The sequence below is a fragment of the Impatiens glandulifera genome, chromosome 1 (genome assembly GCF_907164915.1).
Source record: "Impatiens glandulifera chromosome 1, dImpGla2.1, whole genome shotgun sequence".
NCBI classification, from domain to species: Eukaryota; Viridiplantae; Streptophyta; class Magnoliopsida; order Ericales; family Balsaminaceae; genus Impatiens; species Impatiens glandulifera.
The window spans coordinates 4,240-76,328 of record NC_061862.1 but is presented as its reverse complement, the minus strand read 5'-3'; the positions used below and the strand labels follow the sequence as shown (position 1 = coordinate 76,328).

The 72,089-nt window shown below is 35.7% G+C and overlaps 3 protein-coding genes and 1 pseudogene across 3 annotated transcripts; 3 read left to right on the top strand and 1 right to left on the bottom strand.

Moving 5' to 3' along the window:
• The first annotated feature begins 44,730 nt into the window (after positions 1 to 44,730).
• LOC124922491 (cysteine-rich receptor-like protein kinase 46) lies at positions 44,731 to 48,258 on the top strand. The gene is made up of 8 exons (XM_047463223.1): positions 44,731 to 45,492; positions 45,623 to 45,932; positions 46,094 to 46,222; positions 46,507 to 46,634; positions 46,836 to 47,043; positions 47,151 to 47,427; positions 47,552 to 47,711; positions 47,779 to 48,258. Exons 1-8 carry the CDS (start codon positions 45,019 to 45,021, stop codon positions 48,208 to 48,210), a joined length of 2,118 nt encoding a protein of 705 aa, XP_047319179.1. The 5' UTR covers positions 44,731 to 45,018; the 3' UTR covers positions 48,211 to 48,258.
• An 816-nt stretch (positions 48,259 to 49,074) lies between these two features.
• Positions 49,075 to 50,883, top strand: LOC124920676 (annotated as a pseudogene).
• A 5,294-nt stretch (positions 50,884 to 56,177) lies between these two features.
• On the bottom strand, positions 56,178 to 56,966 carry LOC124920668 (secreted RxLR effector protein 161-like). The gene has a single exon (XM_047461209.1). It carries the CDS (start codon positions 56,964 to 56,966, stop codon positions 56,178 to 56,180), a length of 789 nt encoding a protein of 262 aa, XP_047317165.1.
• A 6,700-nt stretch (positions 56,967 to 63,666) lies between these two features.
• On the top strand, positions 63,667 to 67,622 carry LOC124922119. The gene is made up of 9 exons (XM_047462844.1): positions 63,667 to 63,825; positions 64,533 to 64,968; positions 65,436 to 65,469; positions 65,570 to 65,797; positions 66,490 to 66,579; positions 66,745 to 66,810; positions 66,911 to 67,002; positions 67,094 to 67,141; positions 67,279 to 67,622. Exons 2-9 carry the CDS (start codon positions 64,634 to 64,636, stop codon positions 67,376 to 67,378), a joined length of 993 nt encoding a protein of 330 aa, XP_047318800.1. The 5' UTR covers positions 63,667 to 63,825; positions 64,533 to 64,633; the 3' UTR covers positions 67,379 to 67,622.
• Positions 67,623 to 72,089: the final 4,467 nt, after the last annotated feature.

Sequence of the window (72,089 nt, the reverse complement as noted above, 5' to 3'; positions counted from 1 at the left end):
TGTTGTAGGGCAGCATTCATGGAGGCATATTGTTGAGTCAGCCCTTCGAGTAGGGTATTAAGATCATCCATCTTTGTTGCTATCTAGTTTCTTTCATTTGAGAATCGTCTTGCTCTGATACCAAGAATGTTACGACTTGTTTCGTAAGATGTGTTTTGGGTTCAAGAATCAAGTTCTTGATCTATAAGACCGGTGGAAATTCTACAATCAAAGGGCATCGGAAGGTTTTCGATAGAGAATTTGGGGGGGAGGGGATAGAAGAACCAAGGTGCGAAGAGAAATACCGTTGGTTTACACCAAACAGTCCATAGTAAATAATAATAGACGAATAGGGTTGAAGTTCATATCTTCATTATTCTATTCATGGGTCCTTGGGGAAGAAAGATCAGCCTTATATAGGTGATGTCTTGCCCCATAATATTCGGTTACAACAACTTTAAAAGAATAACAGAATTCGGTTTGTAAAATAGAAAAAGAAAACAAAACAAATAATAAAACAACAAAACAGAAATCTGGCCCATGTGCACACTAGGACCGAGACCGGGTGCCGAGAAAGGTTGCTGGAATTTATTCTAGGACCGAGGCCTTGATTTTAGACCCTAACACGATCTCAAAGGGACTTCCTCCTATTGACTCACTTTTTTGCAGATTGTATAAAAATTGGGCTATGTCAAGCAACTTTGTCCAATCTCTTTGTTGACTCTTACGTAGTGTCTTAAGAATAACTCAAGCAAGGCGTTCACCCTTTCTGTTTGTCCGTCGGTTTGCGGGTGAAAACTAGTTGAGAAGTTGGCCTATTGCTTAAAGTTACCGACACATTTGGAGATACACCTAGTATTTCATGTAAGTTTATTAAAACTTTATCATGAAGATAAAGAATATCCAAATAGAGGCGAATCAAATAGTGCTTCCACGACAATCATAGTTGTAGCCAAGAAAGAAGTCGAAGAGATATTGACACATCGGATCATAGTTCTACGACTTATTCTTTTTTTAATAGGTCCATTAATGGCGATATGATCGTCGAGTACCCCTTAATAAACTTCCAATAGTAATTGATAAGGCCGAGGAAAGATCACAGCTCAATAACTTTTCTCGGTGGCTTCCAATCTTCAATGACTTGCACCTTGGACATGTTCATCTAGAGTTGGCCCCTTCCCACGAAATTCCCCTAAGAACATCACTTATGGCCTTGCGAATTCAAACTTCTCTTTCTTTACGAATAACCTTTTTTTCTTTAGTACCTAGAAAACTTGTTTTATGTGCTGAAGATGATCCTCCAACGTTCTTCTATATATCACTATATCGTCTAGTTAAACCACAATGAACTTGTCCAAAAAGGGTTATAAAATCCGATTAGTCAAGGTACAAAATATAGTAGGAGCATACGTCAAGCCAGAAGGCATAACTAAGAACTCGAAAGAGCCATACCTCGTAACGCAAGTAGTCTTGGGCTCGTCTCCCTCCGCTATTCTTACTTGGTAGTAACCCGACCGTACATTCAGCTTTGTGAACCATTTCACGTCACCAAGTTGGTCGAAGAAGTCTGCAATCAATATGATGGAGTACTTGTTTTTTATTGTCAACTTGTTGAGTTAATGGTAATTAATGCACATATGGGGTAACACATCATGCTTATTTTGAAAAACCACTGATGATCCATAAGGTTCCTTAGAAGGCTTGATGTATCGCGCGTCCAACAACTCTTTTAGTTTCCTCCTCAAATCCTCCAATTTAGGAGGTGCCATGCGATAAGGGACCACCGCTGGTGGTTTATTACTTTTGACTAATTCTATTATGTGGTCCACCTTGTATGCGTTTAAAAACGTTTGCCCCCAAAAACGATTTTCTTGACTTTTAAGAAATAAATATAAAATATAAAAACCTCTTTTAAAAAAAATTGAAATAAAATTAAGTCAAATTGGGGAATTGTTTAAAAACCAGTTGTGACTAAAGAGTCGCCACCTAAATTTTTATAAAATTAGGAAAAATAAATTATTCGGCATGTAAAACAATAACGCCTTTGAAAAGAAATTTTTTAAAGATTCGGTGCTTGGTTACACATTAAAAAGGGTTTTTGGCGCTATGTCTCACATGCCCGTTAAAAAAATAGTCTCTACTTCAACAATTTTGCCTTTAAAAAAGAATATTATTACACTTTACATTTTAGACATTTTGGATCCTACCATACTAAATCTTGATGCTAAGGATATATCTTATTAATCATTTCAATTCTTTCAATGCATTAATTACAAAACGAAGCATAAAAATTATATAAATATAGTAGAGTTTATAAAATAATACTTAAATTAGAAGCCTAGACAATTTTCTAAAAATGCCAAACACTAATATATTAATAGACATGTATCCAATATTAATTTATAATCAAGTAAGTAATTTACATTGTATACATAAAATTAGTTTTAGGATTTTTAGAGCCCTAAAACAAAATAAAAGTAATAAAATATGAAAAATTAGATAATGATCAAACTGATCCTTAATTCCAGAATAAATTTTAACTTTCCTAAATATTACTTCCTTAATTAATTTTTTTATTACTTAGTTACTATTTAATTATTCATGATGAATATCAGATAATAAAAAAATAAATAAAAAATAAAAAATAAATAAATAAAAAATAATTAAAATAATATACCTAAATGTTTAGTAAATCATCGTGGTAAGATGGTTTGGGTTATTTTTTTGTCTTTTGATTATCTGAAAACAAAACTAGGCTATAATAAACTTATTAACAGAAGTCAAGAATAAATTATAAACTAATTAGCAGGCATGAGTGTTTCAGTTTCAGATACTCATTTTCAAGCTCCTGTTCATCTTTAAATTTAATTTGTTCGTCTTTGAATCTAGCAGTCAAATTTCAACCAAAAATCAAACTAATCTAATAAATATTACAATAATATTCACAAATCTATCTAGCAAAGATTAATTTGCCCATCTCAAACAACATCATATATATTTAGACATTCAGTCAATTTCACTCCAGATCTTTCAATGAAAATGATATGTATATATAAAAAACAACAAAGAAAATGCGCTTACAGTGATATCAGTTGTTCTTCGACAACTACAGGATCAATCAACTAACTACCACTCAAAACATACTCACAATCACTCAAGAAAAGAAGAATGCTTTTTCTGAAAATCCTTTAAAATACAAGGAAGAATCGTGCTCCAAATCTTCTCTCCACTTTTCCTTTTTTTCCCCTCCGTGTTTCGTCTGCTCGATCTCCTTTTATAGGCATTTGGTGTTAGTTTCGATATGATCTTCTCGGATGGGAGACTAGATCAGAGGACGATGCGGACTTCTCGGCTGGGAGACTAGATCAGAGGACGATGCGGTCTTCTCGGTGGCATTGGGAAACCAGATCTAACGCAGACGTGGCTTGAGGAAGTTGCCGGATCTATCAGGATACCAGATCTATCGATCGTTGGCTTGATTGGCTTGAGAGGGAAATCGCCGCATCCGCCCTTTTCGCTGCTACATCGTCGTCTCGTTTTCTTCGGCCAGCTGAGGTGGAGGGAGACGGAGTTAGAGAAAAGCTAAAACATCGCTCTCTCTTTGGAAGCGGCAGGCGAGAATGAGTGAACAAAAAAATCTTTTTTTTTTTAATTATCTTCAGCTAGGTTATTTCATAGTTGGACCTTTTCGGATTGGGCTGCTCTAACTGGGCTTGCTTTGTTTGGAGGCTTTTCTTTTTTTCTTTCTACAAAAGTAAGAGACAACAATCATAATAATATCAATATATATATATATATATATATTTTTGTTTGGATTTCATTGTTCATGGGCCTCTCATATTTTTTTGGATTTGGTCTTTTTATTTATCCGTTCCTTATAAATCAATGAGCCTGCAAAATAAAAAATAAAATTAATATCAATCATATATATTTATTACATCTTATTTATGCATTTTCAAAATATCTCTAAATAAAATAAAAATAACATTAATAAGTATATTGATTATTAATCAACTTACCATTTATTATTTTGTATTTTATTTTATATTTTAACATCCAATATATTTACAAAATAATATAGATACTAATAGATTAATATTTTCAAACTTTAATTATTAATATATTTTGGTCAATTAATTTTTATCTTTTCCAAAATACCTAATAAATAATGATAATAATTCCTTTAATCTATTATTCACCTTAATTATTTGTTTGTAACACTCGGATTTTTAAAATAATTTCTCAATTAATTGTTTTAGGATCCAATTGATACGGCATTGTTCCTTAAAATAGTTTCTAATTCCAGTGCTATTAACCTTTTTAGAATAATCAAATTTGAGGCACAAAAATGAGTGTCTACAGAATGCCCCTCTTGGACAAAGTTTGAATGAAAATTTTGGTTTTAGTAAAACGCATGTCCAAGCTTGAGTAATAGGCACTTCATTTGAATCTCCCAAATTTGTTATTTTTCTCGGATTTATTTATTGAAAACAATTAAAAGATAGAGAGATAAAACCTGATGATGCCCATGTTCACGACATTTCCAACCTGATGCTTATATGTCGTTTGTTGGAGAATTCAAAATGCAATGGCTATTCATTCAGTTCAAAAAGTTATGGTGTTAGACTTAACTTGTCAACTTTAGTTAATAAATGAAATCTTACGTCTTGACTTAGTTTGTCCACTTAAACTAAGAATCCCGTGTTATAACTTAATTTGTCCACTTAAACTAAGTTATTCTTTGTTTAGCTTGTCCACTTAAGCTAAGAAAAGAAAACCTTACGTTTGACTTAGTTTGTCCACTTAAACTAAGAACCCTTAATTTGTCCACTTAAACTAAGAATTATCTTTTTAGCTTGTCCACATAAGCTAAGTTATTCTTTGTTTAGCTTGTTCACTTAAGCTAAGAAACAAAACTTTTGTGTTTGACTTAGTTTGTCCATTTAAACTAAGAACAATGTAGTGTTTCTACTTTTAACATGACTATTACTTAGTTTGCCCACCTGAGCTAAGAAATGTCTTTTAGCTCGTCCACTTAAGCTAAATAACTAAATCTAGTTTGTTCACTTAAACTAAGAAATTTTAAATTACTTAGCTTGTCCACTTAAGCTAAATAACTAAATAATTTTTTCATTTTTATTTTAATAAAAATGCCCCTAGTATGGAGGGTTCCTTAATTTTCATCAATTGATTAGTTAACCACACTTTGAGAAACGAAATGTACATCTTCTTAACCTTCTAGGTATTTTAGCGCATATACGTTCTCACATTTTGGTGACGTTGGATCAAAACATTTTCAAGAATCGGTTCAATACATTGTCTCTTTGACTATTCAAAAGGAGACCAATCATAAGTGCATTTCTTGCACACATAGTTTATCAATTACGAATTCAAACTCTAGTACGAACGATAGCGTCGATTTTCCTTAAAGGATCCTATAAGCTCGAACATCAATATATGAAGTTCACGTCAAGCATAATCTTTCAACCACATACCATGAGGTTAGATCTCGTTTCTTTTCAAGAAGTTATGTGCTTCGAACCTTAAGCCTTAAAATATATTTTACTTAGACATACTCGAGGTATATCTGATGGAATCAATACACTCTTATTCTTGCTTTTAGCAAATCTGACAAAAGTCTAGGTGAACAACAAGTGGTGATTTCAATATCTCAACCATTATGAGTGTCTTTTCACCATTTTTCTTCCAACGACCAGGGTATATCTGATAGAATCGATACACTTTTGTTCTTGCATTTAGCACTCCAGACAAGAGTCTAGGTCGAACAACAAGCGGTGATTTCAATATCTCAACCAACACAATCTTGTTTAATATAAGTTCTTGTTTCTTTTTTAATTTTTTAGAGACATTGAGTTCTTACGCATAACCTCCTTTAGAGATGAAACGCCTATGTTGGTAACAATGGTTCCGAGTTTGGGCATTTTGACTTTTTCCACGAGCTTTTCCAACAATGTTTCAGAAGCTCCGTAAGACTTTCGAGTGAGTTCAATCAGATAGTACTCTATTTGAATTTCAAGAGTTACTTTGGATCCTTTTGAGATAGTCAAGGAAACAATTGACCATTCCTTATCCTTACTTGTTTTCTAAATCCTCGTTTCACTTTTCATGTTAATTTCTTTATCCACCATTCATTTAAAGAGATCAAAGGTCAATAATCTTCTCAATGTGATCATAATAAATTGCGTGAAAGCATTTTATTATTTTGAATGCCCCTAATTTCGATGTTGGGTTTTGACGTTTGACCTGGTCAAGGTTAGCTTTTTACCTAAGCTAAAAGTTCATCATTTTAACCATCGTTTTTATTTTAATAAAAAATTCCCCTAGTGTTGACATAGGGGTTGTGTATTTATAAAAAAGTTTAGGACCGGGCTCATACAAGCTGCCTACGTATCCCATAGCTAGGGGAATTCAGGTCCAACGTAGTTCATTGCAAAATAAATGATGTTTTTTTTTCGGGGCCGAAGCTCGTAAGAGGTTGCCTACGTACTCTCATAATATGAGAAAATCAGGCCCGACGTAGTTCATTACAAAAGAGATGATGTTTTTTTTTGGGCCGAACCTCGTGAGAGGTTGCCTACGTACTCTCAAAATATGAGAAAATCAGGCCCGACGTAGTTCATTACAAAAGAAATCTAACTATTCTTGTCGTAAAATATCTTCCTCCTTTGGCTTTATGTCTCTTACTTCCGATTTCGTTGACGTGTAACCCAAACCCTGATTATTAGTTGTATATACTTGCTCGATTCTTTAATATCGTCACCACAGATATCAGTAACGACTATCAAGTTTTCATCTTCAATAATCAAACCTAACGGATCACTCTCGTCTATCAGATCTTCACACACCTCAATTAGATTCATGGTATGAGTTGGTAGAGGCTTCGATTTGGACTTTGGGACTGGGATGATCTTATCGTTGATACGATTTTGAATCACACCTCTTAGTGAAAGACAATAATTAGTCACATGCCCCTTAGTCTGGTGGTATTCACACCACTCATTCGGAAACCTCCCTGATATAGGCTTATCGGGATTCGGGTTCTGGACTTGGATTAATTTTTTTGCTTTAAAATCTGGAGAGCTTCAGATAGTGTCATTTCTAAATCATCAAACTTCCTGGGTGGCTTAGGTGTAAACAAAGTATTTCCTTTAGACGTTGGGGGAAAAGATGGCTGTCGGCTAGCAGATGATCCCTGAAGGTGCCCTTGCCCAACATTCATGACATCCGATGTTTCCATATCCCATGCATTGGCAATGTGGTTTACTTGTGATTTAGCCTTTTTCTAATTAAAATGAGGATTGCCTTGGTATGACGTCCTGCCTTCGATGGCTTCCTTCTTTAATGCATCATCGTATCCCATTCTAGAAGCAATCAAGTCCTCCATGAAAGCATATTTGTTGACTGACATGACTTTGGTGTATGCTACATTCATGTTAGCGTAGATCATATCCACTTGAGTTTGTTCATTTGGTAGTCCATCGATCAGTGAAGCCACAACCTTCCACCTATCAACATATGATTCGAAAGTTTCACATGGACCCTGCTTAATACTCCTAAGTTTTCTCTCAGGATTGTCCACCTTCAAAAACATACCGAACCAACTTATGAATACCTCGGCTAGCTCTTCAATAGTTTGGTGTTGTGCTATGTTTTGACGCACATACCACTCAAGTGCCACTTCTTCAAGATACCGAGGGAATAATTGCAATACTGTAGGCTCTCCGAGTTGAAATGGAAAGATGTTCATCAAGTACATGTTCATAAAGGCTGCTGGATCTTTATTTCCGGCATACTTGGTCAGATGTGGTAATTTTAGTCTATGAGGGACCACGACCCTCTTAGCTACCTCTAATCCAAATTTCCAACTTTCAGCTCCGTGTGTTGACTTCCCTTTAGTTAGGGCTTATATTTGGGCTTTCATTTCGATTTGAGAAGCCTTGAGTTGCGCTAGTTCTTCGCTCTGACTAGCTGATTACATCGATGTTGTTGGGATGACTAGTGGCGATGCAGCTTGTACTCCAGCAGGTGAAGAGGTTTCCATCTTCAGAGCTTGTTTTGTTTTGGTATCGGTACTCCATCCTTGAGGCATGCCTGGCACTACAGAATCTGTCCTTTTTTATTCTTCAATCATGACCTTCTTCCCTTCTCAATTCCGTTGTATCCTTAGTATCTTAAGAGCGGCTTCTTGAGCTTCCTCGTCATCTGAGGCATACCATGATTCTACTAGCACCTCATCTTTAGGGTCATGTGTCATATGAGTAGCTGATACGTTGGGCTCAAGTGGGTTAGTGGGTCTACTAGTAGCCCCGAATAAAGGGTTTGTTTGGTTAGTGGGTGGATTAAGTAACTGCCTCATACAGTCTAGTAGTAAAGACATCTTCTCATTAAGACTGTCTGCTTGGATCCCCGAGATGACGCCAGAAGTAGTTTGCTCATCAACCATTGGTCTAAGAGGAACAGAGGGCGATGCAGTTTGCGATGTTGGTTATGTATCATACATTTTTCAGATGAAGCGTCCGGTGGTGAGATCTCATGTGCGACCCGTGGTGAAAATATTTAGTCTGTGGAACCATCAGGAGAAGTGAGTTTAAAATAAGTAGTGGGAACAAGCGGTGTCACCCTTATGCACGTATGTGTCCTAATCGTAATAGGCGTCCAATTTCTGATTCATTTAAAAACGTGTTGTATTTAGATGTGAGATAAAAAACTTTGATAACTCAAAAGAGAAAATAACATAAGAAACAATTTAGTTTAGGCCCTTCATTGTTCGTTTGCTCCTCCATTTCTAGCTCTGCCTACTTTTGTGTTATTTTCTTCATAAAATTCCCAGATTGTTAGCCTTCTTGCTTTCCTCGCAAATAGTCTTTGCGGTTAACAATCTTATATATGTGTAATAAAGACTAGAAGACGACAACTCGTTATGTTATGAATTTTAATTTTCTCTTTTATTCTCAAACGGATTTAAAAACATACTTTTGGACGCCTATCTCATCTATATGCATACATGTATTTAATATATATAGTAGACACATAATAGGCTCTTCGACGTGGTTTTGTTGCTTGGGCACGACAAGTCAACGGCTTGGTAGAAATGGCTTTTTGGCTTTTTGTTCTAAAGTTGGAAATGGCTTAGGAGAGAGTTGTTCCACCGACAAGGATACTATCCCAAAAGGGATCTCTCGATGTAAGGGGAGCTCTCAATTGGACATCCCCTCACCTCTATTTCAAATTCCCTCATTTTCAATAGTAGAGGATATTTGAAAAGAATAGAGGGTTAATACGGGTTTTTTCCTAGGTTTCTTCTCAACTCTCAAATCACACAAAGCCTTCTTGGCGGGTTGAGATCGTCATTCCTCATTGACAATCCTAGCACATAATCAATAGATGTATAGGCTTCGTCCAACGACGTATACCTTATATTATCTTCACATCGGAGCCCCAGAGCTCATGCACATTAAGAAAACAAATTATTTTTTTTCCTGGAGAATAACATTAAAGTGTAAAATATATTTTCTAAATTGGCCAAAATTGTTTTTTCAAGTTAAGCATCAAAAAGTCCCCAACAGAGTCACCAGAAAACTGTACGCGTTTAAAAACGTTTACCCCAAAAAACGATTTTCTTGACTTTTAAGAAATAAATATAAAATATAAAAATATCTTTAAAAAAAATTGAAATAAAATTATTCGGCATGTAAAACAATAACCCCTTTGAAAAGATAATCTTTAAAGGTTCGGTGTTTGGTTACACGTGAAAAAGGGCTTTTGGCGCTATGTCTCACATGCCCGTTAAAAAAAGTCTCTACTTCAATAATTTTGGCCTTTAAAAAGAATATTATTACACTTTACATCTTAAAGCTAAGGATATATCTTATTAATCATTTCAATTCGTTCAAAGCATTAATTACAAAACGAAGCATAAAAATTATATAGGTAGAGTTTACAAAATAATACTTAAATTAGAAGCCTAGACATTTTTCTAATAATGCCAAACACTAATATATTAATAGACATGTATCCAATATTAATTTATAATCAAGTAAGTAGGATTTTCTTCTTCATTAACCTGTCGGGCCATCTCCGCGTCCGTCTGTTCTCTTTCCTTCAAAACCTGCAATCTTTCATTTTCTTCTTCTTGGATTTTCAAGGCTGCCAATTCATTATCTTTGATTCGTGCCTCGTCGGTTGCCATCTTAGTCGCGATTAGTTCTTCAAGTTGTGTTAAAACCGCTTGTAATGAGGAGTCGGTTTGAGCATGTCCCTTCTTAAGTGATGCAACCTTTTGATCTGTTGAGTCAAGCCACTGGGTCGTAGACTCGATCAACCGGTGAGATGATGTTTGTGTTTGTTCTTCCATCTTCGCCTGCCATGGTGCAATAGTGTCTCGGAAGAGTTCCTCGAAGCATGCCTTGATCATTTCTTTAGACATGGTAGACTCCATCGGTGGATCGTTGCGTGGAGGCTCATTTTGACCGGATACCAGATTATCCGTCTCGATGTTAATGTGTTGTCGGTTAGAAGACTTACTTGAAGAAGTCTTGGTCGGGGACTCTGGTGGAGGAGAGACGCTGGCGGCCTTTCTTGAAGGTTGTCCGGTGTTTGGCTCTGATCTTTGCGCTTTTTCCTCATCATCAAAATCTGACCGAGAGGGCAGGGAAACGTCATTTTCCTGACCGGTTTCTGATTCCAGTCGCGTTATTGTGTCTTCCAATTCTTGAGCCGATTTTTTTAGTGCCTCCAGCACCATCTGATCAATGACAGTCGTATCATTTGGTGATTGTTGTTGTATGCCGAGGATGGACTCGGTGACCTCTATTAACCTGGCGTGTGACTCCACGAGCGGTCCTCTCTTAAGAGCAACCGCAACTATCCTTGTTTTCGCTAGATCAAAAACCGACTTTTCAAGTTCCACCAGCGTTTTCCACTTCAAATGGGCAGGACAATTTGGAATCATATCAGCGAATCCGATTTCCGCTCTCATAGAAGCCCATTCATAGAAGATGTTACTTCGTTTGTACTCCTTCGCATTGAGCTGTTTTATGACTTGGGGTATAATAGTATTTCCCATAACCTTTAGTATGTCCTCTGCAGTTTCCGGTTGTTCGTCCGGACCGGTTTCGTTTTCAGCATTCACCGCTGGATGTCCTTCATCGTCATCCACTTGATCAATTATTTTCTCTTTCCCTTTGCTGCTTGCCTTATCAGCATTGTCTGACCGATCTTTCTCGGTTTCATTGTTAGGAGACTTAGAAGAATTATATACTTGATGTGCTGAGCCGTCCTTGGAGCGGCTAGAAATGCTGGCTGTGGAGACAGTCAGGTTTGGAATATTTGCCTAAACATCCACCGAGTCGGCTACACGAGAAGCGGATTTCGTCCTTTCGCTACCGGTTTCTTCTGCCACCGGAGCCTTCTTCTTCTTAGGTTGGTTTTTCTTGACTTGAGTCCTCGGCTGTTTAACTGTTGAGACTTTTGTCTTGCCGGTTTTCGTAAAGTGGACGGATTTTATTATCTTGCTTCTTGGAAGGAAAATCCCTGGACCGGTCTGGACATTAAGATGAAGGAGTAGTTTACCTAAGGGTATGGCGTATCCCTGAGATCGGTTGGAATTAGGATCCACTATCTCGCATAGGTTGGAAAAGATCACCTCGGCCCAGTTGATCTTCTCTCCCTTGATAATGCCGACCATAATTTCAATCTTGAGACTAGTGAGGCTATCAAAGTTTCCTCCCCTTGCCTGAATTGATTTAGATATGATGTCGTAGAGTGTCCTGTATTCCGGTTCCAGGTCTCCTTTCTTGCTGGAAACCGCTATTAGTTCGCTGGTGCAGGATATGTCATAGCTAATCGCCAGGGTTTCTTCTTCAGCAATTAGATCCTTTGTAACCTCAAAGGTTCGTCCACCGACCGTCGTAGAGATGATTTCGTCATTCAGAGTGGCGTTCATGAAGAATTCTGTCACCGCATCTTGGTAGATAACAAACGGACCGTTCAAGAAGTGTTCCAGACCCGAGGCAGTGATTAGCCCTATGACGTGTCGAGCTTCCTCCGAGCCATTCCTTCGAATTTCTTCGAAATCAACTTGCACGATGTGAACAAAAAGAGCGAAATCCCGACCCATTTTAGATTTTAGGAGTTTGATCGAAAGCTTGGATGTTTGAGAGTGATTGCAAGAGAGAGAGAAAGCAAAGAGCGTTGAATGAAATTTTGATGTGTTAAGTATTTATAGACCGCGTGGGACGCGTCTCAGAATGCGAACCGGCGCATTGAAAGATGTGAGCTGTCACATCAAGGAAAATGCGCCAAAGTTTCCCTCCAAAATTATTGGCGGTAACTTTGAGCGGTAAAATTTTGATGACAGGTTTAATGATTTAATCGGCAAAGACTTATAATTATAAAAGGGAAAGTACACTGATATATTGGAAATAAAACCGATGTTACAGCGGTTGGAAAAGCATGAACGGTAAGATAAAGAAACCGTTCAAGAAGGAACCTAGTGAAACAACCTATTAACCATCTTAGTTATTTTTTCTTCCGCCGATTCCTTGGTGAGGACATTCGTTGGATTCACCGGTGATCCCGGTTTAAGATTTGGATCGGTTGATCGAATGATTCTGCTTAGCTGGGGAGCGTAGCCGAGCCTTTTCTTGGTTACGACCATTGTTTTCAGGTTTTCAAAAATGACCGAGGCCTAGTTGATTGGAGTTGGACTGACGATATAGGTCATCATATCGAAAGCCTTTTTGGTGTAGTTCTGATTCGGAACCTGACACAGAATAGATCGGTTGACGATCTCATGAAGTATTTGAATGTGAGGGGCAAGTTGGGCTTTGAGTCCGATGTTTTGAACCGGAGTTTCAGAAATGGAGAACAGGTCAGCATACTCATCATGCGTTCCGTTCACCCAGGGGGAAAATCCGAAAATCCCTTAGTCGGGAGGTTGAACATTTCAGCAATGGTATCTTCCGAGATTTGAATGATAGTATTGTCATTGATGATGGAGACGATGAGGTCGTCAAGCATGGAAGCATTGTTGAAGAACTCCAATACCTCAGGAAGTAGAATGGGTTCGGATACTTCAAGAAATTCGCGAAGGCCGGTGTCAACGAGTGAATAAAACACGATCTCTTTTGTTTCAATGTCATCGGAAGAGAGCATCGATTCAAAGTTAACACAGAGAAAGTTTCGAAGTGTTGGGTGAGACATTTTTCAGAAAGGGTTTAGAGAGAGGGAGGTTGTGTTCTTTGAGAGCTTGCAAGATGTATTGTGATATGTGAAAGGTAGTGTGAGGCTCCTTAAATAGGATGTAAAAGAGGGAAGGATAACATAAGGGCATTTATTATAGGATTTTGTCATTAATGAGATGTCCTATCAATCCTTTAAAGTAAGAGGAATATTTATGTTTTCAAAACATATTTCTTGGAAAGTGAGAGTTTTGACTGGTCCGAGGTAGAGAATCTAGTTAGAAGCCAACTAAATTTAATGTTTTGTAGTTTCCATGTAACCAGAATTTTATATGCCAAAGATAGATAAATTAAAAATAGGTAATATTAAGCCGATGTGAAGTAGTGCCACAGGAAATCAAGAGAAACACATAAAAGATCAACATAATTAAATATACAACCGGTGCATGCAACAAAACGACCGGTTGTTCGAGAAGATGGTTCCTTAGCGGCTGGAGGAGCAGTTGCCTCTCTACTTCTTCTTCCAAGTTTTCTCAAAGCGGTCGAAGAATGCGTCGACCGAGTCCGATATCGAAAAGGAGAGTGCTTAATTGAGGAATGAAGTCGGTGTGACGAGTGAAAATCATCCAAATTAGGTTGTCAAAAAGCAACCTTGACCAGTTGACCGAAACCTCATTTGTGATGGCGGTCATGATGTCAAAGAACTTGGTACAAAAGACATTGGTAACATCCTTTCCAAGGATGGATTTACCAACTATATCGTTGAGCAGCTGATATTCATCCCTCAATGATGATCTTGCCCCGTGATCATCAACAGGAAGAGGAGAGCGAAAAAAGTGTTGGAACATTGCAGCCTTCTGTTCCGCCGAAGGAGTTAGGTCGGTGAGACCTTCTCTTGGTAGGTCGTAGCACCGAGCGAAGTCTTTCTCGGTGAACTCAAAGACAGTGTCTCTCACCTTGGACTGGATGAGAGTCTCGTAGAAGGGAGTACCGCGGAAGACTCTTGCGTTTCGGAAGAGCTCCATAACGGTATCAGGAAATATGATGTGTCGGTCGTCAAGGAAATTCCGTAGGCCGGAGTTTTCAATTGAATTGAACACTTTGTAGATTTCAAAATGGTTTGTCCCTAGGGAGGAATCAAACTCAATTTGAATGATGTTTTGGAAAGAGGTGTGAGACATTTTGCTCTAGTAGAATGAGAGATTTCTGAGAGGTGTTGAGTATTTTAGATGTGTGATTATGTGTTGATGTGCATCTAACTTATATATTAGGCAGTTGATGGTGTTAACTAGTGGATAATGCACGTTGTATTCTATTAACCATTGGATAAGAGATCTTTCTAAGATTTGGGGTGGTTGATACCCTATGGATGTAAGTCATAGGCATAGACGGTGAGAGATATCATATCTTCACGTCTTTTGAGGCATGACTGCTTTGTTTTGAAAAGGAATATTTTCAGAACAGATACGTCCAAACACAATCAATTATTCCCTTTTGTTGGAAAGCCAAATATTCCAAAGTATAGTATATCCAAACCGGTTGGTTTTCAGTTATTAGTCCTGATGCAGTTATTTGGTAAAGTACTAAATAACTGGTCGGTTTACTGCAACTGATAAGAAATGCGGTTTTTCAATAAATACATAGGTAATTCAATTTTCCGACATGTTGAGAAGAACTGCTGGTTTTGTCTGTCCGAGCTGATGTTTCTTTGTAAGGGAATAACATTTCGGTTTAAGAAATAAGTTGATTTATATCGGCAAGACCAAGAATATTTCTGAAGAAAGAAAACTTAGCTTCATGCAGAGGCTTTGTAAATATGTCGGCTACTTGTTGATCGGTTGATACATATTCCAACCGGATGTGCTTTTGCTGAACATGTTCCCAGATGAAATGATGTTTTATGTCGATATGCTTAGTTCTTGAGTGTAGAACCGGATTGTATGTGATTGCTATGGCACTTGTATTGTCACAGAATATTGGAGATTCTTCGGCGGTGACACCGAAATCTCTTAGTTGCTGTTGAATCCATAGAAGTTGAGCACAACAACTTCCGGCTGCTAGGTATTCAGTTTCTGCGGTTGACGTAGCGACCAATGTTTGCTTCTTGTTGTACCATGAAACGAGCCGATCTCCTAAGAATTGATATGTTCCACTAGTACTTTTTCTATCAACTTTACATCCTGCATAGTCTGCATCAGAGTAACTAGTTAGGTTAAAACTAGAGTCCTTTGGATACCACAATCCGACTTCAGGGGTTCCCTTTAGATATTTTAGAATTCGCTTAGCGGCTGTGTAGTGAGATTGTTTAGGATTAGCCTAGAATCTTCCACATACTCCGACCGCAAATAATATGTCTGGTCGACTTGATTCCGCGATAGGCTGTTAGGTCTACTCCCTAACCGTCATCATCTTTATCCAGCTTGATTGATGAACTCATTGGGGTGGAGGCAGGAGAACATGTTTCCATCCCAAATTTCTTAAGTAGATCCTTTGTGTATTTAGATTGGTTAATGAATGTTCCTCCTTCGATTTGTCGAACCTGAAGACCTAGGAAGAAGTTTAATTCTCTCATCATACTCATTTCAAACTTGTTAGTCATTAGTGTTGAAAATTTATCACACAAATTAGGATCAGTTGAGCCGAAAATAATGTCATCCACATATATTTGAACAAGTAAAATATGTTTTTTCTTCTCTAATTTGAATAGGGTTTTATCTACTGAACCTATAGTGAAGTTATGATCAATCAGGAATTTTGTTAAGTTATCATACCAAGCTCTAGGAGCTTGTTTTAAACCGTAAAGGGCTTTGTTTAGTCGATACACATGACTGATCAGGTCAGCATTTTTAAAACCGGGTGGTTGTTCAACATATACTTCTTCACGTAATTCACCATTTAAGAATGCACTTTTAACATCAATTTGAAACACCTTAAAATTTTTGAAAGCAGCAAACGCTAGAAAAATTCTAATGGCTTCAATTCTAGCTACAGAAGCAAATGATTCTTCAAAATCAATGCTTTCTTCCTGTTTGTATCTTTGTGCCACTAATCTAGCTTTGTTCCTCGTAACCAAACCGTTTTCATTAAGCTTATTTCTGAATACCCATCTTGTTCCGATAACCGGTTGATCTTTCGGTTTAGGAACTAAGTACCAGATCTTATTACTCTCAAACTGGTTTAACTCTTCTTGCATTGCTAAAATCCAATCCGGATCCAACAATGCTTCATCCACCTATTTCGGCTCAATCTAGGATATGAAAGCGGAGTTTTCATATTGTTCCAGTATTTGTTGCCTAGTTCGGATGGGTAGTGAAGGGCTACCTATAACAAGCTCAGGAGGATGATTTCTATTCCTTTTGAAATTCGGTTTAGAGATGTCTACCAAATTACCGGTTTTTTGATCAAGACTAGACGTATCAGTAGGCTGAACAATAATGTTAGACCGACCGATTTCCTCAGTTGAAACTGAGGTGTCAGCTTCCTACTGTTTGGCAGCTTGATCTGTCTGGGTTTCAACAACACCCATTTGGTCATGGACAAACCGTCTAAAGACTGGAATTTCATCTTCACTATCAAAATGGATATTTTGGTTTTCCAATTTGTTGTGTAAATCAAAGGATGATGTAGTGTTACTTTCAACCGATTCATCAAATACAACATGAAGAGATTCTTCTACAGTTAAAGTTTTAGTATTATAAAATATGTCTTACTGGCCGTAGAATATCCTAGCATTATCCCAACATCAGATTTTACATCAAAAGAATCTAAGTAGGTTTTGCCATTCATGTGAATATAGCATTTACAACCGAAAATCCTAAAGTACCGAATGTTAGGAACTCTATCAAAATATACTTCGTATGGTGTTTTATTGCGAAGCTTGTTAATCATGGACTGGTTTTGTGTATAACATGCAGTACCGATAGTTTTAGCCCAGAATTTTTGAGCGATACTTGAATATGTTATCATAGACCTCGCGGCTTCCTTGAGAGTTCAGTTTCTTCTCTCAGCCAGGTCGTTCTGTTGAGGAGTTCTAGCACTTGACAACTCGTGTCTAATGCCGGATTCCTCAAGGAATGCATTTAAAGTACTATTTGTAAATTCGGTTCCTCTATCACTTCTAATGGTATTTATACGTGTTGATTTCTCATTTTGTAAACGTTTAAGCAGTATAATTAAATTAGATACGGTGTCACCTTTGGAGGCCAAAAATATGACCCATGTATATATAGAGTAATCATCCATAACAAGCATACCGCCTAAACTGGTGACCCTAATCGGTCCAAATAAATCCATGTGAATAAGTTAAAGACATCGGTTATATTGAATATTTCCTTTGCTCTTAAAGGATGACTTGGTCTGTTTACCCATTTGACAAGCTGAACATACTTTTTCTTTATTGAATCTTATGTCAGAAATTCCTTCAACTAACTTTTTAGTGCGAATGTAGTTTATAGTTTTGAAGTTTAGATGATTTAACCTCTTATGTCACAGCCAGGTTTGATCACTTCTAGCTACCATACATACAGGATATTCAATTTCATTTTTCCAGTCTACCTTGTAGATATTTCCTAACCTATTTCCGGTTAGTAGAGTGTTACCCTGAGAATCCTTAACTAAGCATGCATGTTTATGAAATTCTACAGTATATCCAGCGTCACACATTTGACTAATACTTAGTAGATTGAAATGTAGATTTTCAACAAGGAGTACATTGTTAATTGTTAAATTACCATGGACAGTCTTACCCTTGCACATAGTTCTACCTCTTGAGTTGTCACCGAAAACTATCATTGAACCGGCTTCTATTTTGATGTCGGTCAGAAGATTGATGTTTCCAGTCATATGTCAGGAGCAACCGCTGTCCAGATACCACTCAGAATTTCCTAACCACTTCTTCATAACCTGTAAAATACACATATTTACAACTATTTGGTACCCACATTTACTTGGGTCCGTGGTTGATTAGTTCTTTAGGTATCCATACTCTGATTATTCGCATAATTCTCCTAGATATGGTTTTGATGGTTCTATATGCGCTAGGTTTGGTGTGTTTCTGTCTACTTATTGTTACATTGTGGTATTGAGGTGAAATTTGGTCGGTGTAGTGTGGGTTCCTATCATTTAGTTGAGTAGTTTTCCTCTTAGGAAGAGACCATTTGGTTGTATCGGTTGGACCTACATAGGTTATCTCCTTAGCCAGATTTGAATCATGAGATGACTCAGTATAGGTTGAAGAGCTCTTGACAAAGCTTATGAATGGAAGCTTGTCTTTAGTGAGATTCAATCCTTTGGAGGGTTTGTGTTGGGTGGGTGTTTTAATATCATAGCCGAGACCGAATTTACACTTATAGGGTCTTTTATAGCTTACCATTTTGCTAACTGCTTCACCAGATCTTTTTCATGCTGCCATTAAATACTCAGTTCGTTCATCTTTTTCTTCAGTCAACTTTTGAACTAACTCCTTGAGTTGTTCATTCTCAGAGGATAGTTCAGGTGTTGCCTCGATTTTTATGATCTCATCGGATTGAACGCTGTCGGTTTCAAGGTTGGGCCAAACTGGTGTTATAGGATCAGTTTCAAGGTTAAGCCAGGTTGGTACTATAGTTGATAGGTGTTTATACTCTGCTAACATGGCATTTAGTGTCGTAACTAGGTCATCTTTAATAAATTCATCACATGAGAAATCAAATACATGTTCCTCATTTTCCATGAGGCAAGAGATTTCATCATCGATGTCACTGTGAGCCCATAGACTTCCTCCATCATCGGCTATCATCTCTTTTTGAATTTCCTTTCCTTCACCGGTTTGTGAGTAGTTTCTTTGATTCTGATCATTCGGTTTCCGGTCATCCCTTCGTGCCTTTCTGCATTCCCACCTGTAATGTCCCAAACCATCACAATTATAACACCTAACGTTAGATTTATCACCGTAGTTATAGTTGTTTGTCGGTTGGCTTTTCTTCATGAATGTGCCGAATTTCTTTGCGAGCATCGTCATTGCATCCTCAGAAAATTGTTCTACGGATTTGATCGGTACGACAGTTGCTGGTACTATGGATGTAACTAGTGCCTTAGTAGCGGTTGATGTTGATGCTTCATTTTCGATCCTGGATCTCATTTCAAACTCATATGTTTTTAGATCTTCAAATACATCATGTAGCTTCATCGTGTCTAGGCAGTTTGATTCCCTCATCACCATCGTCTTTATATCTAATGCACTAGGAAGAGATCTCAGAGCTTTGATGATTGTTTCCTTGTTATCATATTTTTTTCCAAGAACAGACAATTCATTTACCACATTTGTGAAACGATCACTAAACTCCTTCATGGTTTCACCTGGCCTCATCTTGATGTTTTCAAACTTCTAGGTAGCCACCATTATCTTGTTTTCCTTGGTTCTTTCATTTCTCTCATTAAGTTGAATCGCCGTTTCCCATGCCTCCTTTGCAGTTTTGCATTCTCTAACCTTACTGGAAGTATTTCTGTCTAGAGATTTGAAGATGTGGCTTCTGCAGTGATTATCCAGATTGTTTCTCCTTTTATCATCGGCTGTCTATTCCTTTCTGTCTTTCTCAATCTTGATCGGTCCATCAGACAGAATGAATGTCATCTCATCATCCATAGTGATCAGGTGCAGATGCATGCATATTTTCTAGTTGGCGAAGTCGTCTCCTTCTAACATTGGAGGTTTCTCGCAAAAAGTCATGCTTGCTTGCTCCGTGTTGCTTGAGTATTGAAACTAACTGCTCTGATACCACTTGTTAAGATCTAGATCGTCGATAGTGGACCGGCGTTCGATTTATTTTCCTTAAATCGAAGAAAATCAAAATCCTCCATTAAAGCTTCAAAGCTTCAAATTTTTTGAATTTTCTATTTAAAACCTCAAAGCTTGGATCTAAATATTCAGAAAGCTTCCCTAAGGATCAATGAGTGTTCTCCAATCTTTGGTAAGGTTGCAATCAACTTCTAATTCATATTTACAGTTTGAATTTGAAATTTTTATATTTCAAATTTTGTAAACTTGTATGCTTGTTGTTTATGGTATTTTATGGTTGAGAATTCATCCCTATATGATTTATAAACTACCTAGATATGATAGAACCGATCAATTGATCTAAATAATAAAAATCCAAATTTGAATTTCAAAAAAAAAAGGTTTGCTATTCTTGGATTAATTCGATGGAATCACAGCCTAGAAAGTTTACCAACATGATTGTAAACATGTTGGGAAACCATTTAGATTATGTTTTATCAATTTCGATCATGTTTGATCAAAATCAAAATTTTCAAAAATAAATGAAAATTTTGATTTCTTGAATTGGTCAAAACGAACATCTAGTGTTCTTGTTTTGGTACCAATCAAGTATATGTGATATAAAGAAGCTATTGGATAACTCATTTTACTTCACAACAACTTTAAAATCAAAAACCCAAATTTTGATTACAAACTGTTTTGAACAAATTGATCATCATTCAAATCGATCCATACCTTGAGATGATGGTCAACATGTTCTTGGGAGCTTTGTGAAGCTACCCAAGCTCTTAGATAAAAAAAAATTGAAGCTAAAAAAATAATTAAAAAATGTGAACTTTGGTGTTCTTGAGGATCGAGGCTCTTAGCCTAGGACTGAGAGATCCGACCGAGAATCCTCAGTCCGGACCAAACCTTAGGACCGAGAAAATTGACCTAGGATCCAGAGGTCCAACAAGTGTTCTTTAGTTAGGAATGGGAGGTCCGACCGATGTTCTTAAGCTAGGATCGAGAAATCTGACCGAGGCATTTCACCTAGAACCGGGAGTTCTAAACCTTAGGACCGAGACTCCTAGACCTAGGACCGAGACTCCTAACCTTGGGACTGAGCCTCCCAAACTTGGGACCGAACACTCTCGAACCTAGGACCGATGAACTTAGTCTAGAGTTAACATTGAACCAAGAGGTTTATACACATTGACCAAGAAACCTAGCCCTAGGCTAGTCCAGGACCGATATGTTTTTTACACCTAGACTGGTAAGATCAACCAATGACTAAGAGGGTTTTTGGACACCAACCGATAGAATTGGACCCAAGCCTTAGGATCCTAAGGCCTGTTTGGTTCCACTTTTCTAAATCCAAAATTATTTTTGTAATTTTGGGACTCTAAATCATTTTTTAAAAATTCCCAAAATTAGAAAATGCATTTAAATATTTTTGGGATTTTCCACAAAATATTTCAACTAATGTCTTTAAAAATAACTGATGTTCTTAAGGTATTTCCACCTTAGTTATCATCCGCAACAAGTACCAACATTTATATATTGTTGTTTCAATATTTTAAATCTATAAGCATGACTAAGATTGGAAGAATAATTGGTTACAACTTAAACGTTATACAAACAAAATTTCAAAAATCCAACTAACAATAAATAAATTCATTAATTATAAATTTATTTTCTTTATTTTGGAAAAACATTTTAGCTATATTAGGCTAAACCAATAATTTATTGGGTGGATATTTTTACAAAATTACACTATAATAAAAAAAATTATTATTATATTTTTATTCATAATTTCACTTAATTTATTAAGTAAAATATTCTTTATTTTTTTAATAATATATTATATTATATATTAATTTTCATTAAATATTAAAAAAAATACACATTTTTTCAAAATTTACACAAATCTTTTTTATTTATTTTTTCATTATGTGTTTTATTAATCTTTGTCACCAACTCATTCTTAGTTGACCTAACCTCATCATTTCTCTAGTCTATCATTTTAATTTTTACATCCCTCTAGTCTTCCTCTTTTCAGACATATTTATTAACCTCTTTTCAGACAAGACATAATGTAAACAAAATAGAAGTTTGGTGAATGAACTATTAAACCAAGTAATTAAATATCTTATTAAAATCAATAAACAATTTTATATTAAAAGTAATAATAATTATTATTATTATATGTTTAAAAGAATACATTTTAAATATAGATATTAAGTAAGTTTATTTCATTAAACAATTCAGGGTAGCCTTCTTAAAAGTTAAAAGGTTCACTTTCAGGGAATAATGTCTCGAAATTGTTCATTTTTGGAAGAAAAACGTCCCAAAAATGTTGACTTTTGAGAACTTTTTAAAGAAAATGTCCCGAAAATAATGAGTGAGCTAAACATGATTTATGTTAAAATACACCTGTATTGAAAATGAATCACTTTGGAAGGTCATAACTTTATGTACGTTTGAAGAATTTGGACGAAATAATTTTTTAAAATTTTATATTTTTCGAAGATTTACGCGGTTCTTCCAAAGTTATCTATAGAGAGTTATAATTAAATTAAATATAAATTAAATCAAATAATGTTTAATTATAAAAAAATAAAAGTTAAAAAAGGTTGCTAGCCTTTACTTACTCTTTTCACAGCCATAGTCAAATTCACTAATTATACCATTTTAAAATAATTATTAAATTCATCAATTATAAAAGTATTTTATTTATTTTTTAAAAACATTTTAGCTATATTAGGCGAAGCCAATAATTTATTGGGTTGTTATTTTTAAATAATTACACTATAATAAAAAAAAATTATTATTTTATTTCATCATTTTACATTCTTTATTTTTTTAAGAATATATTATCATTATATATTAATATTCATTAAATATTAAAAAAATAGACATTTTATCAAAATAAACACAAATCAATTTTATTTATTTATTTCATTGTGTTCTTATTAATCTATGTCATCGACTCTTTCTTAGATTACTTAACTTTAACATTTCTATAGTCTATCATTTTCATCTTAACATTAACATCGCTATAGTCTTTCTCTTTTCAGACACAATCTAAATCATTTATAAACTGTTTTCACTATCACAAACTATAAGTTTGGTGAATGAACTATGAAAACAAGTAATTATATATAATATTAAAATCAATAAACAATTTTATATTAAAAATAATAATTAATATTGTTATTATATGCTTAAAATAATACATTTTTAATAATACCTACCTATAGATAATAAGTAAGTTGACATCATTACGAATTCGAAAGTTAAAATGTTCACCTTCGGAAATTTTCAAGAGAAAATGTTCCAAAATTGTTTAGTTTTGAGAGAAAAACGTCCTAAAAATTTTCATTTATAAGAAAAAACACCTTAAATGTTTCATTTTGGGATAAAACGTCCCGAAAGTAATGAAGAAGATAAACATGATTTTGGGATAACTTTGAAGGGCATAATTTTATGTACATTTGACGGAATATGACGATTTTTTAAATTATGTATTTATCGGAGATTTATGCGGATCTCTAAAAGCTAATTAATAAAGAGTTATAAATAAATTAAATTAAATCAAATAATGTTTAATTATAAAATATAAAAGTAAAAAAAGGCTGATAGCCTTACATACTCTTTCACAAGCATCATCAAATTCACTAATTATACAGTTTTACAACAATTATTAAATTTATAAACTATAAATATATTTTTTTTACTTTTGAAAAAAAACATTTTAGTTATATTAGGCCACCATTAATTTATTGGGGTGATAGTTTTAAATAATTACACTATAATAGAGAAACAATATTTTATTTTTATTTATCATTTCTGTTAGATAAAATTAAATCGGTTAAATAAAACTTAACAAAAACAAATCCCTTGTGCAGGAACAGGCAAAGAATTCAACCGGTCAAAGAACTCAACCGGTTAAGAAATTCAACCGGTCAAGCAATCAAACCGACCAAAAACCTGACCGAACAAGAAAGACAAGATCGGTCAAATCAGAAGGCCATAATCATTGAACAGTCGGTCAATCAGAAGATATGGAAAAACCGGAAGTCATCCGGTTAACATAAACAACCGACCAGCATAAAAAGACACTTCGGGTATCCTGTTGAGAATGATACTGTTAGATAAAATTAGACCGGTTCACATAAACCTAACTTAAATAAACCTTCCATGCAGGAATAAGGAACCGGACCGGTCAAACAAAAGAACCGGCTAAAGAAAACTAGCCGGTCAAGTCACTAAACCGACCAGGAACACTTGGAACATGACCGCACAAAGAAAGGATCGGCCAAAGCTTAAAACCGGAAACATCAGACAGCCGATCATCCACAAGGCAGAGGAATAACCGGAAGAAGTCTGGTTATATCACTCACACCGGAAGCCATCCGGTTAAGTCCAATGACCGACCAGTATAAGAAGACAATTCGGGTATCTGTTGAGAATGATACCAAAGAAACAGACTGAACACTTCCATATCCATACAAGTCTGAGAAAAGTTTGCAGGCGGCAGAAGACAGTCCTACAGGATCTTTCCACTTCGGGATAAGTCAGAAAGAAGATCTTCCAAGTACAGACAACTGTCTAACAGACAGTGTCCACATTGAGTAAAAGACAAACTTAGCAGGTTTGTCTTACACACCAGAAGAACAGACTGCCAGGTCTGAGACAGACCGTCAGGACTGAGGTTGACCGTCAGGTCTGAAAAGATGACCGCAGGGTCTGAATCACTAAAACACTGAACCTCTGCACCTCTTCTCAGCCAATCAGATTCAAGGAGATGAAATATGACCGTTGGCATATTTCATCTATAAAAGGGGTAGTTGAAGAAGAGTAAATGTGGGACACAGAGAGACAAGAGGGATAACAAGAGACTCTAAGAGCATTTAATTTACAAGTTCCAAACAGTGTATTCTAGAAAAAGCCTAAGTGCAAAAGTTGAAGTGTGTGTTTTACAATTTCGGTGCAAATTGTAAGAGTGTTATCAAGCAGGAAATAAGTCTTGATCGGATTGTACTTGTATTCCTTAGTGAATATCCTTCTCGAGGTTTCGAGAGGAAGGGGTGACGTAGGAGTTTTATCTCCGAACATCCATAAAATATGTCTTGTCATTTACTTTCTGCCGGTTCCATTATCTAACCGACCCGTAACGCTATAAACGACCTAACTTTACTAAAAGACGAATCACCAAGTTACCGAAACCGACCCATCATTTTCTGTAACCTTCATCATCCAAAACTGGTTCTGCCTATCATACAAGTGTACTACTTCAACCTGAAAGCAAACCTCTTCCGCGCTTGAACCTAGTTCAAGGGTTTGTGACAGGTTGTGTAGTATTGAAACACCTGTGTTAATCTCTAACCGGATTAACAACCACCCTTCGAGTGAGAACCGCTAACCGGTCCAACCCCCGGTCCTCCAGCGGCTACCTAGATCCTAACAGATACCGAAGGAACAGACTTAGTATTGCCATATTCATACAAGTCTGAGGAAAGTCTGCAGGCTGCAGAAGATCGTCCTACAAGATCTTTCCACTCCAGGATAAATTAGAAAGGCAATCTTCCAGGTACAGGCAATTGTCCAACCGACAGTTGCCATATTGAGTAAAAGACAAACCTAGCCGGTTTGACCTACACACTGGAAGACTAGACCGCCAGGTCTGAAGACTAGACCGCCAGGTCTGAATCACTGAACCTCTGCTCAACCAATCAGATTCAAGGAAATGAAATGTGACCGTTGGCACATTTCACCTATAAAAGAAGGAGCTGAAGAGGAATAAATGCGGTTACAAATTCAAAAAAAGTTTTCTACAGCCTAAGTCAAAAATCTTGTTCTATCTCTAAAGAGCTTAAGTGTTTATTTGAAGAGTAATTACAATTTCGGTTAAAATTGTAAGGGTGTTATCGAGCAGGAAATAAGTCTCGATCGGATTTTGTTTGTATTCCTTAGTGAATATCCTTCTCGCGGTTTCGAGAGGAATGGGTGACATAGGAGTTTCATCTCCGAACATCCATAAAAACCTGTCTTGTTATTTTTTTTCTGCCGGCTTAACATTCTAACCGATCTGTACTAACCTACTAATATCGCTCCAACCGATTCAACATCATCTAAACCGAATTACTAAGCAGCAAAACCGACCCAGCAATCTCCAAACCTGTCTTATTCAAATCTGGTTCTGCCTATCTCGTGTGTGTGCTGCTTCAACCTGAAACAAACCACTTCCGCGCTTGAACTCGGTTCAAGGGTTTGTGACAGTTTGTGTAGTATTGAAACCCCGATGTTAATCTCTAACCAGATTAATCACCATCCTTTGAGTGAGACTCGCTGACCGGCCAGACCCCGGTCCGCCAGCCGCGACCTAGATCCTAACAATTGGTATTAGAGCAGTTAGTTTCAATACTCAAGCAAGCATGTCGTTTGATAGGTCCCCAATGCTAAAAGGTGACGACTTTGCCAACTGGAAGGCACGCATGCACCTGCATTTAATCACCATGGATGACGAGATGCAGTTCATTCTGTCTGAGGGACCGATAAAGATTGACAAAGACAGAAAGGAATGGACAGCTGAAGATAGGAGAAGAAATAATCTGGATAATCATGCCAGAAACCGCATCTCCAACAGTTTGGACAGAAATACGTATTGCAAGGTCAGAGATTGCAAAACAGCAAAGGAAACATGGGAAACTGTGATTCAAATTCATGAGGGAATTGAAAGAACCAAGGAAAACAAGATAATGGTGGCTACTCAGAAGTTTGAAAACATCAAGATGAGACCGGGAGAAACAATGAGAGAATACAGTGACCAGTTTACAAGTGTGATAGACGAGTTAGCAATTCTTGGCAAGAGGTATGACAACAAGGAGGTCATCATGAAAGTATTAAGATCTCTTCCAAGTGCATGGGACATAAAGACAATGGTGATGAGGGAATCAAACTGCCTAAGAAAGATGAAGTTACACGATGTATTCGAGACCGCCAGGTCTGAAGACTAGACCGCCAGGTCTGAATCACTGAACCTCTGCTCAACCAATCAGATTCAAGGAAATGAAATGTGACCGTTGACACATTTCACCTATAAAAGAAGGAGATGAAGAGGAATAAATGCGGTTACAAGTTCAAAAAAAGTTTTCTACAGCCTAAGTCAAAAATCGTGTTCTATCTCTAAAGAGCTTAAGCGTTTATTTGAAGAGTAATTACAATTTCGGTTAAAATTGTACGGGTGTTATCGAGCATGAAATAAGTCTCGATCGGATTGTGTTTGTATTCCTTAGTGAATATCCTTCTCGTGGTTTCGAGAGGAAGGGGTGACGTAGGAGTTTTATCTCCGAACATCCATAAAATCTGTCTTGTCATTTACTTTCTGCCGGTTCCATTATCTAACCGACCCGTACCGCTATAAACGACCTAACTTTACTAAAAGACGAATCACCAAGTTACCGAAACCGACCCATCATTTTCTGTAACCTTCATCATCCAAAACTGGTTCTGCCTATCATACAAGTGTGCTGCTTCAACCTGAAAGCAAACCTCTTCCGCGCTTGAACCTAGTTCAAGGGTTTGTGACAGGTTTTGTAGTATTGAAACACCTGTGTTAATCTCTAACCGGATTAACCACCACCCTTCGAGTGAGAACCGCTAACCGGTCCAACCCTCGGTCCTCCAGCGGCTACCTAGATCCTAACAGATACCGAAGGAACAGACTTAGTATTGCCATATTCATACAAGTCTGAGGAAAGTCTGCAGGCTGCAGAAGATCGTCCTACAAGATCTTTCCACTCCAGGATAAATCAGAAAGGCAATCTTCCAGGTACAGGCAACTGTCCAACCGACAGTTGCCATATTGAGTAAAAGACAAACCTAGCCGGTTTGACCTACACACTGGAAGACTAGACCGCCAGGTCTGAAGACTAGACCGCCAGGTCTGAAGACTAGACCGCCAGGTCTGAATCACTGAACCTCTGCTCAGCCAATCAGATTCAAGGAAATGAAATGTGACCGTTGGCACATTTCACCTATAAAAGAAGGAGCTGAAGAGGAATAAATGCGGTTACAAGTTCAAAAAAAGTTTTCTACAGCCTAAGTCAAAAATCTTGTTCTATCTCTAAAGAGCTTAAGTGTTTATTTGAAGAGTAATTACAATTTCGGTTAAAATTGTACGGGTGTTATCGAGCAGGAAATAAGTCTCGATCGGATTGTGTTTGTATTCCTTAGTGAATATCCTTCTCGCGGTTTCGAGAGGAATGGGTGACATAGGAGTTTCATCTCCGAACATCCATAAAAACCTGTCTTGTTATTTATTTTCTACCGGCTTAACATTCTAACCGATCTGCACTAACCTACTAATACCGCTCCAACCGATTCAACATCATCTAAACCGAATTACTAAGCAGCAAAACCGACCCAGCAATCTCCAAACCTGTCTTATTCAAATCTGGTTCTGCCTATCTCGTGTGTGTGCTGCTTCAACCTGAAACAAACCACTTCCACGCTTGAACTCGGTTCAAGGGTTTGTGACAGTTTGTGTAGTATTGAAACCCCGATGTTAATCTCTAACCAGATTAATCAACATCCTTTGAGTGAGACTCGCTGACCGGCCAGACCCCGGTCCGCCAGCCGCGACCTAGATCCTAACAATTGGTATTAGAGCAGTTAGTTTCAATACTCAAGCAAGCATGTCGTTTGATAGGTCCCCAATGCTAAAAGGTGACGACTTTGCCAACTGGAAGGCACGCATGCACCTGCATTTAATCACCATGGATGACGAGATGCAGTTCATTCTGTCTGAGGGACCGATAAAGATTGACAAAGACAGAAAGGAATGGACAGCTGAAGATAGGAGAAGAAATAATCTGGATAATCATGCCAGAAACCGCATCTCCAACGGTTTGGACAGAAATACGTATTGCAAGGTCAGAGATTGCAAAACAGCAAAGGAAACATGGGAAACTGTGATTCAAATTCATGAGGGAATTGAAAGAACCAAGGAAAACAAGATAATGGTGGCTACTCAGAAGTTTGAAAACATCAAGATGAGACCGGGAGAAACAATGAGAGAATACAGTGACCGGTTTACAAGTGTGATAGACGAGTTAGCAATTCTTGGCAAGAGGTATGACAACAAGGAGGTCATCATGAAAGTATTAAGATCTCTTCCAAGTGCATGGGACATATCAGTTAAAACAAGTGCAAGAAAATTAGTTAAAACATTAACCGGGAAAGTCGTCCGACTTGTCAAAGTCTAGATACCCAAGGGACTAATCGCCTGTGGACCCAATTAAATATGGGTACCAAATAGTTGTAAATATGTACATTTTACAGGATATGAAGAAATGGCTAGGAAACTCTGAATGGTACCTGGATAGCGGTTGCTCCAGACACATGATCGGGAACAACAATCTTCTAACCGACATCAGAATAGAAACTGGTGCATTGATCACTTTCGGTGACAACTCAAAAGGTAGAACTATGGGCAAGGGTAAGATTGTCCATGGTAATTTAACAATTGATAATGTACTCTTAGTTGAAAACATACGTTTTAACCTGCTAAGCATTAGTCAAATGTGTGATGCTGGATACACTATAAATTTCTTAAACATGCATGCTTAGTTAAAAATTCTCAAGGTATCATACTACTAACCGGAAATAGACTAGGGAATATTTACAAGGTAGATTGGAAGAATAAAGTAGAATACCCTGTTTGCATGGTGGCTAAAACCGATCAAACCTGGCTATGGCATAAAAGACTAAACCACTTAAACCTAAAAACCTTAAACTATATCCGCACTAAAAAGTTAGTTGAAGGATTCCTGATATAGTATTTAATAAGGATAAGGTCTGTTCAGCATGTCAAATGGGTAAACAAACTAAGTCAACATTTAAAAGTAAAGGACACATTCAATCTAACCGATGCTTAGATCTTCTTCACATGGACTTATTTGGACCGATTAAGGTCGTTAGCCTAGGAGGTATGCTTTACACTATGGTAGTTGTTGATGATTACTCTAGGTACACATGGGTAATATTCTTGCCATCCAAACGTGAAACTGCATCAAATTTGAATACACTGCTTAAACGTTTGCAAAATGAAAAATCAATACACATTAATAGCATTAGGAGTGATAGAGGAACCGAATTTACAAACAGCACTCTAAATGCATTCCTTGATGAATCCGGTATTAGACACGAGTTGTCTAGTGCTAGGACTCCTCAACAAAACGGCCTGGCCGAGAGAAGAAATCGAACTCTCAAGGAAGTCGCACGGTCCATGATAGCCAATTCGGGTATTGCCCAGAAATTCTGGGCTGAGGCTATCAATACCGCATGTCACACACAAAACCGGTCTCTAATCAACAAGTTTCACAACAAAACACCTTATGAATTATACTTTGATAGGGTTCCTAACTTTAGGTATCTTAAGATTTTCGGTTGTAAATGCTACATTCACATAAATGGCAAAACCTGTTTATCTGCTTTTGATGCAAAATCCGATATTGGGATCATGTTAGGTTACTCAGCAGTTAGTAAAGCATATAGAGTATATAACACTAGAACTTTAACCGTGGAGGAATCACTTCATGTTGTTTTCGATGAATCGGTTGAAAGCAACACTGCATCATGCTTCGATCTACACAACAGATTGGAAAATAACAATATCCACTCTGATAGTGAAGATGAGATTCCGGTTTTTAGACGGTTTGTCCATGACCAAATGGGTAACGATGAAACCCAGCCGGATCAAGCTGTCCCACGGTAGGAAGCTGACACTTCGGCTCAAACTAAGGAAATCGGTCGGTCTGACACTCTTGTTCAGCCTTCCGATACGTCTAACCTTGATCAAGTAAACGGTGATTTGGTAGACGCTCCTAAACCGAATCTCAAAAGAAACACAAGTCATCCTCCTGAGCTAATTATAGGTGACCCTTCAGAACCCGTTCGAACTAGGCGACAAATCCTGGAGGAATATTTTAATTCCCCGTTTATATCCCAAATTGAGTCGAAAAGAGTGGATGAAGCATTGTCAGATCCGGACTGGATCTTGGGAATGCAAGAAGAGTTAAACCAGTTTGAGAGTAACAAAGTCTGGTACCTAGTCCCTAGACCGAAAGATCAACCAGTCATAGGAACAAGATGGGTATTTAGAAATAAACTCAATGAAGACGGTTTGGTCACGAGGAACAAAGCCAGATTAGTGGCACAAGGATACAAACAGGAAGAAGGCATTGCCTTTGAAGAATCATTTGCCTCTGTAGCTAGGATTGAAGCTATTAGGATTTTTCTAGCTTTTGCTGCATTCAAAAATTTAAAGTTTTTCAAATGGATGTTAAAAGTGCATTTTTGAATGGTGACCTACGTGAAGAAGTATATGTTGAACAACCACCCGATTTCAAAAATGCTGAACTGCCCAACCATGTATACCGCTTAAACAAAGCTTTGTACGGTTTAAAACAAGCTCCTAGAGCCTGGTATGACACACTAACCGCATTCTTGTTAAAACATGATTTCACCATTGGTTCGGTGGACAAAACACTATTTAAATTTGAGAAAAAGGAACACATCCTACTTGTTCAAATATATATAGATGATATCATCTTCGGTTCAACCGATCCTAAGCTATGTGATAAATTCTCAACCTTTATGACTAACAAATTTGAAATGAGTATGATGGGAGAATTAAGCTTCTTCCTAGGCCTTCAGGTCAAGCAACTCGGAGAAGGAACCTTCATAAGCCAACCCAAGTACACCAAGGAACTTCTAAAGAAATTTGGGATGGACACGTGCTCCTCAGCCGCTACTCCAATGAGCTCATCGGTCAAACTGGACAAGGATGATGACGGTCAAGTAGTAGACTTGACAGCTTACCGAGGAATCATTGGTTCTCTTTTATACCTGACAGCAAGTAGACCGGACATACTATTTGCGGTCGGTGTGTGTGGAAGATTCCAGGCTAATCCAAAATAGTCTCATTACACAGCCGCAAAGCAAATCTTGAAATACCTAAAGGGAACCCCTGAAGTCGGTTTGTGGTATCCAAAAGACTCATCTTTCAACCTCACAAGTTACTCAGATGCAGATTATGCAGGTTGTAAAGTTGATAGAAAAAGCACTAGCGGAACATGTCAATTCCTAGGTGATCGGCTTATTTCATGGACAGCAAGAAATAGACATCGGTTGCCACGTCAACCGCAGAAGCTGAATATCTGGAAGCCGGAAGTTGTTGTTCACAACTTCTTTGGATCCAATAACAACTAAAGGATTTCGGTATCACAGCTGAAGAGTCTCCAATTTTCTGTGATAATACAAGTGTCATAGCAATCACCTACAATCCGGTTCTACACTCTAGAACCAAGTACATCGACATAAGGCACCACTTCATTCGGGAACATGTCATGCTAAAGCATATCCGGCTGGAATACGTATCAACAGAACAACAAGTAGCCGATATCTTCACAAAGCCTCTGCAGGAAGCTAAGTTTTCTCAATTTAGACTCACACTTGGTTTAACCGATATTAGTCAGATTATTCCTAAAAATGTTTAAAAGGGAAATCGGTTCGAACAGACAAAACCGGTAGTTCCTCCTAAATTGTCGGATTCCAAATTCACCAAGGTATCTATGGAAGAACTGCTTTATCTATCAGTTAGAGTAAACCGACCGGTTACTTAGTGCATGCACCAATTAACCGCATCGAAACGAATGACTAAAAACCAACCGGCTTGGAAATAGTTTACTTCGGATTATTTGGCCTCCAAACATAAGTGGAATAATTATCTATGTTTAAACTTATCTGTTCTGAAAAACTACATTTTCAAAGTAAAACGGTCATACCTCAAAAGACGTGAAGATACGATATCTTTCACTGTCCAGGTCTATGACTCACATCCTAGGTTGTAGACATGCTTATTTCATGCAAAATGCCTTACCCTATGGTTAATAGACATCATTACCTGCGACACACTAGATAATACTATCATCCCTCTACTAATATATAAGTTAGGCAAACCTTAGACAAAACAATCACAAGCTCTAACTTATCCTCTTACTAAGACAAAATGTCTCAGTTTCCAAACATCCTTCAAGTGGATTTCGATTCAGCTCAAGGCACTGAGCATTATGAAGTCTTCTAGATGATTAAGTCACTTGAAGACACCGGTCTCAAACACTTTCTAGATGACAAACACGTCATCTTTCCCGAAACAATCCTGGAATTTTTCTACAATGCTAGGGTTTTCCGAGGTACTCCTCACTTCGACACCCATATTTAGTCCAAGGTGGGAGGGACTGTGTTTGACTTCACAGAAAGTGATTTCGCAAGATGCTTCGACCTTCCGAAGCAAGGGCTCACCGATCTAAACGTTCCGGCTGAACTAAAGGCCGAAATCGCCTTAAGCTTTGCTCGATCAAACCGCCCAGTCAATGACCACGGTGCCAGGTCATCGTTGAGAGCTGAGTACCAGCTTCTCAACGATGTTATCGGTCGAAGCATCCTAGGTAGGGATGTAACAAACACCTACTGTGCAGCAGTTTTTAACATTATGTCTGCCATAACCACGGGTACGTCAGTCAACTGGTCAAGGGTGTTGTTCGATGTTCTAATCTGGATGATCGGCATTTGCCAAACCGGCCTCATCCCCCAGATAAGCTGCCTACTTTTGGAACTTGGGGTTCCACTTTGTCCGGGAAAAGGGTTGAACCAAGCCCAGGTCATCACCAAAGAGGTCACCGACTCATTCTATGAGCGATTTGAGAAGGCCTGGAAGAGGAGGAACCGCCACCTCAACTCCTCCAACAACTAAGTCACTCCTCCTACAACCGGTCATTTTGTTGTACGCACCGGTTGTATCAGTGTGCCACTCTATCATGATCATTTCGGTTTAGTCTATGATATTTTCGGTTTTAATTATTTAACTTCCGGTTTCTTGTACTCTCTCTCATTAATGATAAGTAACTTTCAACTTACAACTACATGAGTAATTACTATCCAACAAGCTTAGTTACTTTCTAACTAGATTCCTTACCTCGAGCTCCGCAACCGGTCTAAAGTAACTCCTTCCCAAGGAGTTTTGGAAACATAAATATTCTCTTCATAAATGAGACAAAACTGAATTTCAGCATTAAATGTTGCTATTTTCCCTCCAATTTCAGATTTATATAAGGAACTCCACCTTATCAACTCAACACACCCCAAAATCAAAAACTTCTTGAACTCTCTCTATCTTGGCAAAATCTCAAAACATGTCGAGCCGAACTCTAAGGAACTTCTTGAGCATTGACTTCGATTCATGCATGGAGTATGATGATCTGGAGACAAAGAAAATCATGTTTGAATCATTAATCGACACCGGTCTTCGTGATTTTCTCGAAGAATCCGGACCCATACTCATTCCGGACGTAACCCAGTTCTTCAACAATGCCTCTATGAGAGGAGATTTCATTGTTTCCTCAGTGAGAGGCCACTTTGTATTTCTGGACGAGAGCGAATTCGCTAAAATGTTCAATCTGCCCACAGAAGGGTTCTCTGACTTCCCAATCCGGGTGGGAAGCGCAGCAACCGATTATTCGGAAATGTTCTCCGGAACCGAGGTGCCGGTGGAGAACCACGGGCTAAAAACCCGCCTTGCCCACCACATCCAACTCCTTTACGAGATTGTCAACCGATCCATCATTTGCCAATCTCCGAACCAACACTACTCCAAGAAGGTTTTTGACATGATGACCTACATTGTCAGCAATACACCCATAAATTGGTCATCGGTCATCTACCAAAACCTGAGGATTATGGTGGAGACCAAGAAAGGTCTTGGTTACGCTCATCACCTAAGCCGGCTCTTTCTTAAGTACCGTCCAGAATTTGAACCAGGTACACCGGCATCCCCATCGAATGTTCTCGATAAGGATGGGGTGGAGGACAAGCTCTCTAGAATAGTTATTACATAAATTGTATTTTTATTTCTTATGTATTTTAAACCGATCGGTTTCTATCATGTATCTTTCCTTTCAATGAATATCTAATTTTTAAGTTTGTTAACCGGGTCAAAAATTGCAATATTGGAATATCCATCTAACTAACCGGTTAATATCGATAAATCACTTCATTGAAAAATCCGGTAAAAATCGAAAAACCAAATCCTCACGGTTAAATAACCGTCTCATTTAATAAATGGTTACAAGAAGAACCGTCTCACCGCCGGTTAAATAACCGCAATTAAAAGCCCGCTCAAAAACTTTGGAGGAAAAAATCCTGCCCATCTCTTCCCGCTAATAAGTTCCCGCTCATGGGTTCCCGCCCATAGTTTCCCGCCTTTAGTCTTTGGAGGGAAAGTTCCTGCCTAACCATGATGGGACGGTTCGCGCCGGTTGGAATTCCAAACCGCAACTATAAATAGGGTCCTTAGTCATTTTTTTTCATTCTCACGAGAATCGGCTTTCTCTCTCTAGCTTTCAGCTTTCTCAAATCTCTCAAATCCTTACTCTCTTGATCTCTCGGTTCGATTATCTAAAATGGGTCGCGATTCAGTGTTGTTCAAACACATCATCCAAGTCGATTTTGAGGAAATCCGGGCAAACGGTTTGGCTCAGGCAAAGCAGGTGTTAACCCGGATCTCCGAGTCCGGTCTCGAACACTTCCTCGGCAGTCCATTTGTATTATACTAGGATGCGGTAAACGAATTTTTCCTAACCGCATTCATCACCGAAGGATCAATCATCGCAACCATAGGCGGTCAGCGGCTCGAATTGACGGAAGAGTCGGTCGCTAAAATACTACATCTACCATCCGAAGGGAGCAACTTCTCGGCGGCCTTAGATGAGGAGACCTTCGAGGCAGCTTGCCAGGTTCTTTCGGAAACCGCGGTCCCTATCGTGGTATCCGGTAAGAAATCATCTCTGAAACCGGAGTATAGACCGTTGTGTGACATATTCACAAAATCGGTCCAAGCAAGAGGGGGAAACTTTGACAATCTCACCCGGGCAAAGATTGAAATGATTGCCGGTTTAGTCAACGACATCAAAATCAACTGGGATAAGGTAGTTTTCACAAACCTGTGTGAAATGGTGGATCCGACATCCACTCGGTCATGGGGATACGTCATCCCACTTGGAAAAATCATGCGTCATTTCAACATTAACACCGGCCTTGGTGTTCTCCTCGCCCCCAGCAAAATTATAAAGTCCCATCAATTCAAGGACAAGAAAGGCAAAAGGAATGCCTCCGGTTCTACAGGTGGCCGAAAGAAGAAGGCAGTCGGTAAGAAAGCAGCTCCGGTCAAAGAAAAATCCGGAAGCAAGAAAGATAGACAACCAACCGGATTAGCTAATCCGATGTCCGACACCCTCAACACTGAAGACTCAGCATCCAGCTCTGGCCGAACCGATTCACAACATACCGGAGGAGATCAGTTCGATAAGGGGAAAGAACCGATAACTGAGAAACAATCGGTCAGTCGTGATAATGCTGATGCCGGCTCGGACAGACTTGGGGAGGAAGATAACTACGCTGATGATAACACCCGGAAAACGGCCGAGGATCTCGTCAGCACAATCATGGACGAAATACATCAGCAGGCTCGCGCGGCATCCGAAGTGTTCTATCAATGGATCCGGCACCAGCATCAGATACTCTACAAAAACATGCTACCGGATCTCACCGTTAGCCAGAAATTCGAGAAGTTGGTTGAGATGGAGGAGGAGGTCATCAGCCTCACAAAGGCTCAAGATGTCACAACCGCCCTAGAACGAAACATGATGGTCGAACCGCGTGCTCGGTTACAAAGGCTCACCGAACACATTCAACACCTACAAGAAAAGAATACTCCGGGGACACCGAACTCTCAACTTGAACTTTTGGTGTTAGAATTACTTGCGGTCAAGGAAAGGGCACTGACTGAGGAGATGGCGCGGCTTGAAGCGGAGCCCGACCACCAAGAAACATCGAACTCATCCAGATCCCCTCCTGAGGATGTTGGCGGTCAGAATCCGACCGATAAAGAGCTATCCTCTCCTCCACTGGATCAAAATATCAACATAACCGAAGTCAGGACAGGAACACCTCTCACCGACCAACGAGCATCTATTCAAACTGGGGATTCAGAACCGGCCATAACGGAAGAAAGGGTAAAGGCCCTCATTGAAGAATTTGTCAACGACGCGGTTCAGCCATGGAAGAAGAAAATCAAAGAAACCGCGGCTAAAGCCTTCGAGATGGCCGAAACAACAAAGGATGATCTAAACAAGGCGGTGGATAGGATCACGTCTGTTGAAACAAATTACGGTAATACGGATCAACTGTACGGCGGTCATCTTGACCGAACCAAGGCAATGGAGGATATAACTCCGAAGCTGGTGACCGACCTCGCTTCGGTAAGCCAAAGGGTCGCTACGATGGAACGGTCTCAAGAAACAACCGATCAGAGGTTGACAAATGTCGATGAGGATCTGGCTAGATCCGGTGCCCAAGTCGGATCTACACTTGAGAGGGTAATGACCCTTGAAGAAAAGAATGTCAAGTTTGAAGCCGATCTCAAGGCGGTCACCGAACAGGTGGCGGAGTTAATAGCGGCTAAGATGGCTGCCGATAAGGCACTTGAGGAGGCGAATGCTCTCGCGGCTCAGAAGCTCCAAGATGCCCTGGACAAGCAGACCCGGATACAGAAGGAAACGGCAGCGGCAGATGCGAACATAGCCAGACATCTGTAAAATATAGAGAACAGTGGACCGGCCATAGCAGCGGCCATAGCGGATCAACAAGCCAAAGATGCTACCCAGGTAAGGGCCCAACAGGAAACGTACAATAAGTTCGCCAAGGCTCACAAGAAGTCCAAGACAGTTGATTCCCCTTCCGTTCCGGTTACACACAAAAGAAAGGCTGCTTCGAGGAGGGCGGAGATCACGGGACTATTGGATAGAGTCACCGATACGGTTGTTGAACCTCAATTCAACCCGGTTTTGCAAGCCGATAATGACTTCAACCCGCAACTCATAAAACAGCAAGGTCTCAATGCGGTTCCAATTAGATCGTTCGGTCAACCGATCTCTCCTCACACCGGCACCTCAGGCGGTCGAGGATCCTCATCCAGGCCGGTTCAAGCGGACAAGGGAAAAACAACCGATGAACTGCTGGAACATTTCCTGCCGCCCAAATCGAAGAAATAGGGGCTTCATTTACTTTATTTACTTATGTTTATTTCGGTTTTATATATATAGTATTTTTGCCTTAACATATTTCTTATATATATAAAGTGATTTTTGGAAACCGACCTACATTTGCATTCTTACATGATTTTGAATATTTTAAATAAAATAATCAAAAAGGGAGAAATTGATAAGATAAAAGATAAAAATTTTCAAAATTTTTCGAAAAATTCTCCCAAGTCAGTTTCCAAAAATTCGGCCAAATAAACTCTTAAAAACAAAACCGGCCTACATTTGCATTCTTACATGATTTTGAATATTTTAAATAAAATAATCAAAAAGGGAGAAATTGTTAGATAAAATTAGATCGGTTAAATAAAACTTAACAAAAACAAATCCCTTGTGCAGGAACAGGCAAAAAATTCAACCGGTCAAAGAACTCAACCGGTTAAGAAATTCAACCGGTCAAGCAATCAAACCGACCAAAAACCTGACCGAACAAGAAAGACAAGATCGGTCAAATCAGAAGGCCAGAATCATTGAACAGTCAGTCAATCAGAAGATATGGAAAAACCGGAAGTCATCTGGTTAACATAAACAACCGACCAGCATAAAAAGACACTTCGGGTATCTATTGAGAATGATACCGAAGGAACAGACTTAGTATTGCCATATTTATACAAGTCTGAGGAAAGTCTGCAGGCTGCAGAAGATCGTCCTACAAGATCTTTCCACTCCAAGATAAATCAGAAAGGCAATCTTCCAGGTACAGGCAACTGTCCAACCGACAGTTTCCATATTGAGTTAAAAACAAAGCTAGCCGGTTTGACCTACACACTGGAAGACTAGACTGCCAGGTCTGAAGACTAGACCGCCAGGTCTGAAGACTAGACCGCCAGGTCTGAAGACTAGACCGCCAGGTCTGAAGACTAGACCGCCAGGTCTGAATCACTGAACCTCTGCTCAACCAATCAGATTCAAGGAAATGAAATGTGACCGTTGACACATTTCACCTATAAAAGAAGGAGATGAAGAGGAATAAATGCGGTTACAAGTTCAAAAAAAGTTTTCTACAGCCTAAGTCAAAAATCGTGTTCTATCTCTAAAGAGCTTAAGCGTTTATTTGAAGAGTAATTACAATTTCGGTTAAAATTGTACGGGTGTTATCGAGCATGAAATAAGTCTCGATCGGATTGTGTTTGTATTCCTTAGTGAATATCCTTCTCGCGGTTTCGAGAGGAAGGGGTGACGTAAGAGTTTCATCTCCGAACATCCATAAAAACCTGTCTTGTTATTTATTTTCTGTTGGCTTAACATTCTAACCGATCAGCACTAACCTACTAATACCGCTCCAACCGATTCAACATCATCTAAACCGAATTACTAAGTAGCAAAACCGACCCAGTAATCTCCAAACTTGTCTTATTCAAACCGGTTCTGCCTATCTCGTGTGTGTGCTGCTTCAACCTGAAACAAACCACTTCCGCGCTTGAACTCGGTTCAAGGATTTGTGACAGTTTGTGTAGTATTGAAACCCCGGTGTTAATCTCTAACCGGATTAATCACCATCTTTTGAGTGAGACGCGTTGACCGGTCAGACCCCGGTCCGCCAGCCGCGACCTAGATCCTAACAATTTCACTTAATTTATTAAGTAAAATATTCTTTATTTTTTTAATAATATATTATTTTTATATATTAATATTCATTAAATATTAAAAAATACACATTTTTCAAAATAAATATAAATATTTTTTATTTATTTTATAATTGTGTGTTTTTATTAATTTGTGGCACCAACTCTTTCTTAGTTGAGATAACCTTAATTTTTCTCTATAATATCATTTTCATCTTAATATCACTCTAGTCTTCCTCTTTTCATACATAATATAAATCCCTTATAAATTGTATTCACTATCATAAAATAAAAGTACGGTGAAACTTCTATTTATAAACTATGAAACCGTGTAATTATAAATGTTGAAAAACCTTCCAAAAATGTTTACTTACGGAAACTTTTAAGAGAAAACGTCTTGAAAATAATTGTGGCATAAGTTTGTGTACGTAAAACTTTTCTCTTAAAAATAATTGTGGCATAAGTTTGTGTACGTAAAACGGATTTGGACGAATTATTTTTTAAAATTGTATATTTTTCTGAGATCATGTAGTCCTTCTAAAGTTAATTTATAAAGAGTTATCATTAAATTAAATATAAATTAAATCAAATAATGTTTAATTATAAAAAAAATAAAAGTTAAAAAAGACTATTAGCTTTTACTCACTCTCTCACAGCCATCATCAAATTCACTAATTATACCATTTTACAAAAATTATTAAATTCATTAATTATAAATATATTTTTCCTTATTTTTTGAAAAACATTTTAGCGATATTAGGCTACAACAATTATTAAATTCATTCATTATAAATATATTTTTTCTTATTTTGGAAAAATATTTTAGCTATATTAAGCTAAGTCAATAATTTATTGGATTGATATTTTTAAAAAATTACAAATGTTCTTTATTTTTTTTTAGAATAACTTTGTGTACGTTTGACTGATTAGGACGATTTATATTTGAAATACTGTATTTTTCGAAAATTTGTGCGCTTTCAAAGTTAATTAATAAAGAGATATCATTGAATTAAATTAAATTAAATCAAATCAAATAATGTTTAATTATAAAATATAAAAGTCAAAAAATGTTTTTAACCTTTACTTACTCTTCCACAACCAACATCAAATTTATCAATTATACCATTTTACAACAATTATTAAATTCATTAATTATAAATGTATTTTCTTTATTTTTGAAAAAACATTTTAACTACATTAGGACAAACCAATAATTTATTGAGTTGATATTTTTGAAAAAATATTTTAACTACATAGATATATTTTATTTATTGTGTTTTTATTAATCTCTATCACCAACTCTTTTTTAGTGAACATAACCTTAGCATATCTCTAATCTATCATTTTCATCTTAACCTCGCTTTAGTCTTCCTCTTTTTAGACATAATGTAAATCTTTTAAAAATTGTATTCATCATCACAAAATAAAAATTTGGTGAATGAAATATTTAATCAAGTAATTATATTTAATAATAAAATAATTAATTATATATATAAATAATAATATAAAAATAATATTTTTTTCAAATTAAACTCTTACAATTTCAAGTAAATCTAGATTTTACGTATTTATAACTAGGCATCAATTTTACGTAAATTCTTTGGACTCAATCCATTTTGCTCATTTATTTATTTATTTTTTAACTTACTAAACTAACATAAACAAAAATTAATTAATATATATGATTATATTTAGCCATTTAAAATTAATCAACCATTTGTATCATTTTTATTTGATGTAAAATATTTGAAATTTAATTATTTGGAGTTTGTTGGATATGACATCTCATCTAAATTAATTATTTATAAAAATAATATTTTTTAAATTAATTTGTTGATTCTAGATTATTTTAAAATTTATAATTGTGGTGCAAATCAGATCCTATGCTACTGAATAGGGTGTTCCCCGGTTGTGGACCAATCAAAATTCAGAAACATTATTATATTAATAAATCAAAGTTTGGTTGAAAGGAAGAGAGAGAACCCGGAACTCGGATTCAATTTTGGGTTCAACACAAACGCCGTTAAACGGAATCTAGAGATATAGTATTAAGTGAAACATACTTCTCTTTAGGTGCCATGTAAAACAGAATGTAGAGATACAGTATTGAGTGAAGCATACTTCTCTCCAGGCGCCATGTAAAAAGTGAAGCATACTTCACTTCAATTACTTCACTTCAATTAGTTTATATGCCTAGAGGTTCAACACATCAATGTAAAGATATTTTAGCGTTCATGTAAAAATATTTATTCATTCATGTATGTAAACTCATTGGAGAATGTGGAGAGATTGTTTTCAGTGAAGCATACATCACTCCAAGCGCCATGTAAAACGGAAGTGAAACATACTTCACTTTAAGCGCCATATAAAACGGAAGTGAAACATACTTCACTTTAAACGACATATAAAACAGAAGTGAAACATACTTTGCTCCAAACTCCATGTAAAACGGAAGTGAAGCATACTTCACTTCAAGCGTCGTGTAAAACAGAAGTGAAGCATACTTCGCTTCAAGCGCCATGTAAAACAAAATGTAAAGATACAGTATTGGGTGAAGCATACTTCTCTCCAGGCGCCATGTAAAAAGTGAAGCATACTTCACTTCAATTAGTTTATATGCCTAGAGGTTCATGTAAAACCTCCAACACATCAATGTAAAGACATTTTAGCGTTCATGTAAAAACATTGATTTATTCATGTATGTAAACCCATTAGAGAATGTGGAGAGGGTGTTTTCAGTGAAGCATATTTCACTCCAAGCGCCATATAAAACGAAAATGAAGCATACTTCACTTTAAGAGCCATGTAAAACGGAAGTGAAACATACTTCACTTTAAGCGTCATATAAAACAGAAGTGAAGCATACTTCGCTCCAAGCGCCATGTAAAACGGAAGTGAAGCATACTTCACTTCAATCGCACATATTAAGGTATTAAACAAATTTTCTCGCTGTAAATTCTTTTATAATAATATATATATAAACCCTAATATTATTTTATATTATAAAAACTTACTTCTAATTCATCTCTCTCTTCAAGCTTCTGCCTCCTTTCATGGCGATTCGAATCCGGCTCCCCGTCTACAAGAATTTATTTGTCAAGAAGATCGAAAATTAGTCTCGAAAATAGTACGTACACTAAAATCGTTAAGTTTTCTTTGTATTTATGAAACCTTAAGATTACGTACTTGTTATTTCGTTCATATTTAGGAAATCATACTCCGAAAATGTCACGTTCAATGAAAATCCTTCGTATTTAGGAAAACCTACTTAGGGTTAGATTTAATTACGGTTTTGTATGCTTCACTTCTGTTTTACATGGCGCTTGAAGTAAAGTATGTTTCACTTTCGTTTTACATGGCGCTTGGAGCGAAGTATGCTTCACTTCTGTTTTATATGGCGCTTGAAGTGAAGTATGCTTCACTTATGTTTTACATGGCGTTTGGAGCGAAGTATGCTTCACTTCTGTTTTATATGTCGCTTAAAATGAAGTATGTTTCACTTTCGTTTTACATGGCGCTTAAAGTGAAGTATACTTCACTTCCGTTATACATGGCGCTTTGAGTGAAGTATGCTTCACTAAAAACAGCCTCTCCACATTCTCCAATGTGTTTACATACATGAATGAGTAAATGTTTTTACATTAAAGCTAAAATGTATGTACATTGATGTGTTGGAGGTTTTACATGAACCTCTAGACATATAAACTAATTGAAGTGAAGTATGCTTCACTTTTTACATGGCGAATGGAGAGAAGTATGCTTCACTCAATACTGTATCTCTACATTCTATTTTACATGGCGCTTGAAGCGAAGTATGTTTCACTTCTGTTTTACATGGCGCTTGAAGTGAAGTATGATTCACTTCCGTTTTACATGGCGTTTGAAGCGAAGTATGTTTCACTTCTGTTTTATATGTCGTTTAAAGTGAAGTATGTTTCACTTCCGTTTTACATGGCGCTTAAAGTGAAGTATATTTCACTTCCGTTTTATTTGGCGCTTGGAGTGAAGTATGCTTCACTGAAAACACCCTCTCCACATTCTTCAATGGGTTTACATACATGAATGAATCAATGTTTTTACATGAACGCTAAAATGTCTTTACATTGATGTGTTGGAGGTTTTACATGAACCTCTAGGCATATAAACTAATTGAAGTGAAGTATGCTTCACTTTTTACATGGCGCCTGGAGAGAAATATGCTTCACTCAATAATGTATTTTTACATTCTGTTTAAATGGCGTTTGAAGCGATGTATGTTTCACTTCTATTTTACACGGCGCTTGAAGTGAAGTATGCTTCACTTCCGTTTTACATGGAGTTTGGAGCGAAGTATGCTTTACTTCTGTTTTATATGTCGTTTAAAGTGAAGTATGTTTCACTTCCGTTTTTACATGGCGTTTAAAGTGAAGTATGCTTCACTTCCGTTTTACATGGCGATTGGAGTGAAGTATGCTTCACTGAAAACAGTCTCTCCACAATCTCCAATGAGTTTACATACATGAATGAATAAATGTTTTTACATGAACGCTAAAATGTCTTTACATTGATGTGTTGGAGGTTTTACATGAACCTCTAGGCATATAAACTAATTGAAGTGAAGTATGCTTCACTTTTTACATAGCGCCTTGAGAGAAGTATGTTTCATTCAATATTGTATCTCTACATTCTATTTTACATGGCACCTGGAGAGAAATATGTTTCACTCAATACTGTATCTCTACATTCCGTTTAATGCCGTTTGTGCTGAACCCGAAATTGAATCCGTGTTTCAGATTCTCTCTTCCTTTCAACCCAATTTTGATTTATTAATATAATAATGTTTCTGAATTTTGATTAGTCCGCAATAAGGAATATCTTAAAAGAAATATCATAAATTAGTATTATATATATTTCCTGAAATATAAAATATCATGGCAATTATAATTTCTCATTTATTTATTTAGTCTTTTCTTATTTCAATTTTCATATATATATATTTAGTTATTTATAAGTATTTGGTTTTACTAAAAATAGTTATTCATGTAGATTGGATGCAAGATTTTTTCGTTCAATTCATTCTAGCACCACCACTTATCTTTCATTCTCTGATGCAAGATTCTTCGCTCCATTCATTCTAGCACCACCACCATCTATCTTTCATTCTTCGTTCAATTCGTTCTAGCACTACAACCACCACTACCACATCCTATCTTTCTTTCTCCTTCTCTTCCTAATGCAAGAAATCAAGCAAGCACTCACAACAGCAATGAAATAGATATATATATATATATATATTTTGTTCATAACATTCTCTAGTGAGACGTCTGTTAGGAGAAATGAATATCAACTGGGTCGGGTCGGGTCTGGCTACAAGACCCTCGTCTTTCATGTCCTCCTATTCCTCTTTTCTCCTTTCCGCCACCATCTTCATTCTGATATTATCTTCCTCAACAATAATCGCGGATCCCCGAACGGTACTCGTCTCAAAGTTCTGCAATAAGGATTTCCTTCAGGACAGCGCCAAATACGTCCGTAGCTTCCAGAAGCTCCTGGATCCTATGCGAGAAAAAATGAAAGGCAACGGCTTTGCCACAGGAGAGGACGGCGACGCTCCCAACCGTATTTACGTACTCGCTCAGTGTATGGGAGATCTCTCCGAAGATGATTGCGCCACCTGTTTTATCGAGACCAGTGCGCATCTGCCCGGCTGTTTTCCCCACACCGGCGGCCGCGTCTACCTCGACGGTTGCTTCATGCGCTTCGATAATTACAGTTTTTTTCAGGAAACAACAAGTCCGCAAGATGTGCAGGTCTGTCTGTCTGTAACATGTGTTATGTATCTCCCTGCGCGCCGGCCCCTTAATTTGTAGTAACATATATGTGTTATAATGCATGTATATATCTCGATCCCTTGGATGGAATTGTAACAACAATTAACAGATATGCAGTGAAGATGTTAGCTCGGAGCAATATGTTAATGCAACAAATCTTTTAGTTTCTGGACTAGTGGAGATGGCACCGTCTAAGGAGGGGTATGATGCGGAAAATACACCACCTGGAATTATAAAGGTCTATGGCATGGCTAATTGTTGGAATACATTAAGCAAGGATCAGTGCGCCAAATGTCTAAGTAACGCAAGCTATTCTGTCTTAAGCTGCCTGCCATCAGCGGATGGTCGTGCCCTTAATGCTGGTTGCTTTCTCCGTTATTCCAGCTACCAATTTGCTAACAAGTCCGTTAACAATCAAGGTGATCCATCAAATCTCCTCCTCCTCATCCACCTCCCTTCCATATCTATCCCCCTAGGCCCTAGCTAGCTAGCTAGCAGCAAAATGCATGCATGGTATATGTTCTAATTGGTAACTTCAAACAGGTGATCATTTTAGTCTCTTTTTATTTTTCTGTTGCAGGTCATTTCCTTAAATTCCTTGCATATATTCTTGGAGGTGTTGGGTTCTGCTTGTTGGCAATTATCCTGGGAATCCATATTGGCAAAACCATTTACAGGAGACGACAAGAACGTCTCTATGAGAAAGAAGGTAACTCAAAATACTGTCCTTGTCTTATATCCCAAACCATTCCATTCGACTCGTTGTCTCTTTTTAATTAACTACCTAATTATTTTCTGTATTGACGAGCTAGCGTAATTAAATGACTAAGTATTTGTGGATGATAAATTAAAATATTTATTAAAGCAGCTAAAATTAATTTGGATGGCCGTCCAGTCCAGTCCAGTACTAATGCTTAAAGAGAAATCTAATCAAATTGTAAACACCTCGTATTTCTTATATGTAATAGAATTAATCTGTTTGATGTTATGAAGTGATGAACGTCAACTCATCGGAATCACTGAGGAGCTTGAGGTTCAAGTACTCAACACTACAGAAGGCAACCGAAGACTTCAGTCCTGAACATAAGATTGGACAAGGTGGATATGGAGAAGTATTCAGGGTATGTGTGTAATTATTAGTTGTACGTTAACTCTAAACAACCTTTAATTAGATAAAAGGAAAAAATAAGTTATTGGTATGATCATTTTACAAATTAACAAAGTTATCATTTGGTGGCCAAAGAATCAAGCGTTTTTTACTTGGGTACAGAAACTGAAAATAAACATGGTATCTCCCTATTTTTGTTTTAAACAAAAAACAGGGCGTTTTTCCTGATGGTAGAGAAATTGCAATCAAGCGGCTGTTTGCAAGTAGCAAACACAATGCTGAAGAAATTCGAAATGAAATGGATATTATAAGTCAATCTCACCACAGGAATTTGGTTCGATTCCTAGGCTTTTGCTTTGCTGATGACAACCTGCTAGTCTATGAATTCCTTGCTAATAAGAGCCTCGACCAAATGTTATTTGGTAAGTATGTAGTTGATATAATTGCTTCTTTCTTTCTTTCTTTTTTTTTTAAAAAAAAAGTAAATGATGGGTGGGTGGGTATTAAAAAATAATAAAATGAAAGGTAGATCCAGAGAAGAAAAAAGAACTAGACTGGAAGAGGAGACTTGGGATAATAAAGGGAACAGCAGAAGGTTTGGAGTACCTTCACAAAGATTGTCAAGTGAAGATTATTCATAGAGATATAAAAGCGAGCAACATCTTGTTAGACTTGAAATGCAGGCCCAAGATCTCAGATTTTGGCCTAGCAAGGTTCAACGACACCACCAATCAAGGGGAAAAGGAAAGGAAAGGGGGGGAGGAAACAATAACAGCAGATCAAGAGACCATTGCTGCTGGGACGTTGTAAGTACCTAGCTAGTACTATGTAGTAAGTAGTAGTAAAATGTGATGATTTTGTGTTTGCTTATGTGATTATTAATTAATATATGCTCAATCAATATACATGTGTCTGACTTACTCGGGGAAGAGGGTATATGGCTCCAGAGTGCCTTGCTGGGGGTGCGCTAACTGACAAGGTAGACGTTTACAGCTATGGAGTGGTTGTACTTGAGATTGTATGTGGAGTTAAGAATAGCGACTATTATCAATCCGATTATTATAACCCATTGTGCACTCTTGTTACCTCTGTAAGTACTACTAAAACTTCTACTATTTAAATTTCTTTCCTCTGTCTATTTACTTAAATTTTTACAGGCGTGGAAGCATTTTCAAGAAAACAGAGTGGTAGAAATGATAGACAAAAGCATGGAGATAGTGGAAGAGTCTCCAGAAAAGGAGGAAGTTGTAAGAGTTGTCCAGATGGGCTTATTGTGTACCCAAGAGTCTCCTTCTCAACGCCCAAGCATGACTAATGTCGTTCAAATGCTTAGGCAAAGGGAGATGGAATTGCCTACTCCATCAAGGCCTCCTTTCCTTGAAGAAGATGATGAAGATCCTGATCCAGAACATCAAGAAGAAGTAGAAAAGAACTCCACAGAGACTGACTATTTATCTCTACCTTCTTCTAATTCTTCTTCTTCTAACCCACAATTATTATTAGTACAACAGCACTCCCATTCTATTTCTGTTGATTCCTCCTCTAAATACTTTGACGCACATATTAATAATGCTGGTGCTTTGAGATGACATCCCCACTCTTTTCCCTTTCATTTTTCCAACTTCATTTTGCTTTTACTTTTACTATTATTATTATTAGTACTACTAATAAGTAGTTCATGTTATATACGTCAATTAACCATTTTCAGGAAATACAGTATATTAATTATTATGGGGTGCCTTCCCTCAATCCCTCCTTTACATCTATAATAGTATATAAGTAAATGGAATATCAATCTCATTGATCATGCATGAGTTTGAGTTTTTTTTTGGTATATCTGAAGACCATTTTCCATTTATTTATTCATTATTTACATGAGTTTTAGTTATTTTTGATAAAAACGCGTAGATGATCATTTATCATTTTTTTGAAAAACGGTTAAAACCATTTTATTAAAATCCCAAAAGTGGGAGGGTCATAAATCAAAGCTAGACAAACCTTAGCTATAATTAAGGATGACAATCAAATGACCTTAAAAAAACTGATTAGTAGCATTTATACATTTTAAAAAAAATAGATATTACAAACAGAAAAGACTACATTCAAACATAACTATCCCAGTTTGAGATTTTCGCATGTCATCTATCTTCATTGAGAGGTCTTCCTCCTCTTCCTCTTTCTCTTCCCATTCCTCTGACGATGTAAGGAGATTGTATTGAAGAGGATGATGAGTATTGTTGTTTCTCATTTTAAATTCTCTCTTTGTACGAGCCCGTTCTGATTTGATAGAAAGAATTGTTTTTGAAAATCTTAAGGTTTTACATTTGTTATCTTAAACTTGAATTTTTGTGTTTTTGTCTTCTTTATCTTCGGCTTTAGCTTCAGACTTCACATCAGTTGTCCAATACACTATTTTCACAGGACTTGTAAAGTTGTAATCATATACATCTGACATGCAATATCTGTTCTTCAGGCAATATTTCGTTCATGCTGATGATTATGTTCCACAACGGTTAAGATCTATGAGACTAATGGGGCTTTTCTTTTTGCTTATTATAGATAGTTGTGCTGTAGATTTTGTTGCTTACCATTTCAGTGAAGTTGCATGGTCTCACATGTTTCCATAGGAGATTTATGAGGATGGTGTTAATGTCAAATTAGTTTCAGTGGTATAGAGGATTTGCTGCATTTCCAAGCTTAGAAATGGTATCCATGCAAACTTGGGAAAAAAGACAAATTCATGTCCATATTGATCAACTAATTTTCACATTTAGAATGGACTGGATGTTCATGTCCATATTGATCAACTAATTTTCACATTTGATATATGCATTATTCAACTAATTCTCATCATTAGAACTGACCTTCTTCACTTTGTTTTTCTTTTCTTTTACTCCATAGGAGGTTGTTCATAAGGATGGTCCAAGGGGGATACATTTTAGACGTGCTGGAGCAAGGCAGAAGGTCCGTACTTCATGTTATTTAAATGAGATGCTGAAAAAACATTTCTACTTGACATACAGACAGTTTCATTATCTTGTTCCATGATATCCTTCATTGCAGGTGTATTATAATACACCAGATGATGTCAAAGCTTGCATTGTGACATGTGGAGGCTTATGTCCTGGACTCAATACAGTAATTAGGGAAATAATATGTGGGCTTTTGGATTATAATATTTTCATATCTTATATATTTGGAAGGTGGAAAGCATGATGATCATGAAGAATTTCTGTCAACAGTTCCAATTCATACGGTTACCCATCCATCTCAACTACCAAATGAATTTCTCTACCCATCCTCTCAAAAATAGATGGTTGTTGGATTTGATTGTGAGGGTGTAGACTGTAGACCTATGCCGACATGGGCCCCTGGGCATTATGCAGGTACAGTACTAAACTAATATTTGTAGACAGTAAATAAGATATAATTTATAAGGAATGTTATCTTTGTTATTCGAAAGGATTAGTTACCATTTTGTTTTTTCTTTATAAGCAATGTTATCTTACTTATATGGATGATTCTGGAATTACTTACCATGAGGGATAACTCTATTGTTTTTTTACCTCTTACTCCCATTATGGTAGCTAGCATTTCCGGATGCTATGTACTTGATTGATGTTATGCAAGGTGGGAGTGATTTGATGAAAGCTTGTAAACCTACTTTAGAATCCAGCCACATCACAAAAGTCATTCATGATTGCAAAAGGGACAGTGAGGTGTTATAACTGATTCAATATTCTTCTTCTTCTTTTTTCTCAATGCTACTCCCTTTGTTTTAATATTTATTCGCTTGGTAATAGGCTTTGTATTTTCAATTTGGAATCAAGTTACAAAATGTGGTGGATACACAAGTTTGATTTTACTAGTCTCTACTTTGTTTGGAAAATCCTTCTTTGAGTTTATATAACACATTCTCAAATTGGTTCCAATGGTGGCAACAAGAGATGTTATTGAATAGAATCACCAAATGTGTTTTTCGTTTGAACAGATTGCATATTATCTTATAGAGGAACAAGAAGGGAGAAAAAGGGCACATGATGACTACATTTCTTTTGTTGATCTTCTTGCAGATTCACGCTATTGTGGTAATCTTTTATTTTACTTTATTTTACACCTTTAAATATTGTATTGCAGCATTGAAGAACCTTTTGCACTGTCCGAGTACATAACTTTCCTATTATAAATTTCCAAAACAAATATTTTTTTTTTATGTAGGTGTATCATATGATGAAAAGAAAGAAGTCCGCACAATAATGTAAGGTAATTGGGTGTAGTTTAAAGGCATTGAGTTTCCAAACAAAGTTATACAATAACCAAACAAAGGATTTTAATATTTAATCTTCTTTATGTTTATGAACGAATTAAAGCGCCTCTGCTTACTCTGGTGAGTTCAGGAAGTTTAGAGCAGTCTTATGCAGAAAGGTGGATGCAGAACCTTTGTATGTTTCTTAACTGTTAAAAGCCATAAACCAGGTTTGATGAATCGTTTCCCTTGGTTTTAACAGTTGTAGTTGTTGAATGATGAAAGCAAATTATAAGACTTTGAGATTAATTTTCTGTTGTTTATTAATCCCATTTGGTGATTAAAGAATACAGATTTATATTGTTGTCATTCTCTGATTGAAAGTTGGAACCTATTTGTTTAATTAATTATGTGAGGAAGTTTCATTCCTTGCTTCTCTGCAAGACATGGGTATTCAATGAATCTTCCTCCTTTTATACCGTTGTAATGTTGTAGAATTTGAGCAATCAAATAGATTTTAACAGATGTAGTTGTGGATATTCTAGCACACTTTTCCATTTTCCCTTGGTTAGTTCTTTTGGGAACTCTCGACATCTTACAACAGATACATCTGATTCTTTAGGTGCTTTATAATAAAGTATAAAATTAAGGACCGAGGAAATATGAGTAGGACTGATATTTATAATTTAGGACCGAGAGGTTTGACTGAGACTTCTGCCCATGCTTTATCTAGACACCTCATGCTTAACCACTACATGTTTAGCCACCTCATGCTGAGCCACCACATACATAACCATTTAATGCTTAGCCACCTCATGTTTAGTCACCTCATTCTTATAAATCTCATGTTTAGTCACCTCATTCTTATAAATCTCATGCTTAGCCACCTCATGCTTAATACACCTCATTCTTAATACACCTCATGCTTAATACACCTCATACTTAATACACATCATGCTTAATACACTTCATGCTAGGACCTACACATACCTTGATATCTTAAATAGTAAGATTGACCACCTCATGCTAGGATCTTCCCATACTTTATTATCTTAAGTGTTAAATATATTCACCTCATACTTCTTATCACCTCATGCTTCACCCACCCCATGATATGACCAGGCTATGACCAGCATTCTTAATTAGTAAGTTTTCCATCACATGCTATGACTAGGTTATGACCAGCACTCTTAATGAGCAAGTTATCCACCTCATGCTATGAATTACCAATGTTATGACCAGCTAGCTTAAGTAGTAAGTTTACTCACCTCATGTTAGACATTCTCATGTCTTGCAATCTTAATTAGCAAGATTACCAACCCATGTTGCCTCAACCGACCTTGACTATTTATATATATATATATATATATATATATATACTTCACCATGGATTCATTAAATTATATCAATCCATTTCCCTTTTCACTAAGAATCATAAGACATCCTCTAGAAGCTTTGAAGAACAATCAACCTTTAGAAGCCATTGATGAACAACTATCCTTAGTAACTTCAAAGTATAAGGCAAACAAACCTTTCTATAACACTCTTTAGAAACCCACACCGGTCTATATAATTCATGTATATTCTATAAATGATGCATACTATTTTTAAAGCATGATTTCATTGCATATCCATATTTTTAATAATGAACAAAGTATGATCTATTTCCAAAGGATTATATGTTTTTTAAAGAATAATTTTTTTTTTTAAAGAATGATCTCTTTTCTAAAGAAGGATCTGTTTTTCAAAGAAGAATCTATTTTTCAAAGAATGATCTATTTTCCAAAGAAGGATCTATTTTGATCTGTTTTCCAAAGAAGAATTTGTTTTCCAAAGTATGAAATATTTTTATGGAATCATAGTGAATATTGATAAAGGAATAGACGGATATGGGAGGAAGGCTAACCAGCATAAGCTCTGGTAGTCCAATTCCAAAATATTGGCTGTTTATTATGGGACTGACTTCTGAACATTAGCTATCAGAATATCTACCCACACAGAATGTGTCTAACCAGGTTGTGGACTTTAGAGATAGACTCCGAAGAGTGCCCTTCCAAATATGTGCTCACAAAGATTCCTCACCTTGATGATCAACTCTTAAGGTCAAGGGTCAAAATATGTGCTTTAGATGTAACTGTACAATCACTATGATTAACTGTTTTATAAAACAACATATAGATACAAAGAAGCTCTAAAAAGTATTTTCTATAATCTTTTCAAATACTTGATGGGTCTTTAGACTCACTATGCTTGTGTGGTGTAGGTACACATCAATAATCTTTATATGACAAGTGAAGGGAGGCTTGGAGTGGGGCAAGGTGCAGGGATGTATGTGAAATGAGGAACATGGTCTAAATACTGAAAGACCGTATTTTTGTAGTAAAGGATTGTATCTTGTTTTTAAAAGACCGAATTTTGTAGCACCCTTCTTTATAAATGATAAAACGCTTCTGCATATGTTACTGTTTTCTATTAAGTATGTTCACACTTCAAACATCCCTCATTCGGTCTAGGAAATATGAGTTAGGGATGTTATAGTTGGTATCCGAGCAACGGTTTCGAACTTTAGTATTTTAACACTCATGCTCCTGTAGTTACTTTAAATAAGGTTCATCATGAAACTGTTTTCATTAAAACTACATCAGTAGTGCCAATAAGTTTAATTTCGCGGTCGAAATTTCTTTTAGTGGGGTAGAATTATCACACCCTAAAATTCATATATAACCGAATATCTTCGGTCATGGCCAAAACCAAGGACCAAGGAGATTGGAAACCAAAGACCATAGAAATTCGTGACTTAAGATCGAGGAAATTTGAATAGGATCGAGGAAATATGATTAGGACCGATGAAATATGATTAGGACCGAGGAAATATGAGTAGGACCGATATTTATAACTTAGGACCGAGAGGTCCGACCGAGACTTATGTCCATGCTTTGTCTAGACACCTCATGCTTAACACCACATGTTTAGCCACCTCATGCTTAGCTACCTCATGCTTAACCACCTCATGCTTAGTCACCTCATGCTTAGCCACCACATGCTTAACCACCTCATGCTTAGTCACCTCATTCTTAGCCACCACATGCTTAACCACCTCATGCTTAGCCACCTCATACTTAATACACCTCATGCTTAATACACCTCATGCTTAATACACATCATGCTTAATACACCTCATGCTAGGACCTACCCATGCATTGATATCTTAAGTAGTAAGCTTGACCATTCTATGACCACCTCATGCTAGGATTTGCCCATACTTTATTATCTTAGGTGTTAAATATATTCACCTCATGCTTCTTATCACCTCATGCTTTATTATCTTTGTGTGGTGTAGGTACACATCAATAGTCTTTATATGATAAGTGAAGGGAGGTTTGGAGTGGGGCAAGGTGTAGGGATGTGTGTGAAAGGAGGGACAAAGGTAGAAGACCGAGTACTTTGTAGGGTCTAAATACTGAAAGACCGTATTTTGTAGTAAAGGACCGTATCTTGTTTTTAAAAGACCGAATTTTGTAGCATCACTTCTTTATAAATGGTAAAACGCTTCCGCATATATTACTCTTTTCCGTTAAGTATGTTCACGTTTCAAACATCCCTCACTCGGTCTAGGAAATAGGAGTTAGGGATGTTACTGTTGTTTTTGATTAGGTATATGTGCGGAAATTTTAGATCTAATCTAAAATACCTAATCATTGATATAAAAGCATAACTGATAGAATAAACATACAGCTTGAAATGGTATACCTTTGATGCGTGAATTTGACAGATCTGGTTGATTGGATCAGGATCAGAGCCCCACTTGTTGCTCCTCTATTTGGTCCACACGAGTTCCAATAGATCCGGTTACCGTCGATTGCTAGATCGTAGGATAACCAATGGAAACAATCTGATTGCTTGCTTTCAGAATCAAGAGCACCCTTTGTTCTAAAGAACTTCTCTCCAGCTATAGAAAAAGGGGGATAGGGAAGTTTTTTTTTGTGTCTCTTTGATTATCGAATAATCATCCTTTTAAATGCCCTTCTCACCTAGGAAAATTTATTTCCCTTTTAATTGTCATGTAAGAAACCTTCCACCTTCCTTTTTGATAAACCGTAACATATTTATGACAATAAAATATGTTATAATTTTATCTTTCATAAATATATCCTCAATATATATATTTATTTCTTTCTTGCTTAAACGTCTTTAACAATATCTAATATATTGTTTATCCACAAAGTTACTCTTTTATTTCAAAATAAAAGGAATAATATATATTACTAATATCTAATATATTAGTAATATAATCATTCTCATTTCATCTATTGGTAAACCCTATATGTGTGACCTCGTAGGACCCAATTATAATAGCTGTAGGTATTACCCTATTAATCATAGTTGGCTTCTAGCAAAGCACTACGACTCCTAAAATAATTGAATTAAATTAATTTTCTTAATTGTCCTATTCACATTTAGTCATTGCACATTGAATTAAAGGACATAATTCCTTCAATCTCTCACTTGTCCTTAAACAAGTGTGCAATATAAGATACCTTGTCTCTTAGTGTCTTATTCGATGATATGATGACATCCATATCCTTTATCAAATATGTTTCTTGAACTCTGAGTTCGAACTGTAAATAAAACGGATGATTCAAATAATCCATCCGAGCATGGCCATGCATTTTCAGTTCTCACTCTTCAAGTGGCCGAGACACCATTCCCTTTTCAATGTATCGGAGTATACACGAAATAGGAGGACTATTCCAGTCTTGTATGACTATGGCTCCCACTCAACTTTTAGCAATCCTAACAATTGCCTTTATAACTCCCTTTTACGGAAAGCGTTTAACAATGTCAAAGAAATACTAATTATCCAGTGAGACCATAACATACTCATGTATGAGGAATCTACTAAATATGGTTTAATTTTAAAACTCTATAATATTGAAGAGTATTAAAGCAGGTCAGTCTTATATGTATCATCTATACACATATATGTATATGACTAGACATCTCTATGTCCCTATAGCTCATGAAACCTGACGCTATCAGTCAGCATACAATATAGTAACATATAAAATCATCTATGTCCATTTGATGATTTCGAACTATAGACTTTTAATAATTCAAAACTTCATTTCACTTAATGGGGTTTCATTCACCAGAACACTTAAGGTGATCCCATTTGTTAATAATGAATTATTTGGACATATTATTTAATATTTGTTAAGAACAATGTATAAATAAATATGAAATATCATATATCTTAAAATCATCAAGTCAAACTTAAACAAGTGTTTAATACTCATAAACAAAAAAAAATTAAAGCCATTCTCCAATATGTTTGAGGCCCTTAGCCCTAGTGTGACTCTCATGCTTGGGCCGAGGCATAGGTTTGGTCAATGGATCAGCAATGTTGTCATTTGTATGCACTTTACACATCCTAATATCACCCATATTAATGATGTGTCGAATAAGGTGATACTTCCTCATAACATGTCTGGATTTTGAGCTCGAACTTGGTTCCTTAGCCTGGGCTATGGCACCATTGTTGTCACAATAGATATCAATAGGCATTGAAATGCTAGGAACAACACCGAGTTCATCCAAAAATTTCCTTATCCAAACAGCTTCTTTTGCTGCTTCACTAGCAGCAATATACTCAGCTTCTGTTGTAGAATCTGCTACTGTATCCTGTTTGGAGCTTCTCCAGCTCACAGCTCCTCCATTAAGGATGAAGACACAACCCGATTGTGACTCAAAGCCATCTCGGTCAGTCTGAAAACTTGCATCAGTATAGCCATATACGATTAATTTTTCATCTCCCCCATATATTAAGAAATCATCCTTGGTCCTTCTCAAGTACTTCAGGATATTCTTAGCTGCACTCCAATGTGCTTCTCCAGGACTTGATTGGTATCTGCTACACATGCTCAATGCATATGCAACATCTGGACGTGTACATACCATGGCATACATGATAGATCCTATGGCAGAGGCATAAGGGATCTTGCTCATTTTCTCAAGTTCATCAGATGTTTTAGGACACTGCGTCTTGCTGAGATATACACCATGTTGAACGGGTAAAAATCCCTTTTTAGAATCTTGCATCTTGAATCTTTTAAGAATCTTATCAATATAAATTCATTGACTCAGTCCAAGTAGCCTTTTAGATCTATCTCTATAGATCTTGATTCCAAGAATGTACTCAGCATTTCCTAAGTCTTTCATTGAGAAGCATTTCATCAGCCATTCTTTGACGGACTCTAGCATCGGAATGTCATTCCCAATAAGTAGTATGTCATCCACATATAATACTAGGAAATTTATCTTACTCCCACTAAACCTTTTGTAAACACAAGGATCCTCTTCGCATCTAATGAATTCAAACTCTTTGATCTTTTCATCAAATCGAAAGTTCCAACTCCTGGATGCTTGCTTAAGTCCATAAATTGACTTCTTGAGCTTACATACTTTCCCAGCATAATTCGGATCTACAAAACCTTCAGGTTGTGTCATGTACACATCCTCTTCCAAAAAACCATTTAGAAAGGCTGTTTTGACATCCATTTGCCATATCTCATAGTCATAATATGCAGCAATAGCTAGGATTATCCTAATGGATCTAATCATAACAACTGGTGAAAATGTCTCATCATAGTCTATACCATGAATTTGTCTATAACCTTTGGCAACTAATCTTGCCTTGTGAATAGATTTATTTCCATCTTTGTCATTTTTGAGTTTGAAGATCCATTTGCACCCTATGGGTTTGACCCCATTTGGCAAATCTATCAAGTCCCATACTTGATTTTCAAACATCGAATCCATTTCGGACCTCATGGCTTCAAGCCATTTATTGGAGTCTGGACCCATCATTGCTTGATTATAGGTGGAAGGCTCATTATGTTCTAACATAAGAACATCAAGGCTTGCATTTAAGATGAAATCATTATAACGTCTTGGCATAACCCTTGGCCTTTCCGATCTACGAGTGGGTTCAACTTGTTCAACGACTGAATCCGGAATATGATCCACAATAGTTTGTAGATCCTCTTGTTCAGGTTCTTGGATGATCTGAGTCCTTATCCCTTCATAAGTATTTATCTCATCATTGACATCATCCATGACATCATCCATGTCATCTTGTTGTTGAGTTAGTTGCTCATCATCATTTTGACATGATTCAAGATGAATATTTCTCCCACTTGACTTGTTGGAAAGAAACTCTCTTTCCAAAAAGACACTATCCCTTGCAACGAATATCTTTTGCTGTGTTGGATTGTAGAAATAATATCCAAAACTTCCTTTTGGATACCCTATAAAGAAACATTTATCTGACTTGGGGGCAAGTTTATCTGTCTGTAAACGTTTTACATAAGCTTCACATCCCCATATTTTCAGAAAAGACAACTTTGGAACATTTCCAGTCCATATCTCATATGGAGTTTTGTCTATAGTTTTTGACGGAGTCCTATTTAGTGTCAGTACAGCGGTAGTAAGGGCATATCCCCAGAAGGAAATCGGAAGATTGACAAAACTCATCATTGATCGGACCATGTCTAACAAGGTCCTGTTTCTCCTTTCAGATACACCATTTAGCTGTGGTGTTCCTGGGGTTGACAATTGTGTTACTATACCACAATTTTTCAAATGATGATCAAAATCATGGCTCATGTATTCACCACCACGATCAGATCGAAGTGCTTTGATTTTCTTGCCACATTGAGTCTCTACTTCATATTGAAATTCTTTGAACATTTCAAAGGATTCTGATTTATGTGACATAAGGTAAACATACCCATATCTACTCATGTCATCAGTAAATGTGATGAAGTACTTATAACCACCTTTAGCTTCTGTACTCATTGGCCCACATACATCAGTATGTATTATATTCAATAGTTCAGTAGCCCTTTCAAAATTTCTTTTGAAAGGTGACCTTGTCATTTTACCCATCAGACACGATTCACATGTTATAATGGATTCATAATCCATATCTTTTAAAATTCCATCTCTATGGAGCTTCTTCATGCGATTCATACTAATGTGACCTAATCGACAATGCCATAGATAGGTTTCACTCAAATTATTTGGTTTTTGTCTTTTGTTATTTATGTTATATAATTCTGATTTAAGATCTATTTCAAAAATCCCATTATTCATATGAGCAGTTGCATAGAAAATATTATTCTTAGAAACAGAAATACACTCATTCTTAAGGCTAAAATCAAAACCATCATAATGCAATGCACCAACCGAAACAAGGTTCTTGGTAATACACGGAACATGATAACAATTATTAAGTTCAAATGTTAAACCGGAAGGTAGAGACAGACAAAAAACTCCTACAGTAAGTGCAGCAACACTTGCTCCATTTGCAACGCGCAAGTCTATCTCCCCTTTCTTCACCCGCCTTCTATTTCTTAGTCCCTGCACATTTGAAATAATGTGAACACCACATGCTGTATCAAATACCCAAGTGGGACCATTATCTAATGTATGGACATTGGTTGTCATTATATCAATAACATAAATACCTGAAGTGGAACTCACAGTTCCGTTCTTCTTATCTTCAAGATATTTGGGACAGTTTCTCTTCCAGTGACCCTTGGCCTTACAATAAAAACAATCATGTTCAGAAGCTACTCTTGGCTTCTCATCACCCTTGGGTTTTGCAACTTGTTTACCTTTTCTTTGGTAATTGTTTTTATTCTTAGCCATTTTCTTAAAACCCTTCCCACTATTGACATTTAGAACTTCCTTCCTCTTGTCATCAGTGATATTGCCTTCTGCATTTTTAAGCAGGTTGTGGAGTTCATTTAGATCATGCTTTAGTCCATTCATATGGTATTGCATTCTAAAAGGTGCAAAACCATCGTGTAAGGATCTAAGAACGATATCCGTGGCCAACTCTTGGTCATAAGGGGTCCCCAAATCTTCCATCCTCTTGAACAGCCCAGTTAGACTAATCACATGAGGACTTACGGGTTTCCCTTTCACAAGTCTGCTATCAAGTATAGCCTTGTGAGTTTCATATCGTTCAATCCTTGCCTGATCCTGAAACAGAGTTTTCAGCTCAGTTGTGATGGTATAAGCATCGGAACTCAAAAACCTCTTCTGCAAATCAGGTTCCATTGCAGCAAGCATTAAGCAAGTGACAGGTAAAGCCTCAGTTTTCAATTGGGTTGCTGTTGCCTTCTCCTCGTCAGACGAGGTATCAGTCACTTTTGGAATAGGGGTAGTAAGAACGTCCTCACGTCCCTCGGACCTCAGAATTATCCTCAGATTCCTTTCCCAATCTAGGAAATTAGTCCCATTTAACTTGTTTTTCTCAATAATGGAGCGCAGGGAGAATTTCAAATTATCGTTTGCCATTATCTACAATATGTTATTTAAATACAACTTAATTAGTTTATGTATTGACAATGCAAACACTTGTGATAAACAATTTAACAGGAGTGAATGCGCATTTTATTCAAATTATTATAGTTCCTTTCTGAACAAAATGATTCCAATATCCCATTTGATAAAAGTCTAACGTACTTTTGCACTGCCTTAGACCTTGTATATTCAGGGTAAGTAAACAATATTTACTAATCATAACTTCTTTATAATTCTTGGTTGATAATCTAAATCCAATTTAGAGTCATCCCTATACCTCAAGATCCAAGACTTGGTATTGGTCTCTTGTTGGGTACAACCATATCAATGTTTATGAATCCCTTATATAGATTCACCCTCAAGAGTATACAGTAGAGGAAAGACACAATCGCTTTTGCGAAAACCATCTAACCAAAATAATACCGTAAACTGCTTGGGTTATGATGTGGAAAGGTATTTTCCCAATTTCTTTAGGAACTAAAATCTTTCATTGGTTTTATTTTAAAAGTGAAAAAAAATAGTTATAAATAAAACCAAAACAATGTATATTAAAACATGTAATTTTTTCTACGGATCACTATCCTTCAAGGTTCAACATGTAGTAACTTTCAAGAGTATTAATCTTGAACTTGCATTTTCTTTTCTTAACTTTTGAGAAAAAGTAAATAATATAAATCATATTTATATATTTTAATTCTAAACAAAACTTATTATATTTCATAACAAGATCAATTAACTGTATATTACGAATAATATCATCATATTATAATTAATCATTAACTTGTTAGATTATTATTCAGATTGCATCAAATAGTTCTATCAGTTTATGCAACCTGGCTCTGATACCATTGTTGTTTTTGATTAGGTATATGTGCGGAAATTTTAGATCTAATCTAAAATACCTAATCATTGATATAAAAGCATAACTGATAGAATAAACATACAGCTTGAAATGGTATACCTTTGATGCGTGAATTTGACAGATCTGGTTGATTGGATCAGGATCAGAGCCCCACTTGTTGCTCCTCTATTTGGTCCACACGAGTTCCAATAGATCCGGTTACCGTCGATTGCTAGATCGTAGGATAACCAATGGAAACAATCTGATTGCTTGCTTTCAGAATCAAGAGCACCCTTTGTTCTAAAGAACTTCTCTCCAGCTATAGAAAAAGGGGGATGGGGAAGTTTTTTTTTGTGTCTCTTTGATTATCGAATAATCATCCTTTTAAATGCCCTTCTCACCTAGGAAAATTTATTTCCCTTTTAATTGTCATGTAAGAAACCTTCCACCTTCCTTTTTAATAAACCGTAACATATTTATGACAATAAAATATGTTATAATTTTATCTTTCATAAATATATCCTCAATATATATATTTATTTCTTTCTTGCTTAAACGTCTTTAACAATATCTAATATATTGTTTATCCACAAAGTTACTCTTTTATTTCAAAATAAAAGGAATAATATATATTACTAATATCTAATATATTAGTAATATAATCATTCTCATTTCATCTATTGGTAAACCCTATATGTGTGACCTCGTAGGACCCAATTATAATAGCTGTAGGTATTACCCTATTAATCATAGTTGGCTTCTAGCAAAGCACTACGACTCCTAAAATAATTGGATTAAATTAATTTTCTTAATTGTCCTATTCACATTTAGTCATTGCACATTGAATTAAAGGACATAATTCCTTCAGTTACAATAGTCTTTGGGCATCGATAATTAAATGTAAATATGGTCATTATCAGTTTAGTTGGTTCACCAAAATATCTATTTATCTAGCGATATGTAACATTTGGAGGAGAATTTATTCATTGTAAAAAAAATTCTTGAGTAGTCTAAATTCATTGTGGGGATGGTTTTCAATTAGTTTTTAAGATGACATTTGGTGTAGTGTCAAAAGTCTAGTTACAACGTATTCTGAGTTTGCTTCTATTGATATATGTAGAAATGACACAGTTAAAGACATGTTTGATCATCGGTCTAGTGATTTCGTTAGCCGAATTAGATATAGAAGGAGACATGGAGACTTCGTCCCATAATAGAGATTTTTAGTAGGACTGCGTTGATAATATATTGATAGTTTTCATGTAAGACATTGCTATAAGTTGTTCTCTAAGATGATTACATATCATTTTTATTGAAAAAATTTTGAGAGTCAAAGATTTCATCTAGAGCCAGTTTTGGGGTAAGGCCACTTATTCAATTTCATAGGCCCCCACTTTTATAGGACCCCAATTTTTTAATATTTAATAATATTATATTATTAATCTTATTTTTTCTTTTTTTTCTCCTTTAATATTAAATATATATTATACAATATATATATATATATATATATTATCTCCTTTTTAATCTCTTATTTCCGTATTATAATATATTAATCACTATTATCTCATTTTATATTATTAATTTTTTTTTTACTAATTTAGGGGCCCCAAAATTTAAATTTGCATAATTCTCAGGACCGACCTTAATTCCATCCAAGATCTCATTCTTTGGATGAAACGTTATTGACGGTAAAATTCTTACGGATTATATGTGCATGAAAAAAAATTGTATTATAGTCAGTTGTTGTCGCATGTGTCACGAAAATGTTGAATTAACAACTTACTTACTTTTGTATTATCGAGGAGTGACTAATATTTAGAATCTTTTGTGCATTATTATTGAGATTCATTGGGTGATGTCTGTGTCTTTAGGTAGTTACTGAGAAGTTTAAATTGATATTGCTGATATGACAAACCTACATATTTGGGTTACCATCCCAATTATTTTTTAGTAGACTATTGGTTTGGGAGAATCCGTTAAACTTTCAATGATCGTAGTTGTTTGATGCGTATCATTCATAATGTTATTATTATGACGTTTTTCAAAATTCGTTTAAGAAAATCAATAGAGTCTATCGGAGAGTTAATCGTTCTTTTTAAAGATTTACGATTTCAATAGTTTATTAAGTACCGTGTTTTTTTTCTTTTTTCTTTTTTCTTTCTATGTGATGGTTTGTTATTGTGCTTAAACGATTTTATTTTTATTTTTAATATACAATAATTTTTATTTTATTTTTAGAAAATCAAACCGAAATTCAGTTAATTCGCAGTGCAATATTTGAATTGGATTGGGATACGTCAAAAAGAGAGCAAATTTAAATTGAGTTACACATTAAATTTCTAATAAATCATGTTGGGTCGGTTGGTCAACAATATCCTCCTCCTTCCTAAGTCATTAAAAATTAAAGTTATTTGTTGATGTGGTCCCGAGTCCCGACCGCCGCTGCTAACACGACTTTGGCGCGGCACCGTTTCCTTTATTTATTTATTATTATTAATCTTTGGGCTGCTGGCTGAAGAAACCTCAGACGCCATGTGGGCCTCTCGTCTCCTCCATACATATCCTCTCGTCTTCTTCTTTTTCCCACTACTTCTTCTAGTTGTCCTGATACGAGGATATCATAAAATAAGGGAACTCGATCCTAGAGATTTCCGCACCGCACCCGACCCATGGAGATTTCTGTTGGAGCTCAACATTGAATTGACGTGATCTAACCTTGAACCGTACAAATACAATCACAAGGTCAGGTCAACCTCCCTTTGATCTAACCGTACGCTCGCACCTGCGCTGCATTTTTCCTCTTAAGCTTATGAATTATATCTACTCTTACTAATCTCTCTAACTGTCAAATATAAGTAACTATAATTGATACGGGAACTCTCGATAGCTACTAATTGATGGATGGACATCTCCTGGATCATGATAGTATAGCCTGTATAGGGGCCGGGGACCTTTTCTCATGCATTGGTGATGGGTTTTCTATGTTAAGAATAAAGAGCTTCTGACCCCGCCCCATTTCTACAACCTTAGGCTTCATGCCCTGACTTGTGATTGTACGCACAGAACATGAAAACTCATCTTTAAAATGATACTTGTAATAGTATTAGTAGTAGTAGGCAATTCTGTACCAATGTGTTGTATTGTTTTTGTGGAGATTTTCCCCATTCTTTCCTCACAAAATTGTGGGCTATGCCATTGATTGCGTGATTTGGTTTCACCTTTAAGAAGAAGAAGGAAAAAAGGTAGTAGGCAAATCCGTGATAGAAATAATTTATTAGATTTTTTTTCTCATAACCACTTGTATATGTCAGATCACAGATTATGCAAGTACTTTCACGCCTACTAAATCTTTGTATTTGTTGCACTAGTCATTCCAATTATTGTCGATTGTACTAGTACTACTACTCTATGGTTCCATGTTAAGCTATAATATTCATTTTTTTTTTCAGTTTAACGTCGTCGTCGCGGTTCTTCTTTTCCAGATAAAGCAACTAACATAATCGTTGTTCCATCTTCCCATTGAATCCGAGTAAACTTGTTTTCTCACAGCATGTCACTTCTTGTAACCAGCGACACTACCACACTGAGTTACTGGTTAAATTGGAGAGTCTTTCTTTGTTCAGTATGGGTCTTGGCGCCAATACCCTTTGCTGTTTATATATTATGGAAATATGAATGTCCAGACAACTCAAAATCTGTCAAAAATTGTCATAAGGAACATGAACGGATATTTTGGCATGGAGATGAAACCTGGAAGCCATGCTTGAAACAAATTCATCCTCTATGGTTGTTGGCTTTCCGACTTGTTGGATTCTTTATTCTTTCAGCGACACTTATAGCTGATCTAGTGGTCCATGGATTTGATATTCTACTTTATTATACTCAGTAAGTCTTTCCATTTTGGATAATCATATACAACACAACTAAACATGTAATGCTATTATCGACCAGCTGCAGATGAAATTCATACTTAGCATGAAATACTTCTTCTAGTCATGGCTCAGTCTTGACGGATTTAGCTGGTTCATGACTTCTGAAACTTCCCTGTATCATCACTAGTTTAGGCAGGAAGAATATCCATTGATACATTTGCTGATGTTAAATTACTCCTGTGTTTGATGTAGGAGTTAGCTTATGTGATCCATCAGTTTCCTGATAATATATGTCTAGATACCTTGTGAAATTTTGAATTATTGTGAACAGAACCCAGCCACTTTGTCAAGCTGGATGGTATAATGTTTGGATATTGAGTTGAAATCTTTGTGCCATTATCAGATATTTAACTTGGATAATCCGACTATTTTTATATGAATTTGAACATTGACATAGACATGCCTCTTGGTTGTGCACAGGTGGACTTTCGTTTTGGTAACCATCTATTTTGGGGTATGTATGCGTCTCTTTAATTCTTGTGAAAACTCAATAAATTATTTAATTATTGAAAGATGGTCTCCTCCTAGCTCATCATATAATAATTTTTTGGTAGATTGGATCAATTATCTCCATCTGTGGCTGTTATCCACACTGCAAGATTGCTACTGCACTCAATGCTCATCATGCACAAATGGATACAGAGAATGGATTATTCATACCTCTCTCATTTGATGGTGCATCACTTGAAGTTAGGAGGAATGAGAAAAGCTCGATATATGATTTAGGGAAACTTGAGTTTGCAAATTCAAGGCTGAGCCAAATATTTCAGGTTATTTTCCAGGTAAGATATAATTGAATATAAATGAGCTTACATGCCTGATTCCCTTTAGTGAGTGTTGATTTTCCACAAAGTGGTGACTAACACTAGTGAACATAAAAGTTGCTATTGGTTCTTGATCTGATTCTTGTTACAAGAAATATTTGCACGAGGAATACAAACAAGCCAGATGTTTGTTTTCAGCTTTCTTATTAAGGATTTTGCATTTCATCTCGTTCTGCAAATGTGGTGTCCCACATTGAAAACAGGAATAAATTCCACCACCACTTAAATGTTGCCGAAACAAAGTGTAAACTCTTGAATCCTAATGTAGGTCGAGAAATATTGTTGGCTTAGAAGTGGGCTTCTTAAGGAACTACAATTATTGAATGAAAGAGAATATTGTTGTTGGAACTTGGTTTGGAGTTTTCCTCTTACATCTGATTTATTTTTTTATAGCAAATATGCAATAATATATGAATATTTTATTTTTATCGCTTTCAAGAACTTAACAATTATATATCTTGCAAAGGTTGTTGCAATAAATTTTCTTTTTATTTCTTTTTTCTTCTTCTTCTAGTACTTATTATTTTGTGCTTGGTACTTTAAACATATGACCATGACATACATATCTTGCCTTGCAGTTGGACATATACAATCTTTTCTGCAATTTTCCCATTCTTATATATTAATTGATTTCCCAATGGCAATAACAGATGAGTGCTGGGGCAGTTATGCTTACTGATTGTGTTTATTGGTTCATAATATTTCCATTCCTTACCCTCAAAGACTACGATATGAATGTTGTAAGTTTCACAATTCTATGCCAGAATATTTCATATATTGGATAGGAAAACTAATTATCAAGATAAGGACTTGTACAGTTTATTTCAATATTTCTCCAAACTTTTCCAAGGCATCTTTTCCTCTAGTTGAATAACTAGACTTGTGTATTCATTCATTCATGCCAGTTAACAGTTTTAACACACTCAATTAATTTGGTTGTCCTTCTTGGTGATACAGCTTTAAATAGCTTGGTAAGTCAAAACATTTCAATCAATAATTTTGGTTTGATATTTCATTTTCTTCAACTTGAAAAAGAGAGACCTCTATCTGACACATCCACACTCCATTCAGCGGTTCCCTTGGTTTCGGATAAGCTATTTCATTATGTTTACGGGTGTATACGTCATCTTTCAGTGGATTATTCATGCGAGTCTCTCACTCTGGTATTTATTTTTTCTTTCCTTCCTGATGCTTCCTTATTTGTTCAATTTTTGAACAAAGTGATCCCCCATTTAATCTTGATTTTGCGTACAGGTGGCCTTACCCATTTCTGGACTTATCAGCAACCTTTGCTCCAGTGTGGTATGCTGTAGTATTAGTATGAAGCAATGTTAAAAAAAATTAAAAAGTTTACTCTTTTGCTTACAACATTTTGTTCGATTGTTTACTTTGTGTGTTACACTTCTCTAATGTTTCTTTTGCCTTATATTTATTGTTAGGTACTTGTCTGTGGCCTTGATGCATCTTCCATGTTATGCCCTATATGCATTAATCATGGGACTGAAACGTTACATTTTGTATAGATGGTTCCTTCAATAATCCAGATAAGTAATTGTCTTAGCCAACAGTAGAGATGTATATTTCCTTTCCTTCAAAGCTTGCCCAATCAATCAATGAGAAAAAGTTATCTTTCATTGACAAAGTAACTAGGATGTTGTTGATCTCAAATGTATGGCAACAGAGATTTGAGTTCCTTAGTGGTTTACTTATTGAAATTTTGCTCTCTTCTAATTCTTATATTTTAAAGTTACCACATGCGAAAGAATAATTATTTTTGTGTGTTCTTCTACTTCCTTTATTGTTTTCACAATTGTTTAGTTTTTGTTTTTGCTTCTGCTTCACTCTTGTCATGCTTGTTAGTTGTGCTTGGACTATTTAAAAATAAAATCAAAATTATAGTCAAAATCCTTTTTTTTTATTTGAGGCTGAAGTAAGACAAAACAATGTGTCTACCCTAAAAAAAATTAAAGAAAGAATAAAATAAATAAATAAATAAGAAACAACGTACAAATTTTAAATGATAAGATAAAAAAATTTCACAAGTCCTTTTTAAGATTTAAGCGTATGTGCAACTTATTTTTGTCAGTGTTTGGAACAGTTTTCTCGGTTAGAGTGCTAATTGATAATATTTGTGGAAGGACATGATAATATTTAATATTTGTGTTTATCTATCAAATGCTGTTTGTGTCCCTGTTTGGATTGTACTCTAAAAACTAATAAATACATTTATTTATTATTTATATTTTATTATAAAATATTTAAGTTGGTCTTTTTATATGTATGATATACAAGACTGAAGATAAAGTATGAATGTACAAGTAATCGAGACACGATCGACACGAAAAGTAATAATAAATCATAAACTCAATCGAATCACCGGAAAAGCAAGAAACGTTGTTCGTCGATTGAAACACGATCGGCACAGTTGGCACAGCACAATCGACGACATGATTGGCACGAACGACAAGATTCTCGAAGTAAGTACCGTTAATCCTAAATCTCTCATAATTTCGTTGGTAGCTTTTCTGGATGCTTATTTCCTGATTGCGAGCGTCAGTGTGTTCTCTAATCTTTGGTGTTCTCGGAAAGTTGTCTTTCGAAGTGATTTTGTCGCTAAATCTTCAGAGTTTCTAATTACCCTATTTCTGCATTTACTCTGTTTTATTATTGTGTTATGCTATTCAACAATGGAGAAAAAGAAAAGTAATAAAGTCAAGGAAGTCAAAGAGTTTGTTATGGAAGGTCTTAAGGAGATTGTTGAAGAATTCAAGAAAAACAATACAAAAGCAAAGGAAAATCAAATGTGGTGGAAAATTCTGAAAAAAATAATGCAGAAGAGCAGGGGAAGAAGGTTTCTGAAGAAAATAATGCAGGAAAACAAGGAAATAAGGAAAGAGTGTGAAAAGTTGGTTACAATGAAAGAGCCAATCTATTTGACCTCAAAAACTAAATCACCAATTTCTAATTCATTTTAAAAAATGAGAGATTGTTCTTAATAAGGAAAAAGTTCAGTATATAAAAATTTAACTAAATATTCATTATCTTTAGGACTGGAATTTGCTGAAGAAGGAAGAATATGAAGAAGTAATAAACTGATTAGTTGTTAATGAGAGAGTTGATGAATGACCCTAAATCGAAGACTTATACTATCAGGAGCAACTCTAGCTAGAAAGTAAATGAGGTATGTAATAAAAATGCAGAAAGAAATAGAAGAAAAGTGCATAAAGAAATGGGAAAATGTGGTAGTAGGAAATAATATTGGAAAATCAGAGTATCATTCACAATCACTAAATAAGTTTTAATGAAACAATGGAAGGAAAATGGGATAGAGAAGATCTCTACGAATATTCATAATCTCTCTACTTTCTTCAATTCAAGAATGAGTCAAATCTAGATGAAATTATGGAATATGTGCATATATATATTGGATCCAACTGCATGAAGATTTGAACATGTTAAGTAAACCTAAATATGATTTAAGCTTTGGAATATCCATGCACACATGTACAAAATAGAAGTCATTATTCATTTTGTAGGGTTATTGGGAAACCATTATACATGGACCCAATAACAGAAGGAGGAGAACATATATCATTTGCTAGAATTAGCATAGAGGTGAATCCTCGTACACATTGCCGAATAATATGACAGTGGTCGACAGAAAAGAAAAATCTAATGTCATGAGTATGAGTGACCGGACAAGTGTGCATTCTGTAATACTTTCCAACATGTCAGCACAAAATGTGCTCAAGTTATGAAAGATGAACAGAAGATACTGAAAGTCCAATAAGAAAAAAATAAGGTAAAAGAAATAGGGGAGTCTAAAAGAAAAAAGTAAAATGTGGAGGAAGAGAAAGAAGCAGAAACCAAGGAGGACTCTAAAAATGAAGAAAGCATTGGAATTGAAGAAAGATATTAAGGGAGTTTATGTTGTAAAAGAGAATAAGGTAGCAATAAAACAGAGAATGAAGAAGATGAAAGAAGTTGATTCTCAAACAAGTCAAGCTATAATATAGGAAACTAAAGAAGATGATACTTAGAATAATCAAGTTGAAGTAGAGGTTACCAAAGTTGTTGTAAAGGATACTATAGATGAAGCTGAAGTAAGCAAAGACAAGAGGCTTGAGACTGATATAGAAATTCAAGTTAAGAACAACAAGATAAAGAATCCGAAAATCCTGAAAAATAATTCTTTCTACCAAATCAGAACGAGTTTATATAAAAAAGAAATCAAAATAAGAATAGACAGTATTCATTAACCTCTTTAGTTCATCCTCCTTTCATTACAAGATGAAGGAGAAGAGGAAGGATAAGGGGAAGACAAACGGTTGATACAACATGTTAGTATAAAAATAAAAATCATAATTGGGATAATTAAGATTTGATACAGTTTGTAATCTTTGTTTTTAATCTTTATTTCTATGTTTGATTGTTAATAATTAGGTTCTTTAGAATCGTTTGATTGTTATCCTTTAATCATAGTTAAGGGTTGTCTAACTTTGATCATTGACCTTCCTACTTTTGATATGTTAATGAAATGTTTTAACCGTTTTCAAAAATGAAAAATATAAAATATAAAAGCATTTATAAATTTTAATATTTCTCTTTTACCTTTTCATTTTATAAAATTATTAAAATTTTAATTTCATTATTATATTTTAGAAAATAGTAATAATAAAATATAACTAAATATTTTTATATTTAAATGTGTTTATTTTCTAATTTAAATAATAATAATAATAAATAATGTGCAATTACATCTTTTTATTTAATTTTTTAATTCTTATATATATATATATTCTATCTCGGTAAAATTATTATATTATTTTAATTATAAATTTTAAATATGATAATTTTACATAATTAAATATAATAATTATTTAAAAATACAAATAATGTTAATAAAAAATACAATTTATTAAAATTTTAATATCTGTATTATGTTTTAAAATATAATAATAATAAACTATAACTAATTATTATTATTATTATTAATTAATATAACTTATATCTATATAATTTATTTTTGAAACTAATTATAATTATACATTCTAATTTTAAATATTATTTTATATAATTATTATTATTAATTATTTTATTTTATAAAAACAATTAACATTATTTTAAATATATAAATATTTATTATAATACATAAATTTTAAAAATATTAATTAATATATAAATAAATTTTATTTATATAATTATATAAGTTAAATTATATATAAAATAATGTAAACCACACTGTAGTAATAAACTATAACTAAATATTATTTATTATTATTAATTAATAAAACTTATATCAATATGATTTATTTTTTAAACTAATTATAATTATACATTCTAATTTAAAATATAATTTTTTAAAATATAATTTTATAAAATTATTGCTATTAATATTTTATTTTATAAAAATAATTAATTTTTTAATATATAAATATTTATAATAATACATCAATTTTAAAATTAATTATTAAATATTAATTAATATATAAATAAGTTTTATTTATATAATTATACATAAAATAATGTAAACCACATAATAGTATTATTTATTTTAAAAATACATTTACACGATAATTATATATTATTTTTTTATTAATTTTATTATAATTAATAATACAAACTACATAATAAATATTAAAATAATAATTAAAAAATAATTTATATAAATATAAAAGTAAAATAGTCTTTTATACTACAAATCTAATACAAAATAATAAAACTTATATAATTTATATTTATTTTATATTTTCAACCCAACACAACTTTTCTATCTCTTAATACATTCTTACAATTTATACCCCTCTTCCAATTTATACCCCTCTATAATTTATAGATATATAAGACCATCTCCAACCCTACGGCAAAATGGGTTTGGAGTTGCCCATTTTGCTCCAACCCTACGGCATTCCCAGCGGCATTTTGCAGATCCGACAAATATGGAGAGAGAAGCCGGCAAATTTGGCGTACTACTGTTCATCACTGCAATTAGGCATAAAATGTAATCATGTTCTCCAACTTTTGTGTTTATTTTAATTAAGAATTTCTTTATTTATTTTTATATTAAACATTTCTCTAATTTTATATATTTATAATCTTTAATATATAATCTTTTTATATTTATATATAATTTATTTAAGTATTTAATAATTTATTTATTTAAATTATATTTATGTGTATGAATTGTTAATTTATAATTAAATTTTGTTTCATAAACAAATAAGAAAAGATTGGGTTAAATTTATAAAGT

What these genes read in the sequence shown, in the direction of transcription:
- LOC124920668 (XM_047461209.1), bottom strand. Translation starts at nt 56,966, where the DNA reads ATGCAAGATTCTAAAAAGGGATTTTTACCCGTTCAACATGGTGTATAT.
- LOC124922491 (XM_047463223.1), top strand. Translation starts at nt 45,019, where the DNA reads ATGAATATCAACTGGGTCGGGTCGGGTCTGGCTACAAGACCCTCGTCT. An exon ending in CAAGTCCGCAAGATGTGCAG is followed by an intron (nt 45,493 to 45,622) that starts GTCTGTCTGTCT and finishes AACAATTAACAG; the next exon opens with ATATGCAGTGAAGATGTTAG. An exon ending in GATATGGAGAAGTATTCAGG is followed by an intron (nt 46,635 to 46,835) that starts GTATGTGTGTAA and finishes AACAAAAAACAG; the next exon opens with GGCGTTTTTCCTGATGGTAG.
- LOC124922119 (XM_047462844.1), top strand. Translation starts at nt 64,634, where the DNA reads ATGTCACTTCTTGTAACCAGCGACACTACCACACTGAGTTACTGGTTA. An exon ending in AAGACTACGATATGAATGTT is followed by an intron (nt 66,580 to 66,744) that starts GTAAGTTTCACA and finishes CATTCATGCCAG; the next exon opens with TTAACAGTTTTAACACACTC. An exon ending in CATGCGAGTCTCTCACTCTG is followed by an intron (nt 67,003 to 67,093) that starts GTATTTATTTTT and finishes TTTTGCGTACAG; the next exon opens with GTGGCCTTACCCATTTCTGG.